Genomic DNA, 72,089 nt, shown 5'->3' on the forward strand with positions numbered 1-72,089 from the left:
AAAAAAAAAAGTCAGACGCTTTGACCACCGAACGCTGTAAATGTTGCTTTACAGACGCTTTCGCCTCCAAAAGGAAGGAATAAAAATCGCATCCTCAGAGTTTCGTTTCCCAGGAATCGGGCGGCCGCTCTCGTAGCGCTCCTAGAAGTGTTTTTCTCTTTAATCAGGGAGGATTGAAGAGAGCTGTCCTCGCGAAAGACTGCCACCGCGCAGGCGCAGCGTTGATTTTAAGAAGGGGGGCCGCCGGGTGGGGGTGTTGCACGGGGTCCTGTTCGTTGGCGTCGCCCGCCTCTTTCTCCAGCCTAAGCGCCCCGCCTCAGATGCCGTTGCCGCCCTTCCCCCTCCTCCTCTTCTTCTTCCAGGCGCGTGTCTGACGGGCCGTCGGAACCGGCTGCGAGGCAGGGCCGGATGGATGGATCCCCGGGTTGCCTGGATCCAGCCCGAGCAGAAAGGCCCCGCCAATGCGCTCTGGATGCAGATCTGGGAGACCTCGCAGGGCCGAACCGGCGGCGGCTCTTCGACGTCCTCGCCGTCTTCGCCTGCCTTCCCGCCGACGGCCGCCACCCGCTATTCCTTCTGTCGGTTTAGCCCGGCGGCGGCGGCGCCTCCACCGCCCCGCTCGGAGGCCTCCGTTGCTGCTGGCGGACCTCTGTCGTCTCCTCAGCTGATCTCCAAGCCGGCTTCCCTGCGCCTTCTCCCTGCCCAGAGCGCGGAAAGACGAGCGCCGCGCCTGCTGCTCCTCCAGAAGGCCCCGTCGGCGTCCCTCTCCTCCTCCTGCTCTTCCTCCGAGTCTGGCGCTGACAGCCCCGGCGGTGGTTCTTCCTTGTCGCCGTCCTGCGTCCGGCCCGGACTTGGGGGGCCGCCTGCGGCCTCTGGCAAAATCTTGGCAGGCGCCGCTGAAGCGAATTCAGTGAAGCAAGAAGAGCTGGAGGAGGGAGGAGGGCAGGCCCCGCGGGCCTCCGGCGTGGCCGTTACCGCCCCCTCCTCTCCCCATCCCCATTACTACCATCATCACCACCACCACCTCCACCACCACCAGTACCACCCGGGCCGCAGGAAACGAGAGAACAAGGCCAGCACGTATGGGATGAACTATCTGCTCTCGGGCGGCTGTGTCGGCACCGTCCGCAGAGGGACCGGCCCAGCTGGCGAAAGTGGCCCCTGCTCTCCAGCCCAAGCCGGTTGCGCCCTCGCTCTAGGCACGCCTTGGAAAAGTAGGCAATACAGCTCAGGTATACAAGGGTGAGTATCGGGTTTTTCCAACCCGCGCACAGTTAGTGTACGTTGTCGTTTTGCCATTTCACTTTCCCTATAGAGCTACCCTGATTTTCCGAATTGAGGCAACAGAGTCGGATATAGTCAAGGAAATAGGGGAATGGACTTTCTTCAGCGAAATCCTAGTTAAGAAGGCTCAGTTTGCATTGGAATAATGGGGTTGTGATGGAGAGAAAGCTAGTTTGTCTCTCTGGGTTGTTCTATAGATAGTATTTAAATGTTGCTGTTTGTCCTGTGGGGAAATGTTAGTTCTAGAAAGATTGGGGAAATACTTTTGGAGCCATAATTTGAGTAGTCGATGAAGCCTGGAAGTGATTGGCTCCATCCACTATACTTCTCAATACAAGATTCTGTTCAGAATGCATATGAAATTTTTATAAGCATACAAGGTAAGGTAGTCTTTGACTTACAACTGTAATGGAGTCTGCCCGTCGCTGTCATAACTTAACATAATTTAAGGTATCTCGTGACTGACATTTTTTTGTAGCAGTTGTTAAGGGAACCCATTTTTTTCTACCTTACATTTTGGCCAAAAATTGGATGTGAACTTTGATTTTTGGCAAATATGTGAATTGTAATTGTGTGACACTAAGACGCTGAAAATGCAAACTGGTTGATGAACTGTGGCCATGTGACTATGGGAAAGGGAGTGGTCATTAAAACTTGGAAATTGGGAGAGTTCATCACAACTTTGATCCAAAGCTAAGAACCCCCTGTACTTAAAATGATGTCTAAAATAGTTGTTGCTTTTTAAGTAAAAAATAAATGAGGTGTTAATACCTTGCTTCTTCTGAAACATAGTCAGGAATAATGTTTTACATGTAGTTTTAAATGTAATTAAAAGTGTAAGTGTATTTTAAGTGTAATTCCTGAGATACTTTTTGAATACCTAACTAGCCATAGGGGTTTTGAAAATTCTAATTTGTATTAGAAAGTTCAGTATGGGTAAAAAGTAAAATATACAATGCCTTCACAGGAGTGTGATCCAAAGCAAACTTCTACTATACTTTGGGTGACATAAAAGTTTAAGTTATTATGATTGGTCATACTGTCAACCAGATAGTTAGACTAGATTTGATATTTGAGTCCTTACCAAGAGCCTGGGATGTGCAGATGTTATTGTTTGATGGTGTAAAAAGTATTATCCAGGATGTAAGCTATTCCAGATAAAGCTGCCTTTGCAATTTGACTGATGGTGTTTTTGTCAATGCCGATCATGTTCAAGTGGTGCTCCAGTTGATTTCTGATTGCATCCAAGGGCCTCTATTACTATTGCTATTATTAATAACAAAATATAAATAGCATGCTAGGTCTGTAAGTGTAACCACAAAAAAACCATATTTATTGGTTATTTAACAAATTCATATGATAGCACAGCTTAGATTCTGTGTGACATCAATTTAAAATCTTTTAATTCAGGAAAGAAAGAAAAAATTGAGGCCCAATTAAAATTCCAGTTGTAAGTGGGATCTTCTATTACCCTGTCCCCAATATGCAAGGAAAGCAAGTTTTTAATCTTTCCCAAAGCCAACAAGATTAGGACTAAATATATGCTGGAGGAAGGAGGAGGATAGATGCTGTACTGGAAAAGGCATACCTCTTACGTGCTATCAGGTGTCATTGTTTCAGTGAAGGAACCTGAAGTGAGCCCTTCCTGTGAGAGAACATGTGGGACAATAGAAGACAATCCAAGAAAGGTGGTCCTGCAATAACCGAATTCCCCTGTTACATAGGGCATTATGTGTGATTATCGGTAACTTTCACTGGACTCAGAAGTCTAGTGGCAGCTAGAGCAGTTCATGAAGTAGTTAAGTGGATGTACTGAGGTGTGGCCACAAGTACCTGTGCTGCTTTATTGTGGAATAATTGTAGCTTCTGGATATTTACAAGGGTAGCTCCATGTTCAGTGAATTGCACTAATTTGGCAGCAATAAAGCATGACTGATCATAAACAGAACTTGCCAAATCAGGAATGTACAATTGGTACACAAAAAATAAATGTATGAAAGCTCTCTGGGCCACAGCTGTCATCTGCTCAAGCAAGAACTACGGGTATGAATTCAGAAGAGTCCCCAAATCACATGCAGTTTTAAGTGGGGAGGTATAAATCCCCACTTATGATTCCCCCAATAGGGAAATATCTCCATTAGAATTAGGGGCTCCAACCACTTGGTCTTTTACTAGGGTTGAGCTGAAGCCTGTTCTCCATTCAGTTGTCTATAACATCCAGGCATTGGGCCAAAACCTTGACAAACACTTGGTCAGCTAAGAGCAGAGTTACACAATTGAGTATCAATATAATGATGAGATTACACTCCCATGCTAATGGATTGCTTCCACCATAGGTTTGTGTAAAAATGGGAGAAAATGGAGCCACGAGGTTCCATAAACAGGAGACTTGCTTTATGTCTAGACCAGTGATGGCTAACCCTTTTGCCATCGCGTGCCAAAAGCGGAGGGAGCGCAGTAGGGTCACACGCATGCGTGCCCACATCCATAATTCTATGTGCCCCAATCCCCCGTGCTTCCCCCGTTTTTGGCATGCGATGGCCCGGTGGGCCCGTTTTTCGCTCTCCTCAGGCTCCAGAGCCTTTCTAGGAGCCTGGGGAGGGCAAAAACGGCCTTCCCCACCCCCCCAGAGGCCCTCCGGAGGCCGGAAACGGTGTGTTTCCTGACTTCTAGTGGGCCCAGAAAGCCCGTAAATCAGCTGGCCAACGCACGCATGCATACCGGAGCTGAGCTCGCGTGCCCACCGATACGGCTCCACATGCCACCTGTGGCACCCGTGCCATAGGTTCGCCATCACGGGTCTAGATTGTTTTACTCCAACCTGCTGATGTTTCATAGGCTTTTGACAAGGATGACTGGATTCCCCTTGGACTACGTTGATTTGATTCTTTTTCATTCTGTATGTTTTTTAATCCTCCTTGCCATCTTTTGTTTCTTGCTGTATTTTTTTCTTGTTTTTGATACTTTTTCTTATGAGCTGTCCAGAGTTGTTGGGAGTTGGCAGGCATGCACATTTAATAAATAGTTTAGATCAATCCTAGAAGGAAGAGTACAGGTAGTCCTTGGTTAACAATGGAAATTGGAAACAGGAATTCCGTTGCTAAACAATTTGGCTGTAAAGTGCAACATCATATGACTTTTCCACTTTTGTTATGCACATTCTGCATTATTATTAAGTGTGATTTTACAAATCCATTTGTAATCTCCTAATGGCTTCCCCATTGATATTGCTTGTCAGAAGCTGGCAGTGAAAGTCATAGATGGCAATCATGTGACTTTGGGACATTGCGACTGGCTCACACAATTGTGAGCCAGTTGCCAAGCAACCAAATTGTGGTCATGTGACTCTGGGGAAGCTGCACTAGTCACAACTTCAAGGAACAGATATAAGTCTCCTCATTCAGTGCCATCATAACTTTGAATAATTAATTGTTAATGAACAACTACATATAATATAACATTTGATAAGGATACTGCATTCAATGATGCTTTGAACAAATTCATAATAAATTACTTTCTTATACTTCTTAATTTCAGTGCAACAGCATGTTTCTCTCTTGAATTAATTTTAATATGTTTAAAACATATTTGCCATGATTTCCAGTCATCCATTTTAACAGAATTTATTCTTATTCTAAAGTAATAAGAATACTACCAGTTCTACTGTCATTATCTGTAAAGTAACTTATATTATTTAATTCTGTTTCAAGTATAACATCCATTCTTTCCCCCCAGAAAAAGTTTTGTCACAATCTGTACAGACTGAGAGTGCTTGTGACTTTTCTACAACAAACAACTTTGAAATATAAAATAAGAATGGTGATGTTTTCATAATGCTTATCTCTTCCCCTTTTTGTTTCAGTTGAACTGAATGCTCTTTATTTTACTAGAATCTACTGTTGTTAGATCTTCAGTGTCTCTTCTACCATATGCAAGGAAAAATATGCTTTTGTAGAAAATTTTGTGGGCTTCTTATATTTAATAGTATTAAATATTTTAATTTTTAAAAGAATAATATGTTGTAATATAGCAATAAAATAAACATGCAATAATATTGGAAAAGTGTCTTGAAAAAACAAATAAGTCAGATAACAGACAACAAATAAAATAGTAGAAGAACATCTGAGAAAATACTAACCTTAAATTGCTCATTTAACTTTCTGGAATTATTAACTTTCTGTACATTACTTTTAATATATAGTTTCAGGACTGTTTCTTTTTGTTATCAAGTATTTCTTGACTCTTATGGCATTGTTAGCATAATTGTGCTTGCAATGTTTATAAATAAATCTTTCCTTCTTGGCTTCACTGTAATGATGGGTCATTAATTAATTTTTAATGGTTAGGTATTATTTGGCACTTTCAAAGTTATTTATTTCAAATGAAGGCAAATATACGTATCCTAGGATAATGTTGCAGGATCCAGTCTGGGTTGGTCATCAGGACCAGAGGTTTAGTCTTCTGAGCTTTATTGGACTCATGCTGAACAGAATGTGTGCTTTGGGCTATTCTATGTGTGGTATTTATATGGTGCCTGGTTGTGTGTGGCCTTTTAGTTGTTGATGGTTTTTTAAAAACATCACAGCCTGTATATTCAGTTTAAATACTCTACTATGAAATTATTTATTATATATGTGTAAAAAAAAAACTAATTAAAATAAAGGAAAGATTACTATTACAGTAAGACAGAATCAACACCCTATACAATATGAAAATGTTAAAACTAAACAATGTTTCAAAAAGTTACAATTCTAAACAGGACCATAATAGCAATCAAAGTCTATTAAAAGAGACAGTGTCTTTAAGTACAGCCACAAGCATTGGTAATTAAATCTTTAGTTAAGTCATTATCTAATATAACTAGGATAGGAAAGGAATTCCATAATCGGAGCACCTGTATCAAGAACATCTCTCAAGCTTAAGTCAAATTTATATAATTCTCTCTCCTGAAACAGCCAAGAGAACGGTACATTAACAATACACAGTAAACAGTGTTTCTTAAAAACAATTGAAGGCTCCTTGATGTTCTCTGAGCTTTGCTTGTTTTCTAGCAGATGTTTCATTACACCCAAACTAAGTAACATCATCAGTGCTAGTAAGGAATGGGGTTTGCTGTCAGTTTATATTCTAGTGTCTTGCTCTGTCAGTGTTAAAAACAATTTAATATAAACTAGAAGCAATAAAATACTCTAATATTACACAACACTGTAAACTTTTGAGAGTTCAACAGCTACCTATCAGGCCAGTTAAAACTAATTAAGGCTGTAATTAGTTTTGAACCTAGACAATACTTTCCTAAGAATGTTCTGAATATGCACAGCCATTATCCCCTAAAACATCATCCTAAGAAGATGATAAATCAGTTGCTATGGTAAACAAATGTGATGAGTTTAAGTAATTAAGTTTAAATTAAATATTCACAGAATAGGAGTGTCATAACATTTTTGCAAGTATATATATATATATATATATATATCACTGCATTCATAACTCTGGTAAATAAATATGTTGGTAGCACCAATCATATTCCTCATGCTTGTGCAAATTGATGCATTTGAAAGTAAATGCACAAAGCAAATTACAACATTCTGTGAATCCTCTTTGGACATATAATCCAAATCTAAATGTGATATCCCCAGTTTATATTTAATTTCCTGAAATAGCTGTCTCATCTTTTATCCAAGGCCTAGATTCTTATTGATTTCCAATGCAAATCACTGTTGAGTATTAACAGTCCAATTTACAAGTAAAATATATTGCTAAACAAAATGCTACCTTTCCAAACTATATTCTTGGTGTATCATACTGAGATATTTAGTTGAAGAAAGGTCAGTAGTGTTTGTAAGATTGTGATAAGATGGGCAGTCAATAAATTTTACAAATAATAAATAAAACTTAATGCCAACTTCTATCTAATATTTGTTTATCATAATTTAGCAGTGTGTTTATATTCTATTCAGTTTGTATGTTTTACTATCTACATTTTGGCCTTTTAAAAAGTTTTTATATAAAAGGTATAACCATCACACTTTTTTCATAAATGCTTTACTTGATAGATATTACATTTTATATTCTGGCTTTTTGATATGCTTAAAAACTGGCTATGAGGAATAGGACAGTACTCTGGAAGAAGTTGATTAGAACACTGAGTGAGAATTTTTTTTTGATCTTTTTACTTTTTTAAATAATATACATCCATATTGTATGTGGACAGTGTTGATTCTTGGCATCATTCATATTAATCCAAATTACAATAACAATATTAGTAATCTTTATCACATTTATCAAACTTAGGTGATCCTCATAATATTATTTAAACAGCAGAAAAGAAAATGCCTAACGTCTATAAACCTGTAATCTCTCTATTGTTTTTGTTTATTCTATTAAAATATATGTTCTAATATTTCCCCTAATTTTATTTCTGCCTCTATCAGCTTACAACAAGCTCCCTTAATGTTTAAAAGGCAATTCTTTCTATCCATCATCTCTTCTCCTCTTTAGTGTTTCAATTTTTATCCATTTTTTTTACTCGCTTCCCACACTCCTCATCTTTATCTTTATCTCTGTTTCTTGTTCAGTCTTAAGTATTTCTCTCAGTACAAACTTATGCTGGCAATTCTTCCAAATGCCTGCCCATGTCTCAGTATCCTTATCGAAGATGTCTTCCTGTATATCCAATTGTTGATTTATCTGTTGATTCTATCTTCCTTTATCGGCTGGTTTGTCAAACCTATTTTTTGCTCTAGTCCTTGATATATTTGTTGGTACTGCCATCATCTGTTCTTTCTGCTCCTTTTGCTTGCCATTTGTCTGGTCTTCCTCATCATCGAGCTTTTGCTTCATTTGCTGGTTTTTCTGATCCATGTTTTTTCCCTGTTTGTAGTCAATTTGCTGGTTTAAGTAGTCCATTTCATCCAATCTTACTATTGTTTCCACCAATTCCTGAGCAGTTTGGGCTTTATTTGTAGTTCTTTGCAGAATATTTTCCATTTTCTCGTCTATACCATCCTTTGATATTTTTATGCTTTGGAACAACAAAGTCATCTCATTAAAAAGTCCTCTCATTTCCACAGCTGTTCCTTCAACTCCAGTCATGATAGCAATATAAGTACATTAAACAGTAAAAGTCTCAATCTATTTCAAGAAAAGTTCAAAATTATAAGTTTCCAATCATTTGTAAATGGCACATTCCTCTCAGATTTCCATGGTGCCTTTTTTCCAGCAGATGTTAATTTCAGTCAAAAGCCATTTATTTCCAAGCAAAATCATTTATTTAGATGGGCCAATTCCAACATTTACTCCATATTCTAATAATCCAAATTTCCAAATTCTTTGAATCTTCTCTATGATTTTGGTCTTTTATTCCAGTTTCCCAGTTTTTTTTAAATAAAGTGTCTCTTGTTTCCATCTCTGGTAAATGTAAGACAATAAACAGATAAAGGACACAGTTTTCCAATGGATGTATGATATTCCTTTCCTCCTCTGTAAATTTCCAGGAATCTAGGAGTCACTTTTCCTTTCATCAGTAGATGGCACTCTCAACTAACTTTTCATCATAGATCTCAGAATTGCTTATTTTCGCAGCTTAAACAATTATCCTTTTGGACTCTCTTATTACAGATTTTTTATTTTCCTTGGGGTCAATTTTTAAGTAGAAGAAGAATCATCTCACCCAGAAACAATCATTGTTCATTCTGTTTGCTCCTGCACTTTCTTAGGTGCTTCAGCTGTCCCCAACTTCATGGCAGCCATGTTGACTACCACTGCTCCTCATCTTCGGATGCGGGGAATTTTCCAAGTCGGGGAGGAGAGATGCGGCTCTCCTCAACCTGCAAGGTGCCCCCCTTTACTTCACCACCCCTCCAAGGTGGCTATGGCTCTTTTTGGAGCCCTCCGATTGGGAGAACTCGGAGCGGGGCTGCAGAGCTCATGGTCCTCATCTCTGACACCACCAGAAGCACAGCCAGAAGTCCTGAGTGAGAATTTTCTTGCTTGCCGAAGATGGACTTCTCAGAATCATTAACCTCCACCTAGCTAGAAAAGCAAGGCTAATATCTTCCTATTTCATGGTGGAAGCCCCCTGCTTGATGTAGAGATATATAAATGGGTAAACAGATCTAAGAGAAGCTTAATGATGCCAGTACAAGTAGTCCTCAACTTACAACAGTTCATTTAGTGACTATTGGAAGTTACAATGGCACTGAAAAAAGTGACTTATGACAGTTTTTCATAAAACTGTTGCAATATCCCTATGGTCATGTGGTCAATATTCAGATATTTGGTAGTTGTCTCATATTTATTATGATTGCAGTGTCCCGCAGTCATGTGATCACCTTTTGAAACCTTCTGACAGGTAAAATCAGTAGAGAAGCCAGATTTACTTAACAACTGGCATTACTTATTTATTTATTTTATCATATTTGTATACCGCCCTACTCCCGAAGGACTCAGGGCGGTGAACAGCCAAAATAAAATACATTACTAACTTAACAACTGCAATGATTCACTTAACAACTGGCAAGAAAGGTTGTAAAATGGAGCAAAATTCATTTAACAACTGTCTCTCTTAGCAGCACAAATTTTGGACTCAATTTTGGTCCTAAGTCAAGATCTACCTGTATGGACTTTGGAATTTATTGGGAATAAGCTTCATTTGGGCCCTAGCTACTGTGCACCGCTTAAGAGACAAGGGAAAGCCCAAATTAGTTTTTGTATTTAGCATAAATGCTTAGGCACTAGAAAGTAGGGATATTTTGGTTAGGCACCAGCTACTTGCGCAAGCTTAAGGTCTATTACTCTTTTCCAAGAAGAGAATTTGAAGTTGCTCTAAACCAGGGGTGTCAAACTCAATTTCATTGAGGGCCGCATTGGGATTGTGTTTGACCTTGGAGGGCCAGGGGTGGGGAGTGGCCGGGGGGTGGCCATGGTGGGCATTTGACACAGGCTCAAGATGCATTTTTCCCCTTCTCTTCTTTCTTTCCACAGTTCTTTACTATAACCATTTTCTTATCTCTTCTACCAGATATTACTGGCAAACATTTATTACTTATTCTTCATATGCCACTAAACTTTTTATTTCTAAATTTACACTCTATTGTTTAATAGTAAATTGCTTTTCCAGGCAGAAAAATATTTATACTATTATATTTTTATTATTCAACTAATAATAAAAATACAATAGCATAAATAACATGATAATACAAGATCTAACAGCAGAGGTAAATTTCCAGGATAGTAAATAGAAATGACTGTCAATTATAGATTGTTGATTGTAGCTTAAATGGACCTACAATATGTAAAATCTGGCATTAAACTGTAGTATTAATGTAGCATGTTGTTTGTTTTCTATCCAGATCAGGCACTTACTTGAGGCCACATAATTGTAATCCTATCCAGTCCAGTCCTCCTGCAGCACACTGCTAGCCAAAAAATGGGCTGTGCGAGGCCCTGTTTGGCCCATTTTTGAGCAGCAAAGTGCTGCTGGAGGCCAGGGAGGCCAAAAATGGACCGTGTGGGATCCTTGCGGGGCCTGTTTTCAGCCAGCAGAGTGCTGCAGGAGGCCGAAAATGGGCCATGTGGGGGGGCTGCATGTACACACCCCATGGCCCGTTTTGGCTGGCAGAAGCACCGTGGGCTGGTACTTTGATATTTCCAGGCCGGCCCTGCAGGCCAGGTTTAAGCACCCCACAGGCCAGATCTAGCCTGTGGGCCTTGAGTTTGACACCCTTGCTCTAAGCAATGATGGAAAACCTCTTAGTTTTGTTCATAAAGAGCCATCTATTTCCATTTCCAGAAGCTTAATAAGTCCCATTCATCCTCATCACCTTATTCATGGGAAGACAGGTAAGTAGAAGAAGAAGATTACAATTTCATGTTCAAATTGCAGCCTCAGAAGCCTGAGCAGTATAGAAGATCACTTATTCCTGAGACCCATTCCTAGGTTCAGGATACTGTTCTTCCTGCATTCTACATTTCCACATTAGAAACTGTTTTGACATTAATTTTTTTTTTGTCCAATGATGCTTAATAAATTAGGTACTTAGCTTCAAGGAAGGTTAAAATAATAGCTTGTGTCTCGGGAGGTTCCTAAAGGGCAACAGAGAGTAACCAAGGGGGAATAGGTAGAATCAGTTAAGATAAAAGCTTCATTAATAGCAAAAACTTCAGATGACTATAGAATGGTCATCTGAAGTTTTAGCATCAAAATCCTGAAGGCAGTACTGATTTTGAAAAGTGCTTATAGTCCCCAGTGAGTAGAAATTCCACTAGGAATCCTCTTGGAAAATAAGTGTAGCAATTTCAATTATCATCTGAATCTCAGCCTATGTTTATGTGTTCTCCCAGAAGACCTGGTAGAAAGGACACCAGTAAATGAACAAGGAAAGCAAGGGAAGAGAACATAGGTAGCCCAGGGTTGAACAGGGGAGTCATTGATGCTTTGAACTTGGTTTGCTTGTATATAAATAGTAGTCATCATCATCAATGCAAATGACTGTGGGTTTTGTCCACACTCACACAGACAATATTATTTACTTGTCTAGCTGGGTAATGAAATATTTGCAAGCATATAGCTCAGAGAGCATCAAAGATTCCACAGCAAAATTCAGAACAGATCTCTTTTTGGATGGCCTACCATTGGCATTAGAAGTGTTCGCACAGTAAACTTATGGCTTAGAAATTGCTTGGTAGATAACCAATTGAAAGCTAACATAGGAAGAAGCTACTCAAAGAGGCAGTCACATAGGAAGAATTCTTACGTATAGCTCTAAGGAGGAAAGCAATTAGAAGTCCATCATGTTTTCAAATTATAAAGATCAAAGTTTCTACCTTCTTTTGGATAGGAAGCCAACAAGGAAATACATACTTTAGCTTCCAGACTCAACAAAGCACTATTTGCTAAAAATGGCAAAGACCAAGGAAAATACTCTTCAGGATGATATTATTACTCCTAAGGGATCACTCAACTGCAGAAATTCTGGCCTATTGTCAGACCAGATGAGTGCTGATACCCAGGCAGAATATGCAGTAGAGTTCATACAAATGAATATCACACATACCAGAGCCAAAGGCAAGGGATCTGAGAAAGATGGGCAGTTAAGTGTGAAAAATAAAATAAAATAAAAGTCTCCAAGAACATCTCATGACAAATTACATATCTCAGATGTCTTCATCATGTTTTTTTCCCACACTGCTAAAAACAATTGATACTGGAAAGCTTATCCTAAACTTTGGGTCTTAGAATAATCTTATTAGGCACTGAAACTTTAGGATGATGAAGATACTGATATGAAAAGTAGAAGCCTAGATTTGTAGATTTGTTAGAGGCTTATATAAAGGTCCCAATCAGAATCTCCCACTAGTGGTTTCATAGGTTTTATACAAGAGCGTTTTGTTTCAGTTCAGAATACAGACAGTTCTCAATTTATGACCCCAATTGAGATCTGAATTTCCATTGCTAAGCAAAGAAGTTAAGTGAGTCATTCCTAATTTTACAGCCTTTTTTGCCATGGTTATTAAACAAATTTATGCAGTTGTTGAGTGAACCATGCAGTCATTAAGCAAATCTGGCTTCTACCATTGACTTTTGCTTGTCAGACTTTCCACATCTGGGAAGGTCTAAAATGACAATCATATCACTCTGATGCTGCAGCTATCATAAATATATGCTGGTTGTAAGTTGAAGATTACCTGTGCTCATTTTCAAGCTGGCACGATCCCCCCAATATATTCATCAAAGCAATGGCAGTTCTTACGCAGCATTTAAGAACACAGAGGTCCATCTTTATATCTTTATCTTTATATGTTGAATGCATTTTGAAGCCAGGAAAGAAAGACTAGTATGCAGAATGTTAGCACATCTGAAGCTGGCAAGGTTACAGAGCAAGATCACTGTAGTGATTCCCTCTCTCATTTCAGAATCAGATTACCAGATGAACCCAGTTGCATATAACATTGCCAAGCAAGGTAATCCGATCCCTGCATTAGTAGGCTAGAGTAGTCCCAGGAAATTTGGCAGTGGGAATGCCACTCCAAACTGATCAGGAACCAGATGACCAAATATGCCAATCTTAGGTGATGGGGAGGCGGGCAAACTTCCAAGGTAGGCCAAGACTCATAGTGGATAATGATCCCATTATGAGTCAACAATGATTGTCAACAAACTAGAGCGGAGGAAAATGTGTCTGACATCTGCAGAATTTTTCAAGAATATGGAGATATATTGACTTGTTCATGACAGTAGACAATAGGCATGTGAACTGCTTCTTTCCTCAATTTCAATACAACAGAACTGAGGGAATCAATGCCCTAATGGTACCATGGTTGACAGGACAACTCATACTTTATACAGCACTTCCCAAAGCACCAATTGAAATTAAGCTGTTTGGGGACTAGGAAATTCTAGTTAAATCATTCTAGACCAGGAGGCCATGTTTTTTTTTTCTTTTAAAGGAGACCAGACAGGAAACTGTAGTAATTCCTGAAATGTTTAGACATCCTATCTCAACTTCTGATGTTACAGTGAGACTCAAAGTAACAACAGTTATGCTAAAAATTAATAAAGCAAGCCCGAAACCTTCAAGTTCAACAATGGAGACCAACGAAGGGCCATATTCTTTTAGATGGTTTGGTATATGTTTGAATTATGAGACAAAAGTTAGAAATCTTTGGTACTGATAAAAGAGATCCCTGAATTATTGCACTTTCTAGAGAGAGAACTGAAGAAAGGGCTAGCAACAATCAGGCTGCAGATGCAGGCAGTTGCTTTAGATCTAGTTGTCTGGTACCAACAAACAGCACCTTCCTCAGACAACCTTCATGTGAATTGCTTAGGCATGAATGTGTCTCATACTCAGTCATCTTCAATGATCTACCATTTACTATACTGGACTCATTATTAGTACAGTACTCAAATCTTAATTTTCCCTTCAAACCCATTAGACAAAATTCCACTAACTTTCTTAAGTCTGTTCTTTAGTATGCGTAATCTCACCTTGGAGAGGTAAGAGATGGAATGCTTTCAGCTGGTGGGAGGTTCCATGAGGACAAGTCTTCCGGTCTTTATCCCTGCTTAATACCTCAAATGAAATTCCTAATTTCATTAAACACAAGAGATTATGTTTTCCAGCTTCTTGATTCAAGGGAGATGAGTTTAGGCTCTGAGGATCTAACAAACAATGTACTGTGGGGACATGAAAGACTGAAAATGTCTCTATTGCAAAAAAGATATCAGTAGTGGTTAAAGTTTCCTCTCCACAATTAACAGAGTGGGTGAGAAAATGTCCTGTCCTGGTGTTTACAGCTAATAAGATATTGCTTCTTCCTGTGGCACAGCTTCCCAAAGAGCAATTATGTTAAGAGACTTAATGCAAATTAAGAACAAGAACAATTAATAGAAATTAGGTTGTCATCTATTTTATGTCAGCAATTTTAAAATAGATGATTCATTTCAGATCCCGATTTTAAGTGCATTGATCACAAAGAATGAACTGTTCCACCTTGGAAATACTGTTGTATATCCCTTTTTCTATTTGTTCAATTTTTGATGAACAAGGACAATAGTTAAACTTACTGTGAAGTATCTTACTGTTCACCGAAAGATGCAGATATTTAGGAGGTGAAGTAGATTAAGAGATTGTCCCAGCAGCAATATATGCATTAATTTACTATGCTCATTGTTTTATGTTGTTCCCATGTATTTTATCATTTACAAGTAGAATACGTAGAACATAGAAATACAGAGTTGGAACGGTTCTTGGAGGTCTTCTAGTCCATCCTCCTGCTCAAGCAGGAGACCCTATATCATTTCAGACAAGTGGCTGTCAAGTCTCTTCTTAAAAGCCTTCAGTGATGGGGCACCACCAACTTCTGAAGGCAAGGCATTCCACTGGTTAATTGTTCTTGCCATTAGGAAATTTCTCCTTAGTTCTAGGTTGCTTCTCTCTATCCATTGTTTCTTGTCTTGCATTCTAGTGCTTTGTGGTAGCCCCTCAGATATTGGAATACTGCTATCATGTCTCCTGTAGTCCTTTTCACCAGACTAGACATACTGAATTCCTGCAAGTGTTCTTCATAAGTTTTAGCCTCCACCCCCTAATCATCCTTGTTGCTTTTCGTGATAAAGGAAGAATTAAACCTACTCATTTGAAATCAGTACATTTAACTGAAGGATGGGATTTCCTCCATGGAACAGGAAGAAAACTTAAGCCCCATCTCCTAGTTGTATGAGTTGTATGGGTATGTTGGATCCATTTTCTTGTGATCAGAAATGTACTTCCTAATAAGTCTAACTACTCTTGCACACTTTTAACATTTTACAGGTCCCATGCATAAATTTACTTTTTATATAGCTTAATTTATATGTGTGTTTATCAAGAAATATAAGGAAAATGAAAGTATTCTCTATACTATATAACATTAGGTAGACACAGATACTATTCTGTGCTTGACTATAGGAGCTTACTGGGTGACTTTTTACCAGTCATTCTCTTTCAGCCCAACCTATCTCACATATGGTTATTGTAATGAAAACAATGGAAGGAAAGACCAGTATATTCACTGCATTATGCTCCTGAAGAAAAAGATGGGATATAAATCTAAATAATTATTTAGTAATAGTAATAATGACTATGATGATAAAGATTGATGGATGATTAACATGGACAGATAATTTTCTGTTTTATCTGCATACATATGTGAAGTGATCTCAAATATGCTAGAGATGATGGCTTGTGTGAGGCAAAGTATGGAAATTTTAGGCTTGATTTTGATTTAATATGTCTACTATAAAAACAGGTTTGATTCTTATTCTTTATAAACCTTTTATTGTTTAACTTCTACAAAATGTTTGGAGATGGAATCCTAGAATATTTATGCAACTGAAATTGAAATATTCTACTTGCAAATCCAAATTTGCATCCATAGTCACCAATAGATTAGTTCATGTTCATTTGGTTCTCTTTCTGTTGCTATTGATATTTTTTATTCTTCCCATAGGCTCCATGAAGAAATAATTGACTTTTATGACTTTATGTCCCCATGTCCTGAAGAAGCGGTTATGAGACGAGAAGTTGTGAAAAGAATAGAAACTGTCATCAAAGATCTTTGGCCTACAGCTGATGTAAGTTTACCTCAAGTTGATGCTCTGTAGACAATTTTAACTTTGACCACACACATATTTTAATTTTAGAAATTTTTAGCAATTAAATTCAGTATTGATGTTTTTCTTTTCCAGGTTCAGATATTTGGAAGTTTTAGTACAGGACTTTATCTGCCAACAAGGTGAGTCCGGAAATGTTTCACTTGTATTGTTGGCTCTAATGTTATGTAATAGTAACAAAAAAGTTACATGGCACCATAATGTATATTACCACTCCAGCAGTGGTGAAATGTAAATTTTGTTACTACAGGTTCTGTGGGCGTGGCTTGGTGGTGGTGGTGGGTAATATGACTGAGTGGGCGTGGCCAACTTTTTTAAAAAAAACTTTTAAAACCATTTTTCTAAAATCTCTTCGGCTGCTTTTAAAGCCTCTGACGATCCCAGCTGACTTGCCTGATTGGCAGAGGCTTTTTCTTTTTTTTTTTTTTTTAATTTGATTTATATGCCGCCCTTCTCCGGAGACTCAGGGCGGCTTACAATGCGTTAAGCAATAGCCTTCATTCTTTTGTATATTTTATACAAAGTCAGCTTATTGCCCCCACAAACTGGGTCCTCATTTCACCTACCTTAGAAAGGATGGAAGGCTGAGTCAACCTTGAGCCTTGGATAGATTCGAACCAGCAGAAATTGCAGGCAGCTGTGTTAATAACAGGGTGCACTAAACCCCTGTACTATCAAGGCTCTTTTTTTAAGTCTCTGACAATCCTAGCTGACTTGCCTGATCGGCAGAGGTTTTGTTTTTACTTTTAAAAGCATTTTTTCTACAACCTCTTCGGCCGAAGAGGTTGTAGAAAAAATGCTTTTAAAAATAAAAAAAAAGCCTCTGATGATTGTGCGGCTCAGCTGGGCAATGGGGGGGGCAGGGATTTTTGCTATCGGTTCTCTGAACCACCCACCTCCATCGCTACTGGATCAGGCAATCCGGTCCAAACCAGGAGCATTTCACCCCTGCACTCCAGCCTCACTGGAGTGGTAATATACATTACCACTTATCAAGAAGTCAATACAGGAAAAAGAGGGATATTGAGCACAGTTAAAAAAAAAATCAGAGATAGAAGGAATAACACAATGCTTGCATTTTCATTAACTTAGATTTCTGTGCAGTAAGGTACATAAATTGTATTTTAGTATCTCTTTAAAATTGACACAATTGAAAAGACATCTGTTTTAATTTTAACTATGTATTGATTCTTCAGGTTTAGCTACAAACCTGAAAAATTGTTATATCAACAACATTAGAATACTGTATCTCTAGGGATGCTAGCATTTCTAATTTATCATCTTTTGTACAATAGTGTGAACATATAAAACATTAATATTCTCCCTTCTACAACTTTCAGGTACAAAAAAACTATGAATAATCAACTCGGATATGAAAGAACTTCTAAACCAAGTTTTAAAAACCCAGAAATATCAGTATTAGCGGTCATGGAAGTTTTTTTAGGCTGAGGCTCTGTGGCATTTAAACTTCTTTATTATCCTTCCCCAACTTTGTGCCTTCCAAATGTATTGGAGTAGGATTTCTGACAACCCAATTAACTGGGAAATGATGAAATTGTAGTCCAATATAACTTGGGACTAGAGAAAGGCTGCTGTATATTACACTATTAAAATTTTGATTTGGAATGAATAACATATTATCATTAAATTAAATAATATTAAATTGACAAGGTAGTGTAAATGGACTGTACAAACAAGTAGAGGTACTTTTCAACATGCATGAGAGTGAACAAAGATCTGTCTTCCAATTATTAAAGCATTTGAATTATTGATCAGCCTGCAGATACAGTTAAAACAGTTTTGAAGCCGCTTGGAAGCTTTACAAAAGATATGGATGTTTTGACAATTCAGCGATATATTTATTTTGTGTGTATGTTTCAAACTCTCTTTCAAATTGTGTTATTTGCCTATTCTTCAAATTAGTGTTATAGAATACCTAAGTTTCTAATAAACTTCAGCTATGTTTTTATATCTACAGTGATATTGATTTAGTGGTTTTTGGAAAATGGGACAGCCCACCTCTCCAGCAGCTAGAACAAGCCCTAAGGAAACACAATGTGGCCGAGCCGCATTCGATTAAAGTACTTGACAAAGCTACAGTAAGTAATTTAAAACAAGTTACCCTGAACATTTCCTTATTGAGGGAAAGTTACATTGTCAGATGTGTTTATATTTTATAGATAGCTCTCAATTTATGACCATTCAGTGCTGTAGTATGGGATTGTGCCAGGAGTCCCAAGGCTGCCCCATCTCCTGAGGCATCCCAGGTTCTGCTTAATAACCTGCATGTTTGATCAACAACTGAAACAGGGAGAATAGGAATTGTAGCCATTAAGTCAGACAATCATGAGTGCGCCTTGCTTAATAACTGCCACGACTTATGATAGTAATAGGCAAGCAAGCTCCATTATGATTGTATGTCGAGAACTACCTGTACTTTGGGTTCATTGTTTGCTTATTTATATTATGTTTTTGTGAGTTTCCCCAACTGCAAGTTAGTAACAGGTATATTGTTTGTGAAAATGTTCTTCCCAATTCCTGTCAGTTTTCCTGCCTTCCTCATTTGTTGGCATTAGCTCTAAACTAACTCATATTGTTTGTTTTCAAACCATTTCAACATCTTGCATGACAAAGAATGACTAGAAAGTTCTATTTTTGTTAATATATTGATTACTTAAATCAGTCTAATAATTTTATTTAAATCAATAAACCTTGCATTATGAGATTCTTAATACTTACTGAACAATCATGTATGTGTTGTGATAAATTTTCAGTTTGAAATACATTTCACATACTATTGTTCTTAGGTTTTTGTCCTTTTAAACCTGAATTAAAGTCACTGACAGATGATGTGACCAGCCTTGCTGGTGCTGACATTTGAAAATTTCTCTTGGCATGTTAAACTAAGCTGTCTTTAGCTTGTGAGTCATAACTTGTTTTGCATAGGTAGAAACTTTATTAAAATATCTAGTTTGTGTCACCTTCTCTTTTAAAATATTTATATGGCTTCAATTCTTCCTTTATTGCTATGTCATTTTCTTCCCAAGTAAACTGACATTTCCCTTTTGCTTTAAATTTCCAATATTATCAGTAATGTTCAGAGCCTCAGTATGCAATCTGAATTCTAAGTAAACAGATACACATGCTGTTTTTAGACTAGCACATTGCTGTAAATGAGATAGAGTTTAACAACCTAAACTTAAATGCACTTGGAAATGTTTGCCATTGATGTGAATAGATCCTTGAACATTCCATGCCTAAGATACCAAATCTCTGGTTTTATTTTAAGAAACCTTTTTAGATCTGCTGTTGTAAGCAGGTAGTTCTCTATTCCTGTTAGTACACTGGAGACTAAGACCAATAAGATATTAAAGAAAAATGGGAATTTCAGTATGGGAATGTGATAAATCCTCAGTGTATTTGTCTCCTCTTTCTGTCCCAGTATTAGAATCAAAATACATTTTGCAACTCACCCAACTATATCCCAACTTTCTAATTCAGAACATAGTATTCAAGATGAGTTGGTAATCAATTTAGCAGAGAGTTAACAATCTAACATTAATCTTTTAAAGTGCCAATGGCTCTTCCACATTGAAGAAATGGCAAGAAGGGTTAAATGAATAGTTGCCATTGGCAGTAACAGATCTTGTAATATGTATAGAATGTTGTTAAGTAATGGAGGTTGTACAGTTTAATGGGACCTGCCATATTAGTATCACAATAGACATTTAAGTGGCAAGAAGATCTCTTGGCATCTACAACACTAATATGAGAGAATGAAGGAATACTAACACATTGAGTATTTATCGAATTTGTATACCATCAACATCTTTCAGACTCATGGTAGCTCAAACACAAGATTCAAAATAACAATACATTCATGGTACAAAATTTATAATACATAACCTTAATAATAAAAAGCAACAATAATAAATGAAATTTTATAAAAAAGAGTTTTATAGCATTTATTATAAAACATAAAAATAACAATTGTTCCCTAAATGCCCATCTTATACTTAAGTAGTGACTTAAAAGGTTGAAATAGATGTATGTTTATATTAGCTGTGTGCTAACAAATATTAAATGTGCTGTCTAGATGAACTGGATATTTTAAATGATTTGAAATATTGATTACTCTCTGCAAATGTCATATGAATGGTTGATTTGACAACTTTTGCAGGTACCAATAATTAAACTTACAGACCAGGCTACAGAGGTGAAAGTTGATATTAGTTTTAATGTAGAAACTGGTGTGAAGGCAGCTCGACTTATCAAAGACTACATGAAGGTAAAGTAAGCAGAACAAAAAAACAAATATATCTTTATATATCTACTGCTTTTAGAACTGAAATTTGAAAAAAGCAAAGTGGATTGTGGGCTTATGTTAAATGCCGTCTGGAATATCAAACAGCAGATATTGATAGATTATATACTTCATGATCCTCTTAGAAAATATATTCAAAAACTCTGAAATACTTCCTCACATCGGCTCATAATCTTTCAAGAATTTTTAGCTATATATTTAAAAGAAAAATGTTTAGATCAGATACGAAATGTACTAATAAATATTGTGTAGGTTTTGTAGATTCCTTTGCTTTCTGTCAGGCCTATTGCATCATATTCCAGGCTGCCAAAATAATACACATGATCAGTCCTCTAAAAAGTAGATTTTTTCCAAGGTCTATACATCTTTGGTAAGGTATAAACATAATGACAAAAATAACAAAATTTATGGTAAAGTTCTCTTTGGATTGTTTGTATGAAATCTCTGAAATTGTGTCTACAAGAGCTTGTGCTTCTTGTTGATCTTTTGGATGATCATGCTCTGAAACAAACCAGATTGGAAAGCAAAGCAAATTCATATATTTTCTAGGACTGCAAATTGTGCAAAAACTGAGCTTCATACAAAAGTGTTTCTACTTATTTATAATCTTCTAGAATCCAGATAAATTCTTGTGACTTTGCTCAGACTTGGTCTCTTAGTGAGCAAGCCTAGTGATAGATTAGAGACTAGTGATATAAATGGAAGGATGTGTTTTACACTTAACAGGATATTTTGCTGTAACATTAAATCTAGGTCTACATGCAAGATCCTGTGTTGTCAATATATTTATTAGATGTTGTAACTCTTTTTGCTCCTGCCATTTGAAACTAATACAAATAATCCTTACCTAGTGATCATAACTGGAACTGGCAACTCTGTTGCTAAGCTGTAGAGTGGCTAAGCGGAAAATCATGTGACTGAAAGATTTACAGATTTACTTCCCCTTCAGTCATTAAATAAAGCACCATAGTTGTTAAGCAAGTTCTGCCTTCTTTATTGCTTCTGCTTGTCGCAAACCAGTTGTGAAGCAGGTGAATGGTGATCCTGTGACTCTGGGATATCGCAATGCTTGTAAATGTGAATCTGTTGCAAAGCACACAAATGGCAACTACGTGACTGTGGGATACTGCGACAGTTGTAAATGCAAGGATTGGTTTCAGAGGTTTTTTTTTTATTGCTGTCATAACTTTGAACAGTCTCTAAACGAAGCAGTTGGTAAACTGCTACCTGTAAACCTAAGAACTCTGTATGCAAAGAAATTGAATTATTATTATATATTTGTGTATTAATGAACAATAAATTATTTGCTTAGTTCTTACAAAAATAGTTATTTGGTCATAAATTACTTTGCAAGTCACACCTATTTAACTGTAGTTTGTGTTAGATTTTTTTTTTCTGCTTGGGTTTTAAGAAGTGATCTTAGTTCATACGTTTGAAAGCAAGCTCCTCATGATAGAATAAACAATTACATTTTCTGTGTCTACACAGATTGTACATGCATGAGTGTTTGTTTACCATTAGGTAATTAGTATTTAGTAATCTAGTAAGATTAAGAACATGCCCATACATTATATTCACAAGGTTCCCTTGATTTTTATCTTGTGCTTATTCATTTTTTAATGTACCATATAAGCTATGTGTCACGTTCGAAGCAATTGCATTGTTGTTTTCCTATTTATTAAATTTTAATGAGTGAAACTGTTGCCTATTTTTATAAGGAATAAACATGTAGATAATAAACATTTGCTATTTCATTTTCCTACCTGTTATTGTTGTATATGGGATATTTTGTTGTGAGAGGCTTTGTATTCATTCATAAGCAAAAATATTTCTTTTTAGAACTGACTGTTTTTTTCATTTGCAGAAATACTCATTGCTGCCTTACTTGATTTTAGTATTAAAGCAATTCCTTCTTCAGAGAGATTTGAATGAGGTTTTTACTGGTGGAATTAGCTCCTACAGCTTAATTTTAATGGCAATTAGCTTCTTACAGGTATGTCCTTTTTCATAAGTGTCATAAATTGCCTAAATTTTCACTTAAATGTTTTTTATATTATTGTTATATAAATTATATATTTTATACAGGTAAATGAACCTAAGTCATTAAATTGGGCTAGCTATAATTATTTGATGTTGGATCAAATAATTATAGATAGTATGTTCTTTAGGGAATCCACTGTATTTTAAGAAGTTTGGAAATAATTCTGCCTTTCATTTGTAGCACAAATAGACAAAGTTTAGGGCCCCAAAACTATATTTGGTTTGACTGAGAGTTTTAGATTTATTTATTACATTTTTATGCTGCCCATCTCCCATACAAGATGACTCTGGTTGGCTTAAAAATTGCTGTCATAAACACTTAGCAGCTGTGTCATGGTGAGGTAGTTTAATGAAAGCACATAAAATATTACATATATGAAAACCCATCAAAATATACAAAATAAATATATTTTATGTAACGGTTCTTAATGGATGGAATAAAATTCTTTTAAGTGGGCATCAGGGTTGAGCCCTATTGGTCTAGAATTTATTGGTGAGAGTACTACCTCTGGAGCCATTTGTATTTCATACTAATTCTTTTTCAGTTGTATTTTCTGTTATCATGAATATAAGACAGGGGTTATAGCCATAATTTTTAGATAATTATTTTCTTGTTGGGTAAATACTGTACATATTTTGATGTTATAATGGTAATACTCATTTTGGTTTTTATCAATTCTAGTATTTATATAAATTGTGAGAAATCTGTAATGGACTAGAGGTTTCAGATCTTTGAGAATACCAGACATAGCATGCTATCTATCCCATCTTCATCCAGGTTTAGAAGATCCTTATCCTTTAAAATGTGGGAATAAGATGTGACAGAATCATATTTATGCAGTGAAACATAAATTTTGTAAGAAAGTCATATAAAGACAATTTGTACTTTCTGAACACTGGCAAATACTATCATTTTGCAATGTAAAAACAAAAAATATATTTTTAAAAAAGGAAGAATTACTTTAGCTGATAATATATAAATACCAATCGCTGTGAAAGAAAATAAAATCCTGTGATTTTTATTTTTAATAGTTGCATCCAAGAATTGATGCTAGAAGATTTGATGAAAATCTAGGAATGCTTCTAATAGAATTTTTTGAACTCTATGGAAGGAATTTTAATTACTTAAAAACTGGTATTAGAATAAAAAATGGAGGTGCCTATATTGCCAAAGAAGAAATCATGAAAACCATGACTAATGGATATCGACCATCCATGTTATGCATTGAAGATCCTCTACTGCCTGGTAAGATGATATACGTCACTCTCAATTTTAACCCAGAAACTTTGAGAGAAATGTTTAAAAGAATACTCTTAGAACTTGGTATGCAATATTTGTTTATTACATATATAGCATAGTTTTTGTGGGGAAAGAGAGGCTGAAGATATTATCATTCACAAGAACAAAGCTGTGGAATATTTACTGGTCTCAGTTTTTCCAGTGTGCATATACAACTAAATATTGTACGTCTGATAACAAGGCAAATTAGAGTGAGAGTAATGCTGGCATAGCTATAGGATAAACCTTTTATCTGAATGATATTGCAGCAGCCAGTGATCTTCACAGGAACTTTTAGTCATGTAATCACTTAGCAGCCATTTAGTTTAACAACTTGGTCATTGGAACCGAACTTCATAGTTAAATAGCAGTGGTGTATTTGCATGTTTTGTGTTGTACTAGTCAATATCCATAATACCAAAACATGACAAACACTTTTCTGGGATTATAAATCTCATGTTTTCCATATATTTAGTCTGGAGTGGGAAACAGTATGTTGAAGATAATAATTGTATTTCCTTTTGGTTTGTCAACCAGTGGTATAAAGGTAGTCCTCAACTTACCACCAGTTGCTTAGCAACCGTTGAAAGTTACAACTGACCAGCAAATGGTACTTGCGGCCTGGTTCCACAGTTTTGATGACTGGCCTCTCCCCCCTACAGTCACACATCTCAAGCTCTCGGCAGCTGACTTGCATTTACAGCTATTTGCAACATCCCATGTTCACATGATTGCCATTTATGACATTTTTGCCAAAAACCAGTGTTTACTTCTAGTTTGGGGCAAAAAAGTCCCATAATGAACAATGGGCTTATTTAACGACTGCCACATCCAAAAAAGATCATAAAATGAGATTGGCCACATAATTATCTACTTTACAATTTATGACCATAATGGGCAGGCTCATTGGGCAATCAATGGGCAGTCAAAGACTTCCTATATTCAACCCACTGTATTGGATGTCCCAAATGCTGAAAGCTAGAAAACATATCTCAAGAATAAGGGGGTTAATGTAAGAATGGAGTTAAGATTTGGTATTTCTACTCTGAGCTAAATTATTCACTCCAATAAGAAAAAGAGCATAATATGCAACCTTGTAGCTCACATTACATTGATACGAAGGAGTATTGAAATATTTCTTTAGAATTGTACACAGAAAACAAAAACATTAATCCTGTTAAAGTTTGAATAGATCTATGTAGAACAATAGTTTTAGATTTGCCTAGGATAATTACATAATTTTAGAAAATTTTTATAATTATTATGTTTAGGGCTCAGGGTGGATTCTCAATACTGAGGTGAATTAGGAATACTAATTTAGTTAACAAGGTTATGCAACCTGTTTTTTTCCCCTCCACATATTTTAGACAACTTGTACCACCCAATTAGTCTTGCTATAACAGAGTATTGTGGAAGTTGAAAACAGTAAGACTTGGAGATACCAGATTATCTAATCCTAAACTGCCCTCTGAGAGCCATCTGTTTTTTAATCTCTCTCTCTCTCTTTCTTTCTATCTATCTATCTATCTATCTATCTATCTATCTATCTATCTTTATCTCTCTCTCTCTCTCTCTCTCTCTCTCTCTCTCTCTCTCTCTCTCTCTATCTATCTATCTATCTATCTATCTATCTATCTACCTATCTATCCGAAAACCACTCAGGCATTAATCACAAAATCTCCAGAACCGTAAAGCCTATAAACTTGAAATTTTTCAAAATGACCATTAGAACATTAGTATTTCCTATATTATTATTAACATGCTCTGAGGCTAAGGAGTTGTACTATCCCTCCCTACCTGAAAAGAAATCTGTTCCAAATGCAAAACACAAGCAGAGGAGAAGAGTTTCACTTTCAGTTTTACTTTCATAGCAGCAAATAGCTTTACTACAAAACAGTTGAGCTTAAGCCACACCCAGCCTCCTTCCTGTCTCCTCCTTGCTCATACAGCAAATACTGTTTGAGTTTCCAAACACCCCTCAACTCTCTCACACACTGACAGGATGCTAGCCAGATGAATATCGCTGTAGGCTGAGACATTCTACTTCCCCTCCCCCTCTGTTCCAACTGCCAGTTGCATTATATTAACACACTCTGATGCTACGGAGTTACACATTCTACATTGTTTCAGGCTGCAAGTGTCAATTTATCAAGCCTGAGCACATAGTTTCGTAGTGAAGCATGGGGGTCCAGCAAGTGTATCAAATAAGGCAGGCTAGTAGAACTTGAACATGCCTGCTATTTTCTGCCTGAGTGATGTTGTTTAAGTAGTTTAGGTTTGGATTGTTTATTGTGTAATTCACAAATTTACCAGATAAGCTATACAATCACATTTTTGTTATTATAGCAACTACTTTTCTACCCATGGCCCAAAGAATGAGTAAAATATAAATAATCTAATAACAAAGAAATAGCTGTTGTTATAATAGGAGACTGTGGGTTAAAGTCTTGAAGGTAGCTTTCTTGGTATGGGAACACTTTCTAGTTGGTAAACACTGAATAAGTAGCCAGATTTATATCTGCATGACATTAATACATATCAATAAAAACAGATGGTACCCTATAAATATACTTCTTTCCAAATCCAGTGCAGAATAAAAGTTATATGGTTAGAGTTCATTAAATTTTAAGAATGGTAGATAGAAAACTAGGATGCAGCATACTGTTATTTTAAAGAAGTATCAGTTCTGTTTGTCAAACCAGGTTAACTGGGAAGATCGGGCACAAATTTGTACATATGCAAGTCTATAGAGTACACATCTCTCCTTGAGATATCTTGCCTATTCCAAAAGCATTGTAAGCATTACAAGGTGAAAGTAACTTGGAGTCAACTGGATAATGAGTGTGATTTTAAAAAATTTGACTATTACAGGCAATGATGTTGGAAGAAGTTGTTATGGTGCCATGCAAGTAAAGCAAGTTTTTGACTATGCCTACATTGTTCTAAGCCATGCAGTATCACCACTTGCAAAATCATATCCTAATAGAGATTCAGAAAGGTAACTATTTGAGAATGTGTTCATTGTATAGGTTAAGGTAATTAGCCTTCTAAAAGCCAGGGCTGCATGTGGGCTTTGAGAAGCATGCCAGGTGCTGCAGTTTAAAAAGTGGGCAGGCCAGCAGAAGTCCAGAGGTTTTTGAGGAATATACTTCAAAATATAAAATTAAACTGGAAATGCATGGGAACTTAAACTTTACATTCCGCTTCCAGAATTTGTAAGTATGGTCAGAGGAGGAACTTTGAATGTTGCAAAGGAGAATATATTCATTTTTTCAAATAATTAAGAATTATGTGTGTAAAGAATAAAAGTTAATACAAATGGCAAAAAAATTTAAAATAAATAAAGGGAGAGGTTTGTAAAAGAAAAAAGCAAAAGAGAGAGAAAAAAGAAGTAACTTCCTCCTTCAGTTTAGGAAGTAAAACAATTTTAATAGCTGTCACTGTCTGTAAATAAAACATAACTGTAAATAAAACATAATCTCTCTTGTCCCCATAATTCATCTCTTATGTAAAGAAAACAAAATAATAATGCTATATTAATAAATCAATCAGCAAAATTCCAATAAGAGCGAACAGATATTAACTATTTTCTTCTTTTAAACCTGGTCAAACAAGCCAATCTTATAAATCTTCACTTATTTAAAAAAATATTCTTTCATCCCCTTAAAAAAAAAAAAAATTGTAGAGGTGGTTTGCTGCTCATTTGTGTTTCAAAGCAAAAATCCTTTAGAGCTTGAACAAAATTTCTCTTGTATCCATAAATAAAATTAATCCTTTTGCTTGTCACTTCTAAAAAAGTCCTTGCAAGTCATACTTGAGCTCTTCTGTATATGCAGAGAGAAAAAATTATCCAAATCAATTTCCTGATTTAATATCTATTCCTCTCCTGTAGGCATCCATCAGATCCCATTTGAATTTACATTTGTCCCCCTTCAAATTAGTTTCATAAACATCTACTGCTTTTGTTCTTTTACAAATTCACTGTATCAGTTTTATCAAGCTTCTGATCCATTCTGTCCCAAATTTTAGCTAAATTGCACTAAGGATTTTCTGCTCCATTTTCTTTATCCCCTGGCTAAAAAACCCCGCTCCAAAACAATCTCCATTTTTCCATGAGCAATTATCTTCTAAACAGTTCAAAACTATATTTCCAAATCCATCTGGCCCATTAATAATTACTAACTTCACAAAATCCATTCACTAAGCACCCTTTTGCTTGCATAGTTAGTACAACAAATCTTATATTTTTGGACCTTGGAAATCAAATGTACACCTTTTATGGAAAGGGGAACTAACCTAGTACCTTGGCAATCCAAGAGGTTTACCTCCAATATGCAAATAATAAAATAATCCCAAAATTACATGTGATTAAGATATAAGGCTCAGCCAAAAAATGTGTCCATAAAGGCTGTTTTGCAAGTTTGAATTTGATGTAAATCCCAACTCACAGCCATTCTGCTCATAAACCAACTATAAAAATGATGGTCTCCATGGTCTGCTTGTGAGAAGCTGCTGTGTGGAGTCATGTGGATAATGGCATTGATCACTCCTTTGTTCTGAAAAGGTTACCTGACTGGAATCCAGCATTAAGTACCAATTCCTCTTGCAAAGCTGTCTTGCTAGCTAACAAAAGTCAGCAAGGAATTCACTCATCAGCACATACAGGATATGTATGTGAGCCTGGATAGCTCAACAGACTAAAAGCCTGTTACTAACATTCAGCTGTCTGCAATTATTGCATGTTCGAATCTCCCCAGGCTCAAAGTTGACTCAGCCTTCCATCCTAGGTAGGTAAATTGAGGACCCAGTTTGTGGGGGCAATAAGCTGACTTTGTATAAAATATACAAAAATATGAAGGCTATTGCTTAACGCATTGTAAGCCGCCCTGAGTCTCCGGAGAAGGGCGGCATATAAATCTAATTAAAAAATAATAAAAAAAATAATAATAAAAAAATGTATTCAATTCTGGCTGAGGCTGCATAATACTTATCATCTTGTAATACAGCACCCTGGAAAGAAGAGCTAATATCAGTTGAAAAAACTGAAATTGACATTGAATGTGTGCAAATCTCTTTAAAAAGTTTTTTGTTCTTATGGTATCTATAGTTATCTATAGTGAAGTTCAGATTTTTTTTTAAAAAAATGTTTCACTGTTGTGTCTTGATTTCTTATCCTGATCAACATCTCTTCTAGTACTTTAGGTAGAATTATTAAAGTGACAGAAGAAGTGATTGACTACAGAGCATGGATTAAGAAAAAATGGGGAAACAAAGCTAACTTTTCATCTGATCTTGGTAAGTAAAACAGAGTTTATTTTTATCGTACTTTTCCAATTTTTATTTTATTATCCCATATTTCAGTGCTATCTCAGCCTACCTCAACATTTCCCCCAGTGCTTTGTTATGATTTGTTGATATAAACATGTGAATCCATGCCTGGCAGGGTATTTGATTCCTGATTTTAATTTGTTGAAATTAATAAAATGCACACTGTAGTTCATTTGCATGTTAGGCTTAAACATCTTTGATATAATATCTGACTTAATCAGTAATGTTTTGTTCAGTAAAACTAACAATACTCAAAACACAGCTATACTTGTTTTAAGTGAAAAGGAAATGTATTGACATATAAACATATATGTGCCACCAGATGTTCAGCTGAAAGAGAAAGAATCAATATCTTCAGAGTGTGCAACCCAGAATAGAGAGGCCGAATTGCTTTACAACCAACCTTTGACTTTGTCATTTACTGATATGCAACAATTATCATCAGGTTCATCTGCCTCTTCAGTGTCATCTCTTTCTGGAAGTGATGTCGTAAGTTTTATCTTTTTCCTATTTAAGCCGCTGTCTACATACATGTGAAAGTTAATATCTGAATAAGATTACAAGCTATTTTATAAGATCACAAATACAATTATTACAAAGCGCACTTTAATATTTGTATTATTGAAATGTGTGTGTGTGTGTGTGTATGTGTGTGTATGTATGTATGTGTGTATGTATGTATGTATGTATGTATGTATATAAGTTTGAAGACACTGTTCCTGCCAAGCTTCCTCTAAATTTGTGTTAAGTAATATATAATCTATCTAGAAATATAGTCAATGCATTACCATAAGCAAATCATCAGAAAATTGATTTGAAACCATTGTCTTATTTAATGTAAAATTTTTGAAGAATTTCTCAAAATGAAAGTATAGTATAATGTTAATTTAAAAATTTTTTTTTCATTATTTCTATTTTAGTCTGCTGCTTATGATTTTAAGCTCATGTTTACAATTTTACTCTAAAATATTTTTTAGTTTTTAAAAACATTTACATGTGTGGAAACAATTACATAGTGGATCCTTAAAGGCAAATACCACAGAAAACAAAGAAGCCTAGATAAATTGTGGCTTCTCCACAAATGATATCATGACTGCTGACTGAAGTGTAGCAAGTAGCACACACTATATAAATTGTCTTGTTAGCTCAGTCTTAGTGTGAAAGTTTATATTATGCAGTTTTGCCTAATCAGGAGAACAGCAACTGGCTAGTGTTAGGAACTGCACCTATTTAACTTAGTTTTCCAGTCTAATAATGGAAGGTCAGAAACAGTTATTTTTCCTAAATACGTTTTCACTGATCCTCCTTTAGAGAGATTATTTTTGTAGTTCAGTGCAAAATCATCCTGCTTTAAATGTGTCATCACAGGTTCTTTATATATAAAATAAAACAAAATCCCATATTTTCTCCTTTTATGTAACATTAAGGATTCTGATACTCCACCTTGCACAACTCCTAATATATACCACTTCAGCCTGCAAGCACCAAATCCACTTACGGCTGGAATACATCCGGCATTAACTATGCCAAGTGGTAAAAATCAGTCTGTGCCTGCAAGAGCATTGATTATGGCCACGAATAATCAGGTATGTGAAACATTCTCTGTTTACTTTGCTCATGCAAGCATTTTGAAAATAATAAACCTAAACATTACTGAAGAGAAAAAAACCTACTGAATTAGATAAAAAGATAGCAATTTGTAGAATGATTGAAATAGATGGAAATGAGCAATTCCAAGAAAAATAATTTTAAATCAGTATAGAAAACCTCAAAGATCTTATTAGCTAGGGTAATTAACAAGCATTTTAGATAGTTACCACTTTACTGAAAATTTCAAGATTCCTAGCTGATTTTATTTTTTTATTCTATTTTATTTTATTCAAAAGAAACTTAAAATACAAAACTCACAAAAAATTTTAAAAAGACAAAAAATAAAAGAAAAACAAAATAACCAAGACACTAAAGAAGTATATCAAAAAGAAAAAAAATCAACACATTATCCCCCTAATTGAATACCGATATACATTACTACAATATTGGTTCCCAAACCCTGTGAAATGGCCCCTCTCCTAATTTTTAAGCTAATAAATCTATTCTCAAATTATTGACCTGTCCTATATACTATATATTAATGACAAAATAGTTAACAAAAAGCAATAACAATAATAATAATAAAGACAAGATTAATGTTTCAAAGATCTCTCTAAACAGACTGTTATTGTAATCCACTGTTTGCCGCAGCATCCTATCTATCCCAAATCGTCCCAAAAGTTAAAACTAATTCATCCTGGATCATGTTTGTTACTTAATGCCATCTTGATACTTGTTACTCTCTATAACTTGATCAGGGAACAAAAAACACTGAAGCAGAAGGAAACAAGAATTAATATCATCTGAATATTTCAATCCAAGGTTAAAAGAAAAATTCAAAAGAGATAAACTCCAAATACTTTGTAAATTTAAAAAGTACCAAAACCTTGTGGTGAAAATCCAGTATTAATGTAAATCAAATGAAAGGGCTTCACCCTACAAAAATATGCTATGCTTCCTTACAGAGAGAACAAAGGTTACAAATGAAGGCAAATATGCAAAGAACAAAAAGTGTATTCAGAGCAACATAAATTAAAGAGAAAGGAAAAGAAAAAAACAGTACAGAAAGGGGTTGAAATAAATCGGCATCTATTGGTCCACTTGGCAATTTTTAAGAGAAAAAAACAAAGTAAAACAATAAATTGAAAAAGTGAATGTTAAAAACCCAGGAAATGAAACTGCTGACAGAAAGATGGATTCCCCCAGTGTCTTCTGATTGCTTCCAGAGGGAACTGGAATCTTCAAGACTCCCCAAATAGGTCTCTGACCACCCAGAACTCATGGGTCATTGAATGCTTCCATTCAAATCCAGGAAGCAGCACTGCCAGAGAACCAGCTTTGGCAACAAAAACAGGAGATTGTCGGTAATAGAGAAAAAACCTCTTATTGTTTAACAGCCATCTTGGGAGGAATCACCAGGATTCCTAGCTGATTTTAGATCAAGTGAAAATTTCTCCAAAAGTGTTAGATTTGCCAAGCCATGGTTCTAAGATATCCAGAAAAATACAATTAAGCTAAGAAAACTCAAAATGGTTGAAAAATGAAACATTTTGTAAATTAGTCTCATCTATTTCCTCTCCTAAAAATCTCTTTTGTAATGTAGTAGATGAGAAATGATCCTTCAAAATTCAGAAAGAGCAGACTTAATATCTTCTTTGATTGGCTCTTCTCATGGAATTCTTCAAAGTAATTTAATTTGCTATTTTAATTTTTCTAAATGCAATTTTCCTTAAATTTTGATTGTAGATGTCTGAATGCTGTATTGCTTTTTCATAAGTATAAATTCATTATTTAAGGACTGCATTAAAGTCCTTAATGCAGCAGAGACAACATTAATGAAACATTGACAATAATATTAAATAGTTGGTAGTAATATTAAATATTTCCTTTGTTTTCAGCAGCACAATGGAGTGAAGTTTACTGTGAAAGGAGCTCATAATCAAGGCAGTGGATACAATTCTGCCAGTAATGGAGCTGTAAGGCAGCCAGTTAGCAACAGAGGTCATCACCAACACAACCGTAATATTTGGAGGAGAAAGAAGTACAGGGACAGTTTGCCTATTAGCCTTAGCAGATAATGGCCAACTTCAGAGTCCTCTTTAGACTAATGCAGTGTGTGTGATACTGCTCTGGGAGGATTTGAGACCAGCACTGAGTACATCTGTCTGTGGATGTTGCCAAATATCTGCATCCAATGTTTGCATGTTTCGTGTGTGGTGGTGGAGTCCATCTTAAAAGAAATAATTGTGCTTATCGTGAAGCCTTATTAACTGTGGAAGTTTGTCTTCTGCCTATCCATGATTATTACAGTGTTGAAACAGCTCTGGTAAGATTATTGGGAGGACCATAAATGCTGTGGCTCTTTGCTGTAGCTGCATTTGTTCATAATTGGTTATTTTGTTTTCTTGGAAGGATAATGGGTTGCTTGAATGTTACTTTCCATTACAAAACTTTATTTGTGGCATTGTTTACCACCTTCCCATTCCTTCTAAAACTGGTTTTGTTGCCTTACTCACATCAAACATAACGTGCAATAACTTGGAATGTTTTAATCATGAAAATATTTATGAAACTGAGGGTGTGCACATATGCACACATATCTGTTTATGTCTACTTGTGTGTGTGTGAGAGAGAAAAATTTTCTTTCTGTTTTTTACAGATCCTTTCCCAAGTTGCATTTTCTAAGTTGGGTTCATGCTTCTGGTGGATTAGCTAAGCAATCAATTTTAACACATCAAGCTAATAATATTGGAAGCTTCCTGATTTGTAGAAGAACTGTTGATCTGGCTTAAGTATTTATAATAATGATTGAGTTAAAAGGCATTTTGACTAGTTACCTTACTAGTCTGGCATGTAATGCTAAATTCAATTTTATGAGATAAAATGCCATCTAATGCTCTTACAGATCTCATGTTTATTTTAGTGGGGATCATGTACAAAAATTTGAATCTTTAACGTATTTTCTACAGCTGGACAAAAATTACTATTACAAATCAAGATATATATATAATTTCAGTAAAGAGTCAGGGATATATGTGTGTGGGTATGTAATGTGTGTGCGTGTGGTGTGTGTGTGTATATATCTCCCTGACCCTTAACTGCAAATTACAGATACCAGTTCATCAATTTTATTTACCTTCTGATTGCTTGGGCCATTGTTAAATAAAGCATCCAACTTGAAGAATGTGGAGAAAGGAATGTGTAGTGATTCCATTCAGGAATCTGATTAGCAGCCTGCATTAGTTCTGTTGAGAGCAACTACCTAAAATGTATCTTCTGGCTTCTCTATGCATTCTGAAGTGTTAGTCTGTTGTTTTGTAAGAACACAGCCCACCCAGTGGTATTGAAATAATCTGTATGGCAAGCAACTGATTTAAAGATACATACAGATATACTATGCAAGTGTATATCATCATGGCAACATATTTGCTTTATTTTAAAGCCCCAAATTGTGTATACAGCCTACCCTGCATTTAAAAAGTACCATGTTTCTTACTATCACTTACTCCATTTTTTTATGCTTCCCTCCCCCCCCCTTTGTTGAGATACAAATTGTTAAAATTTGGAAAGCACTGTGTTTAGTAATTCTGCTTGAAGAAATTCTGTCTTGACATCTTAAATTGTACATGGAAATGAATTTTCTTAAGCAGCGAATATTTGGCACAGAATGGTCAGAAGCTGATGTAGCACATGCTAGAGAATTTTTTTCAAAACAAATGCAAGGCCTTTGAATATCATGAGAGAAAAGATTGCAACATTCCAAACCAGAGTAGCACATATTTTGACTACAATTCATCTTGATCTAGCGTTATCTTTTAAATTGATTGTAAGATAATCAGAAAGACAGGCATAAAATACAAGGTTTATTATACTAGCCAGCATCTGTATGGAAAGATATATAAAGTTTGCAAATTTAAGGGAAATTTGAACGTGAAAGTTACTGAAAATGTACACTATGGTTGTTTATCTCTACCTGCAAATTGCCCTTATCACAGATTATATATTATTTCCTCTGGAAATAACTCTTGAACCTTAAAACTATGTTCTAGATATACACGGGTTTTTATGTCCCCAACCCCATACAGAAACCCCTTAAGTATGCTACCCACCTTTTTAAAAAAAGCCTCTCCCCAAAATTCCTTCCTTTCTCCAAAGCAACGTTTGATAATATTATCAACCTCTGGTTGTTAATACTTCAGATGAACAGTAATTGGACAACAAATGAAGAATAAACAGATTGTGAATTGCCAAAACTTCAGCTCTGCTTGATATTGGAATCAGTATTTTTGTTTTGATTATTTTTCAAACCTTATAAAAGGCTGGTAGTAGAATTTGGTATAGGAAGGGATCTAAACTTGAATAAACCATTCAAGGGCTGATTATAAACCTATAATCATTCTACATGCTAGCAATATTGATTATGAATCTACATTATTGAGTATTGATGTTCTAAATAGTTCCATTTAAAAGCAGGATAGACTTAAGCAGATACCATGTCCCATTCAGTCATGATTAACCATAAATTGCACTGGCTATCACACTGGTTACGTTCTATGCCTCTGTGGATGACTGCTAAAATATCATGTTCATTTTTGTGTGTAATAACAATGTGGGAAGCTAAAAATACATATTTTTATGTGAAATTTTGTATTCTTTGATTTTTAATAAATTTTCAAGGCAGGTATGTCCATGGTGTAATGTAGCATTCTTCATCTGTCATTGTGATCTTTTTATTTTCATTCTGTTATCACAATTCTGTTTTATAATCAAAGTAAAATTCCATTTGATCCAGTATTTCATGTATTAGAGTGTCTAACCAAATCATACTAAGACATTTATAAAAAGATCATGAGAGATAGCTAGCCCTTTTAGTGGTCCGAGAGAGATTGTCTTTGAATCTGGATTGAGGTGGGCCAATCCTGATGTTACTTCAGGACAATTTCCTTGAGAGTAAACCTCCACAAGGTTTTCTTTAAGATTTTGGTAGCAATTTTTATACAGTGTAACTTTGGGGCTACAACTATCACATCGAAAATTAATGAACTATATCAACAGTGTATTGAAATTATTTTGGAAATATTAAAGCAAAATTGCAAAATATCTGTTGCAAAACGTGTATGCGTGAGTGAATAAATCTTTCAGTTTTTAGTTAATCAAATACTCCTCTAGAGTTGGCTAGATTTTCAAGGGACATGAACTACATTTTTCTCAGGCTTCATTATTGATGTATAATTTGTTAAAGTATGCTAGAGTAATCTTAATACTATTTTAACTGCTCTTAGAAATGCTTCATTTTCATGCTGGTTGTATTTAAACAATAGTCATATGTACATGACTAGCTGCATGCTTTTTGTGGGAAAATCATATTTTTTTATTTTCTGATATTAAAATAATCAGGTAGTTCTCACTTACTGATCACTCAGTCAATAACTGTTCAAAGTTATTTCATGACACATGATGAAAAAAGACACCACTTGTCCATGAAATTGTGGCTATTGTAGGATGCCAACAGTCACGTGAACACAATTTGGACACTTGACAACCAGCATGCATTTACAATGGTTGCAGCATCCTGAAGTTAGGTGATCACCATGTGTGACCTTCGCAGCCACTTTTCAACAAGAAAATCAATGGGGAGGAGGGGGGACAGAAAGTTACAAGTCATAGTCATGTGATGATCTGGTGAATAATCACATTTTTTGCAATGAAGTTGTTAGGGTTTTTTTTTTTTCAGTCAGTAATTGAGAACTACGTATGTGGCCAATTGTCCCAATAAAGTTTATTCTTATTAAAAAACAAAATACTTGCCTAAAGAAATGTACAATTACCAACCTTTAGCATATATTATTATATTTTAAAGAAAATTTTAAATTGCCTTATTTCTGATAAATACATTTAAATACAAACATAACATATTAATGTTAATGCATAAGGAAAAAAATTAAATTCCATAGCTCATTTTTTTTTAAGAACAAAGAAAATAATAGGTGAGACTTTGATGGTCCAGAACTCTTCAGCACATACAATATAACAAAAAAAGAGTGTAGGAAAGAAAGAAGAAAGTCCAAAAGTATTCCAGAGCTAGGCATAAGATTAAGAGTAAGGATAACCTGTGCCAACTTTCACTTAGTATAGCAACCATATTCTTTATCCTTCATGCTTTCTGAGCATCACCATTGTATAAAAAGTACTTTCAGAATTTAAGTACAGGTATACTCAACTTGCAATCATTGGTTTAGTGACTTCAAAGTTACAAAGCCACTGAAAAAAGTGACAACCGTTTCTCACACATATACTGTAACTATCACAGCATCCCCATGGTCAGGTAATCAAAATTCAGGTGGTTGGCAACCAGCATGTACTGCAGGGTTCCTAGGTCATGTAATAACCATTTTGTGATCTTCCCAGACAGTTTCTGACAAAGTCAATGGGGAAAGCCAGATTTGCTTAATGACCGATTCATTTAACTGTAATAATTTATGTAACTGTAGTGAAAGGGTTATAAAATTGGATATGACTCACTTAACTGCCTTGCCTAGCATCAGAAATTCTGGTCCCAACAACCAGTTAGGTCAAGGACTACCTCTATATGATATTAATTTTGTGTGAGCAATTAAAACTAAGAAATTATGGAAACAAAGGGGAATGGGTATTAACTCTTAATCACTATGGTTGCTGGGATAATTCCCCAAATTTTTACCTTTGATGCTAACAGATTGGTTCATTTTCATATAAGTTAATATATCACACAGAATACAATATATTTGTAGCTGTCCCTTCACTAAATTACACTGAAACTACAAATATTACGGGAATATCCTTTTTATGGGACCTGGAATATATGGACATTATAGTTTAGAAAATTACACATTAAAAAGAGGGCAAATGTTTACTAAATAAATAGCTGCTACAAAAAAAGCATCAAAACTACAAGCTACATCTTTCTCAGGTAAGTATCAGTTTGTAAAAATTGAGGCCTGTTTCATGAGGTTGGTGTCGTGTCTGCATGATCTTAAAATGCTCTGCTGCTTTCAGAGATTTTGTACACTGAACCAAAGAACTTTCAGTTCAGCTATCCCTCCAGAGGAGATGTGAGAAGAATTCTGCTCCAGAGCTGTGGGTGACTGGAATCTCATGGCTAGGAACTTCTGCCATCTCCAAGTTCCTTGGTGGTGGTTTCCTCAATGTTGCTTTGGCAAGCCCCCTATTCTTTCAGAGCAAAGGTAAACTTGCACAGAGATATTCAATGTTTTGCTCAATGTGAGGAAAGAAGAGAGTTGAGGGACTCCATTTGCCATCTGGAAAGATATATTTTAGCAATCCACACTGGACTTTCCTGTTCCTGTTCCTTATCATCTCCTGCTTAGCCAGCCATGAGTGCATTCCTTAAGGTTTGTTTAGCAAACAAACAAACCAAAAACCTTGTGGGAATACACTCAGCCTAATAATGTTGCACTTACTTTAAACTTAGACTCTGCAGTCAGCCAATGTTCCTGAATTCTTTCTATACCAACCCCTTACAATGAAAAGGGCACCAGGTTGATGTAGTGGTTAGGGCACCAACCTAGAAACCAGACCATGAGTTCTAGTTCTGCTTTAGCCACCAAGCCAGCTGAATGATTTTGGGTCAGTTGGTCTCAGCCTTATGGAGCAGGCAAGTGTAAAATACTTCTGAAAATATTGCTAACTGCAAGGAATTGTCCATGTAGTTGCCAAGATTCAAGGCTGACGTGAAAGCAGAAGCGCGCATGCACACGCGCACACACACACACAGCAGAGACGAGACAGGGACAGACTTATTATGTAACATTTCAGCCCATACCAGGTTTACAGATTGCTGTGGCAAGAGAATTATACTACTATTGTTTTACTTAAGATTCCAACCTCTTGTTATCATAGCACTATCACTGTTCTATTATGGATTGCTGCTTAGGCAAATATGCAAGCTTCTGGATTTTTAAGGGTTTTTTTTGGGGGGGAGGGGAGAAGGCAGTCTTAGGAATGGATTTCATATAATTATATAGTACATGAGAATTACAATTGGCTTAAATTGGTCTTGTGTATATTCACTAACTAATGAGAAGTAAGGAAATTATAGAACATGGCATTTAACAAAAAATGGTCAAATGCAAATTGTTTACAAGGATTTTAAAGATATTTATCTTTCTTGCTCTTTTTGGACTTGCTACAGAAAGAGGGCACTCTTGCATTAGCTTTCCTTTCTTACTAAAATATAAAATGCACTGCTCTCCCAATCTGTTCATTTTTGCATCTTTGTTCTTTGTGTTGCTTTTTTTTAAGTTTCTCTGACTCTGAATCCAATTCAAATAACCTGTAAAATGCTTTTGTTTTCATAATAAATTTCAAGAAATAAAAATGCTGAATACAGACAGCATACAAATAAGATGCAGACATGCTGAGAAACGATCTTGTTATTTATTAGATAATTATTCCTCCTTTATTGCTTTATAAGTAACTCGTGATGAACACACCTAATACTCCCTTCTCTTATTTTCCCCATAGAAATTGAAAAGAATCAAGCTTTTCCCCCAAACCCTCCCCAGCCTGGGGCAATAAACCAAGGCTGAGGGCAGTCGTATGAATGGAGGAAAGGGGGTCAAAAAGTCAAGACGGCATCCATCAATCAAAATCAATGGTCTTACCATCTTGACTTTATGAATGCTTCCTGAGGGACCCTTTGACTTTTTTTTTTTTTTAAATGACAACTCCCCGCCCTGCCCCCCAGCAGAATAGATAGGAATGATCAAATGATAGTACTTGGGTCCATGGTGATTTGGTTCATTCATTCCAAAGTAAAGGAGAAAGCCTTATAGGGCAAAATGAAGGAAATGTGCTATGTCTTCATTACCATGTAACCAGGGAATGAAAGAAAGCTAAAGCTCATTTTCTCTTTCCCTGCAAAGCAACTATTAAGGTAGTTCTTTATTCTTGGTTACTCTCTTTCTGTCGATACTTCTCAGCGGCTCTTCACCATTTGATTTGCTTGGAGCTACCACATTCCCAGTTATGGTTCAAATGAATGCCATTGCAAGTTGCACGTGATGCTTGTTTGAAAAGGCCTTAAAACAATAATACTTGTTCAAACAGGAAACATTGGTTTGTCCTTGCAGGCTCTAAGTCTCTTAAGTGTAGAAACCAGTTGAGAAACTTTTAGAATCCTAAATATGTCAGCAGGGCAGAATTCTTTTTTTTTTTCTAAAAGTACCCTTGTGAATAACAATGACTGTGCTGACAGAGAGCTTCTATATTCAGAATGGATCTCCTTTTCAGAGAATGGTGAGTATGTTTGTTGTTCTTATGACCCTAATATAATCCCCATGCTCTTAGTCATGTTTGGTAGATTCATGATTCAAGATTCTCCAATGGATTCTCTAAGCATCTCTTCTGGAATTTAAATTTCAGAAAAGCAAGGAACACCCCTGGATTGAGTGAGAAGCACATAGGCTCAATCTGATCCATGGCTCTTGTCATATGCCCATTATGATCAGTCACTCTGTCCACTATTGGATCCTCAGGGAAAATCCCAAGCTCCCTCTGGACCCCATCAGAATCCATTAATCACTTGGGTTAAACTAATCTGTAGATCTAATAGGTCTATGTCCTTCCATGAACCCTTGATGAGCCGTTCTTCCCCCCAGCGTCCCTCCTGTTAGCAGAATGAATTCAAAAGTAATCAATACATTAAATTTAAGAAATGGTGATCTTGTCCAGTATTTTGTTTCCAACAGACATGAGATTAGCCAGCTGCAGGTGCTCAACAGCTGACATTGAGAAGTATTCTGCCTCTGAATTGGGAGGTTGTATATAATTGATAATAGCCATTCAGTAGTATGGAACAACTACTTGTTACCCAGACTCACACTCAGCCTTGATTTCCTGTGACCTTAGATAACGTAAGTGATGTGGAATCAACTCTTCTGTTCAGTACAAGAATCCAAAGCACAACAGACAGATGTGGTAAACATATTTAGTGAAAAAAACCCTGGTTAATTGGTTCCATAGTTGAACTGCTCTTAGAGTTTGGATTTTTGTCCTCAACATTCAATCATAGAACATAGAATCAAAGGGCTGGAACGTCTCAGAGGTCTCCTAATCTAATCCCCTGCTCAAAGCAGGAGCCTTGCACCATTCCAGTCAAATTGTTGTCCAATCTATTTTTGAACAGCTCCAGTGATGGAGCACCCATAACTCTGGGAGACAAGTTATTCCACTGATTATTTGTCCTCACTGTCAGAAAATTTATCCTCAATTCTAGGTTGGATCTCTCTTTAAGAAGCCTGCATCCATGACTTCCTTTCCTGCCCTCTGATGCTTTGGAGAATAAGCAAATCCACTCTTTGTTGTGACAGCCCCTCAAATGTTGGAAGACTGCTATCATGTCCCCCTTAATCCTTTTCTCATAGATTAGACATACTCAGCTCCCACAACTGTTCATAATGCAATCTAGCCTCCAGATACTTTATCACCTTTGCAGCTCTTCTCTGCATACTTCCCAGAGTCTCAACCTCTTTTTCATATCATAGTGATCAAAACTGGATGCTGTATTCCAAGTGTGGTCTCACTAATGGAGTAGAAAGTGGTGTTATCACTTCTTGTAATCTTGATGCTATCCTTCTGCTGATGCAGCCCAGGAATGTATTAGCTTTTTTGGCAGTTGCAGCAAATTGCTGGCTCATACTTAAGTGGTGGTCCACTAGGACTACTAGATCTCTCTCAAAGTTACTACCGTTGAGCCAGGTACCATCAATTCTGTACCAATGCATTTGGTTTTTCCTCTCTAATTGCAGGTCCTTAACGTTTCTCGCTATTGAATCTGCTTTCCTATAACATTATTCTATATCCTGTATTCCAGAATGAGAAATAAGGGAACCAAGTGTAGATTTCTTAATTTCTTCTGTATGGCATCTTTTCATATTTTCTCCTCAGACATTTTCTTAAGATTAAACATACTTTCTTCTCTTCATAAGAGTTTCTAAACCCTTATCATTCTTGTTACCTCTTTTGAACCATTTCAGATATCTCTGATTTCTTGTATCCATAAGGTTGGATTTGACTAAAGTGGAATAAAGTAAAATTATTCCTTCCCATAGTTTACAGCCTAAAGCTCTATTTGTCAAACTTGGCTAATATTCAGCTTGTAATCAGCAACCTGCTTTTTACAAGTATCATTACAAAGGCCAGGATACCCATTTCCACATATGCATTTGTTTTCTAAATAGATAAAATGAAATTATACTCTTCCCCCCAATTTTATCTTCCCCTAATTCATTTAATATGTTAAAATTGATCTGAAATTTATTTCTGTGTTCTATGGTACTAGCTGTCCAACCCAATCTTGCATCCTTTGCAGTTTTATTCCCTTCTTCCTCTAAACAATTACTGAAAAACCTGAAGAGTAGAAGACCCAGAACTGATCCTTTTGGCACCCCATAGCTCTCCAATTCGATTTGGGACATAGATGGTCATTCTAGTATGATTTGCAAGAAAGCTATGTATCCATTTAATTGCCATGCCATCTAAGAGGCATGAGACTACAAGAATGAGAGGCTTTAATTGCCATGTTAAATAATGGGCTGCAAAATTAGAAGTCAAAATGGATTTGTCATCTATTTTTCTGAAATCAAGATACATTATTCTCACTACTGTTATTGAAGTTATTAGATATGTTCAGTCTGGCAAGATCTGTTTTTGACAAATCTAGTAATTATCACATTGTTTTCAAGACACTTATAAATCAATGTTTTTATGATCTATACAGAATTTTCCAAGATATCAGACTGACTGATTTTTAGTTTGCCAGAGTTCCTTTCCTCCCTTTTCAACAATATTTTCTTTTTCCCAGTATTCGGGCACTTCATCAGTTCTTCTGTGTTTCTCAGAGATAACATATTAAGGTTTGTGCTAGAATCGTTCAATAGCTTAAAGTGGTCCTGGAGATTTCAAATCATTCAAAGCATAAAGGTATTTGCTGATAATATTTCAGTCAATTTCAAGCTTCATTCCTGCTTTTCACATTTCCTGATGGAATACATACTTTTTTGTTGATGAAAAATGAACCAAAAGAGTAGCCACAGATTTCTGCCTTTTCTTGGTTACCTACTATTTTGTCAACTTCATGGAACATTTGGTATATTGATTCTTTTCTTTTGAACACATCTAAACAAATACACATTTTACTATTCTTATCAACTTTTGCTAACTTCTGTGCTTTCTGATAAGCATAGCACTTCAATTCTAAGATGCAAAAATCTAAACAATCACAAGATAGGAGTGAAGGACTGAAGGAGGGAAGGAGAGAGGGAGGGAGGGAGGGAGGGAGGGAGAGAGAGAGAGAGAAAGAAAGAAAGAAAGAAAGAAAGAAAGAAAGAAAGAGAAAGAGAGACTTTGTTGCTACCTAGTTGTAGTCCAATTTTACACAATTTAAATTTGAAAGCCCTAATTTCCACTTCCTCAGTTAAAGTTCTTTTCTACTTTCTCTGTTCTCTAAAGGAGAAAGTTGTCCAAAAGAGGCAATTCTTGCCACAATATACTCTGGGTATATCAGACTCAGATTGGCAGATCAGGTAGTTGATAAGAAATTAAGAATATGCAAAAATTCTGTCTGAAGTTGATTCCACAGTGTATCCAGGAATTTTGGGACAGATTTCTAGCTCGGCCCTTTCAGAATCAAATTCTTTTACAAAGGACCAATGTTCACTTATTTTTCTAGAATTCTGGCATATCACCAAAGACTGTGGCAGTTGTGACAAAAAAGGGAAAAAGAAAGCTTTCATTATTTATGTAAAGCCTCATCCTGGACTGACAGTTAAATCCAATGAATAATAGTGGAACTCTTGTTATTGTTCTACTATTGGTCAGTATCTTTGAGAGTTGGAAGACATCTTGGGAGATGAATGATTAGTTTCCCTTTTTACTGCATTTATAATTGTATTGCATAAATTATGAGTTCTATAAATAAACCTAATCTATGTCTGCCCTGATTGTTTATCATAAGGCATGTTGTGAAATATGTAAGCCGATGGCTTGGGAGCTGAAACATCTGTTAGTTCCAGATACAGCCTGACAAGAAAAATCAGTGTAAAAAGAAGGTTCTCAAAGTCTGTTCTACCCCTGGCCAGTCCAAAAGGATTTATGGTCAATAATGTTCAAAACAATCAAAGGAGCTTCATTCCCCAATTTGGTTAGGTCATCCATCACAATACCCAGCACCATCCAGTCTTTTATCCCATTTGAAAGCTTAATTAAAATAGATTCGAATAATCTGTATTCTTCAACTATGTCTGGAGTTGTGAAATAGTTGCTGTACTGATCATCTCTGTCAAAAATGGGACATTTGAGAAGGGACATGAGGCAACATTCACCCTATTTGATAAAAGAAAGAATTAATACACTTGTGTTTTTCCTTTTTTATAGGAGGAAAGATTGAATTCTGTATCTCACTCCTGCTCTGAGGGATCAAGTCAAATTGGATTACGTTGCTGTGATGTCTGCAGGGAGGTGTAAAAAAAAAAAAATCAAAATGGCAGCAAAATGGTAGAAGCTCTGCCCTTTCTTAAATAATAACCCTTACCATCAATAGGAGAAAATAGTGAAAACTTAACGAATAAAGAGGCCTATGAAAATAAAATCAAGATCCCTGGTAAAGGTGATCAATACAAATAACCATTCATGAGTTACTACTCAAGCTTGATTTAGACTTCTGCATCACTGCACATCAGGGAATGTATGTGTCTAGTGTTTAGAGATGGTTGCAAAGCTGTTGCATTTATACTTCTGCAAATGTTAATGTTCTGGCTAGGAGGTGCTCAAACAACAATGTGCCTTGCCTTCCACCCGGCTCCCAACAGGAAGTCAGATCAACCAATTAGCATGCAGGATACGCATCTCCACACAACGCATGGTTGAGATTTGGCAAGTGTATGCATCAGCCCCTATGCAACAATACTTATCTATACTTACCTATCAACCCCTTCACAGCATAGGTATACATAGACACCTACACGTAGTTGTGGGCAAGTCTAAATCAAGCTTCAGGCTATAATCCTATAGACCAGTGATAGTGAACCTTTTCGGCACTGAATGCCCAAACCAGAACACATGTGTATGTGCATGCATGTGGGTGTGCCAGAGTGCCGGAGCACCGGAAACCCAAAGACCAAGTGGCTGGCACACACATGCCTGTTTTTTGGCTGTTTTTGGCCATTTTGGGGGGCATTTTCAGGCCATTTTCTGGCACTCCAGTGCTTGAGAAGACCAACTGGCTGGTGCACACTGGAAACCAGAAGAGCAGCCGGCAACGGCGCATGTGCCCACAGAGAGGGCTCTGCATGCCACCTCTGGCACGTGTGCCATAGGTTCACCATCATGGCTGTAGACACTTGACTTAAGCCTCACTGAAAAAAAATTCTTACTTTTGTGTATAGGTTGTTTATCATAGATTTAAGAAGTCCCATCCTAAACTTTGTAAATCGGGTGAGTATATGTTATAAATTAGATGCAGATGCATGCCTGTAAGCAATTTTAATCAACATTTTAATGAAACACAAATTGCTGAGGGAAGCATCATGGAGAGACTTCAAGTAACTTGCCAGAGATGCAAGAATCATGATGCTAGTTTACAGTTCAATAAACAGAGAGCAATTTTACCTCTTTAAAGTACATTAGGGGAGCAGGAGGGGACAGAGGTGGAATAATGATTTTCAAATTTGGTACTGTTGTCAGCATTTTAGAATAATATTTCTTACGCTAACGGTTTTCCCTCAGGAGGCCCTTGATGCTGACACACTGGAAGCTGAGATGCTATTTTTTCCCCTCCATCTGGAATGAGATGCTATTTTTGAGATACAATGAAGTAGCAAATAGTTGGGCAATCCAGCTGAATCCCCACAGTTTGATTCCAAAATTTTAAATGTAGCCTTTTCTAACAATTTATCTGGTGGGACAGGAATGGGGAGAAAGAGGAAATAACTTCAAGGGTCAGGTGGAAACCATCCAAAACATCTCCCACTTTCAGAAATAGCTTGGTGGTTTGTCTTGCCAGATCCTTGCTTCCCTATATTTGTTTTTTCCCTGTTGCTCAAGGATTTTTCTACTGGGAAATAAGCATGATATAGAACAGGAATGTCAAAGTCCCGGCACACAGGCCAGATATGTCATGTGCTGACCACGCCCATGCCTGCTTTAGTGAAGGGGAAAAGAGTCCCGATACATCATATGATGCTGCCATGACGATGTGAGTTTGTCACCCCTGACGTAGAAGGTCAAAGAGACCATTGTGATGAGCAGCTCATTAGTCTTGAATCCTGCATCAGTAATAAAAGTCTATACCATTTATCTCTGAACAATTCCAAGGTAATTTCAACACAAAAGCAATAATAACTTTTCAAACAGGCCAAGATATCCGAAAAGGAGACTTAAACTGTCAAGATAGAAGCATGTGATGCACATAAGAAGAGGATGGGACACTGATTGCATGAATATGCCTGCAATTTTAACTCTTTTTTTTACTCCTCTGTAGATTTTCCTGTGTCCGTTTCAAAATCAAAATTGAACAAATCAAACAAAGATAGTGCTAGAATTCAGTGGACATTTTAAAAAGAAAATGTTTAAAAGATTACAAACTTGCACAGTTATGACATCAGTAGAAGCTGTAACTTCCCTAAGGAAGTTAGGAATGTACATCTGATGGGACCATGAAAAGGGATCTTCTTGGTGGTGGCCTCTTCTCTATGAAACATCATTCCCATGAGGTATGGTCCCCTCCCCTGCTTTTCCAAAAGGCTGTGAAAACGTGGTTTTGCCAGTGGGCCTGGAGATGGAGCCAATCAAATGATCGATTTGATTGCATTGCTTCTGCCATGGGGCTGGGGAGTGGGGTTCTATGGGATTTTATGTTGTGGGTTTTTAATGTTGTAAACTGCCCAGAGTCACATGTGTGTGAGTTGGGCAGCCATATACATTTGTTTAATAGATGAGAATTTCAGTCTTAAACTAAGAGTCAAATGGAAGTGTTCCTTATATCCTTGGAAGAAGAAGTCGGGAGTCATTTCTTGTATATAATTTTCCTTTCTTTTTTTTTATTTCTTTCTGCTCTTCTATTCCTATTCTCTCTTTAGTCTTTACCTTTGTTATTATTAGTTTATATTGTTTATTGGTTCATGTTGCTATGTATACATTTTGTAAAATTTAATAAAATTACTGAAACCAAAAAAGATGAGAGTTCCCTATTGGTAGTCACATAGCAGTATTTTAGACTTCTCCATTTCCTGTATTTGATCGGCAGTGTAGGAAGGGAAAGCCTACTCACCATCACTCGGAAGGACTTCAGCTGTGTTTTGTGAGAATGATAGTTGCTGAGTCCAGGAGAAAAAAGTAGATTTAAGCTCCTATCTTCCTCTAGCCCCGTGTTTCTCAACCTCAACAAATTTAGATTGTGGGGATTTCAACTGCTAGAATTCCCCAAACAGTCATCTCCAATACTGGGAGTTGAAGTCCATGCATCTTAAAGTTGCTGAGATTGAGAAACACTGTTCTAGCCTGTAACATCCATACCAATCAAGACAACTTCTGCATAATTACCCAGTTTTCTTTCTTTTTTCTTTCTCAGTTTGAAACAGAGAATGAAATAGGCTTTAGAAACAGTGCCTATTTCATGGGTTGCAGCAGCTCTAGGCCAAAAAAATAATAAAACAGACATCAAGTTCGCATCTATGTTTCATTTGCAGTGTTGAGAGTGGCAGAAGTGGAAAAGCGTTCCATGCTTTGCTCCCAAGTATTGTCATAATGTAAAATAGACATCTGCAACCAAACTTCTCTTCAGTTTATGTATGATTGGTATGAATAACCATGAATAAACAGCCTCCAGATTGGTCCTCAGTTATTAAACTGATTATTAGGAAAAGGAGTTTATTGTGTTCTGCAAGTATTATGTAATTTGCTCTGTTGCCTTCTATTGGATAACAACTAGGCCTTGTTCTCTCATTCTTTTGATGCTTCCTTGCAGCACTGAGTTCAGCTGTTAATAGTATTATACTCAGTTGGATCTAAAATGAAACCTTATTTAAAAAAAACTAAATTGTCCTTTTCAGCAGTCTTAGACTGAAATATCTGATGCAGGAAACTTTGTGTCTCAAATGGGACTGATCTTCTGAATTTGTACAGATAAATTAATTTGGCTGTGTGTCCATTTTTGAACTTTCTGCCTTGCAAATAACAATAGGACATATAGTCTCTGGAATAGCAGCCTGGATTGCATATGATAGGCAGGATTTGGCATTTTTTATTACAAAAAGGACTAATGTTTTAACAATGATCAGTTCTCTTACTTCCACATTTACAACCTATTGTTTCCTGTTACCTTGGGGCCATGACTATCATTATTTTTTTTAAAAAAGTTATTTTAAAATCAAGGGCACCATTTTAAAGATAACCTGAAAAAGAAATAGCAATATGCCAAGAGAAGACATACATTTGCTGAAATTTATGGTACTCTGAGGAAATAGATTGAATTGCTGGATGATAGTCTTCAGGTCCAACTAGAGAATCTGGCTGAGGGGGGCCAAGATTTCAGGGAAGGTAAAAAGTGACAGTTTAAGCTCAGAGAACTGAATGGGAAATTCTTACAGGTTGCACCCCATTTGCTGGTCAGAAGATACTCACGCTGGGTTCCAGGTATTCAGATTTCTTGGATGTATTTTATATGTTGATTCAAAAGTTTACATTTGAGGCAAGCTAAGTTGCTGTTTCCATCATCATCTGATATAATTGGCTATAGTAGGAAGTTAACCTAATAATTGCTAGGGGTAGGGAGCCTTAGAGATCAGTGGAAGACTAGCAGGCTTATTTTGTTCTGTCTGTCGAGTGGTGTCATTGCCAGCTATTGGGGACTGAGCACAGAATCCTTTGGAGGCAGCAGAAACTGGAAGAACATTCTTTTATCTGCTACTGTTTTGCAAATCAAAGAATGCACATGATGTGATGCATTAAGGCATCATCAGGAGCCTGAACTAAAACCTTGTAATGATTCTTTGGTCAATAAGAAGCCATTTCGCTCTTCGGTGGAAGTCTCTTAACTGGGGCCAGCATTTCTACAGGCATTTCTACAGGCATTCCTACACAGGCTCTTTGCATTGCTCACAAATCAGCTCTGCATCTCTGTTTCCTCGCAGCAGCATCTATTTTCAGCAGTTGAGCTGATTCCTAGCTCAGCCGATTTATTTCTGGTGTATCTGAAATCACTTTAAGAAATGACATTTCTGTTTGCAGTAGTGATATTAAGCAGAGGTTTTGGGCAATCTGTTTTCCCATTGAAGGATTTCTGACTTAACCCAACAACTGGAATGATAAACGGGGTGGTTGGGTCCTTTATCAGCTGGGGTGATAAAGGACAAGAGTTCTGCTTGCTAAAAAACCATATATTAAATGTGCAAGTGTGTGTTTCTTTGTGTATTTTTCTTTTGTTTGCTTTGCTAATATAACTTGATTAATTATATTATTAGATGCAGCCATTTGAGCACCTATGTTCAATAGAGCAATAAAACTATGGCTTTGGGGGAAAGTATCTGACTGCAAATTGCCAGAATGTCTTTCTAACACCACTGCAAATAGCAATGACCTTTTAAATGAAACAAAGAAATGGTGGCATTGCTGCTTCAGAGTTACGGTTTTACAGTATAACTAGACCTGGGAGGGTTCTTTTTCAGAAGTGTGCAACAAAAGAAGGAAATAACATTTTTTATGTTTCCATTTTTTTTTAACCTAGTGAAAAGCAGAGGATTTTTGTTGATGCAGGAATTGCAATAGTCTGCAACCAGACAGTAATTGAATGGTATTTTTTGCCTTCTCTTAGTCATAGTTAGGGGGGAAAGTGGTGGGTTTGTGGTATTTTTTTTTCCTGATCTCTGTATTTTGAAGTCTTCAGGGGTGAACATAATTGCACAGTCAGATTCAAGGTGCTTTGAAGGTTCTAGGGAATAGAAGTAGAGCCATGCATGTGAATGTCTAGTGATTAGGAGCTGAACGTGTGGCATTGTGCCCCATAATTGCATTTCATGCTTCCATAGGACTCACAGGATCTGGAGAGTGCTTGCATCACAGCTGGATAACTCTCATTTGAAAAGCTCCTGCAGATACTCATTTCAACTCCAGATTTAAAATAATAATTTCATGGCCTAAGATTCATATTTAGGCCAAGGGACTGTGTGTACTCAAGCCTTTGAACAAAATGGGCAACACTTTTTTTTCCAGGAAAGGGTAGTATTTTGCTTTTAATGGCATCCTTAGGGCCACATTAAAAAGTGGGGTTAAGAAAAAAAACTTGGCCATCTCCTTTCCTTTTCCGTTAATTAAAATAAGGAAAAATTAGAAACCTTGCAATGGTGATATATACAGAGATTCACCTTGAGATTTAATTGCTACTGTATATTGGTTTTTTAAATTGGGTACTACTGTGAGCTTTCAACTTCCAAATTACATTTCAAATGGGAAGGTCCTGGAAGTTAGCCATTGAGAGCAGAATCCTTATTTAGCAAAAACAACAAATTTCTTTTAAAGATGCCATTCCTTATCCCCATTCCCTGCCTTTCTTGTCTGTGCAGACTGTGAATCTTCCCATCATTTCAAGTCTAACCACTATTAAATTATGTTGTGAAAGGATCACTGACAACACACTGGTCTGATTGGGGTTATACTACATGAAAACACACAGATGTATACACACATTAAAAAGGTCTTTGCATTTTGCTTATGAGTCACAGCTTGGCTAATCAGATGAGGAATCCAGTTAACTCTTCCCATTTCTTGCCAAAACAGAAACATGTTCCCAAATGAACCCTATGATGAACTACAGCTTGTATGCCAAATGGGCAGACTTGCTTCTCTCCATCTGATTCATGGGCTCCGTAAATTGCTGAGGTGTGTGTTTTTTTTTTTTAATGGTGAGTGCACTTTAAGTAGGATTCAAATGTGTTAAAGAAATATTCTAATAATAATGTCTTACACCTTGCAACCTTTATTAAAGGCAGCTTTTTAAAATTTTGCCTGTGTAATCACTGTACATGAGGCTTGAATTTGGAAAGGAATGTCAAGGTATATCTTGAAAAAAAAGTCTTTTCCCAACCTTTTCTGCCTTAGGGTGCCAGAAGGTTTTGCAAAATGCAGGTGTCTTTCAGTAGGACTTATTCTCTATCTTTTGAATGTATAGACCAGACAAAGGTTATTTTACAACTCCAAAAATCAATTTCACATTTTCTTCTTCACTGCTGTTAAATCCTCTGCTTGATTTCCCTGTTTAGATAAAAAGCAGAGCTGTAGAAGTACTACTTGATCTATTTAATTATTAGAGCCTCAGCTTCAAAGGTCAATAAAACCATCCTGTAGTGTTTTCAGGGTAATCATTTTACAGGCGTAGATTGCAAGTAATCCATTCAAGGAGGCACTTCACCCTATGAAGGCATGTCACTCTGCCTTGCTATAATAAAGCATCTCTCAAAGGAATATTGCTCTGCCTTAAATGTTTGGGAGCCAGGACACTCTGTCTCAGTCAGCCAAGTCATGAAGGGGTTACAAATAAAGCGGCATGGCCACTCTATTCTTCTAGTTAGAAGTGGGGCTCATTTAGCTTTGCAACATTGCTTTCATGAGAACTTTGCTTCCCAGGTTAGCACAATTTTAATTCTGCAGCATACATATTTAATGATCCCACCTCCTGTTTTCCTCCACAACAGCCCTGTGAGGTAGATTGAGCTATGAGAATGTGACTGGCCCAAAGCCAGTTGGGTGATAATAGGGATTGTTGTGGGGAAAATAGGAGGTGGGAGCATTGGGTGTGTATGCTGCCTTGAGCTGACAAAAATAAAGGCAGAATAAATAAAACAGACTGCCCTCACATTTTCTAGCATGGGGAAAGCATAAATATCTAATGCAGCAGACATATAATAACTTTTATCAGCACTGATTTGTAGGAAAATTATATTGTGATGAGGGAGGAAATGTGCTCAATTTCATAGGTGTTATGTTCCTCTGATTTGATTTATGAAAGTCTTTTGGTTTTTCATCAGGATGGTATGGAAGTTTAATCATTATTAGGAGATGAAATCTGTCATAGTAGAGTTCTAATGAGCAAAAATGACCAGTCCTAAAAAAAATCAATGGATGAGAAATATGAATTTTTGAAGGAAGGATGGACTTCTGTGAGTCAGACAGTTATCATAGGGACAGGAAGTATCACTGACTTAATTCTGCCTCAGTTATCATCCAGGCTTGTTCACCACAACTTCTAGACAGCATGGCGAATAACAATATTTTCATGGAAATATATGAATTGCTTACCATAATTTTAGTTGTTCAGATGGTTTATTTGTGTATCAGAGATATGGATAGCGTGCCGGTGGAGAATCTATTAAGATCTGCAAAGGAATAAAGAGGAAGCTGTGCAAATAATCACTTTGAAAATAATATCCCAAAAGTACTTTTCTCAAGAGGCAACTGGACTTTCTTGTTTTTCTTTGAAGGTATTTTGCTTCTCATCCAAGAAGCTTCTTCAGCTCTGACTGGATGGTGGGGAATGGAAGGATTTATATTCCTTGCAGATAACTGGTCATTTGCATTCTTTTAGAGAGTCATTGAGGCCACTTGGTGGTTTGTCTCCATAGGCATTCTAAAACAATAGTTAGGTAAATAAGTTATTATATTTCCTTTTCAGTGCATCATATATACAGTATTTGTGATTAGTCAGCAGGGTGGGCTAGAGAGTGAGCAGCCAAAATGACTGATAAATATTAATAAGGCAAGCCTTTAAGAATTAAGAGTAGAAATCTATTTGTAAAGGAGAAGAGGGTAGATCAAATGTTTATAAAATGGGGAAAGAAGATTAACTTCTAAGCATACAAACACATTGTAGATTATTTGTACATGACTATCAATATATCTGAGTCTGGATACATCTAAGAGAAACTAGGCAATACAACGGTAATGAGTTTAAGGAGTAGTTGCACAGGATTCTGACGTACCATAAACTCTGTACTACCTTAATAATCATTGGGATGGGAAGAAAATCATTGATTTCCATTCTCAGGTGTAAAGGAGGATCACTTCTGACTTCAGATCGTATTTCCACTTCTGTATTGGGAACAATACTGTACTTTTATCTAAGAAGTACACAATTTTTTCATTGCCATTCCATATAATCTGAAAAGTTGTTCAGTCATTGTGGAATTATATACCCACTCATATGATAAGATTTGCAATAAACATCTACCTCTTAGGATCACAGTGGAAACTGTAAGTTGTATGTATCTTATGGAAATGTTGGGCTTAATCATCAACTCCAAATTAGCAGAAGCAAGTAGAGAAGCAAAGGAATACATCCTTATCTTGCTTTTTGAGATAATAGTTCACTAAGTGTTAGTTTTGATTTGAACAATATGGGTACGAGAACAGGAGGAGCTTCCAGACTGGAGGTTGCTTTGATGGTAATTAATTGATACAATTGCACTCAACAATGAACTAAAGGGCCACCATCAGTGAGCTGTTGGACAGCATTACTTGGTCTGTTGTGTGGATCGGGGTGGGTTCTACTTACCTTTACTACCGGTTCATAACGGGATCACACGCATGCGCTCGCTTAATTCACTTCATTTCTGCGTATCCGCAGATCGCTTCTGATGACGTCAGGGTCAGTGGGCGGAGCCTCCCGCCAGTTTTACTACCGGTTCTATAGAACCTGTCTGAACCGGGGGGCAACCCACCACTGGTGTGGATGTTTGGGTGGTTTAGGGGTAGGGAATTTGGTGGGGGGGTGTTTGGGGATTGTTATGTGTGTTGGACCTGGTCTTTGGGTGTTAAGTGAATTTCGTTGTATGTGTATACTGTGTATACATGTACAATGACAATAAAGTTGTTATTATTATTATTATTATTATTATTGTTGTTGTTGTTGTTGTTGTTGTTGTTGTTGTTGATAAACTCCCAGAAATTAGTTCAACTAGAACTCTATTTGCAGGGCCGAGCTGAGGACTTTGTGCAGTATCTGTATGACAAAATCGCTCAGATTCGGGAAGGGCTGGCCTCTGACTGGGTATGTCCGGACGGGATGACTGAGGCAGGTCTTGAGAGTGTTATCTGGGGGGAGTTCGATCCTGTGGCTCCCGAGGACATGGACAGGGTCCTGGGACGGCTGAACGCGACCACATGTTTATTGGACCCGTGTCCCTCCTGGTTGGTACTGGCTTCCCGGGGGGTGACACGAGGCTGGCTCCAGAAGATTGTTAACGCTTCTTTGAGTGAGGGGGTCCTGCCGGCCGCTTTGAAAGAAGCGGTTGTGAGGCCCCTCCTCAAGAAGCCCTCTCTGGATCCGGCTGTTTTGGCTAACTATCGTCCAGTCTCCAACCTTCGCTTTGTTGCGAAGGTTGTTGAGAGTGTGGTAGCACAACAGCTTCCCCGGTACCTGGATGAAACTGTCTATCTAGACCCGCTCCAGTCCGGCTTCCGACCTGGGCACAGCACGGAAACGGCATTGGTCGCGTTGGTGGATGATCTCTGGAGGGCTCGGGATAGGGGTTGCTCCTCTATCCTGGTCCTGTTAGACCTCTCAGCGGCTTTTGATACCATCGACCATGGTATCATGTTGCACCGGTTGGCGGGGTTGGGGGTGGGGGGCACCGTTCTGCGGTGGTTCTCCTCCTACCTCTCTGACCGGTCGCAATCTGTGTTGACGGGGGGGGCAGCGGTCGACCCCGAGGCACCTTGCTTGTGGGGTGCCACAAGGGTCGGTCCTCTCGCCCCTTCTGTTCAACATTTATGTAAAGCCGCTGGGTGAGATCATCCGTGGCTTCGGGGTGGAGTTCCATCAGTACGCTGATGACACCCAGCTGTACATCTCCACCCCAGGCCACCCCAACGATGCCCTTGAAGTGATGTCCCAGTGCCTGGAGGCCGTGCGGGCCTGGATGGGGAGAAACAGGCTCCGACTCAACCCCTCCAAGACCGAGTGGCTGTGGCTTCCAGCATCCCGATATAGCCAGCTGACGCCATCGCTGGCTATTGGGGGCGAATCACTCGCCCCCACGGAGAGGGCTCGCAACTTGGGCGTCCTCCTGGACGCACGGCTGTCTTTAGAAGACCATTTGACGGCCGTGGCCAGGGGGGTTTTTATCAGGTTCGCCTGATACGCCAGTTGCGCCCCTTTCTAGATCGGGACTCTCTACGCACAGTCACTCAGGCACTAGTCACTTCCCGCCTGGACTACTGCAACGCTCTCTACATGGGGCTCCCCCTGGGGTGCACCCGGAGGCTCCAGCTGGTCCAGAATGCGGCCGCGCGGGGGATTATGGGGGCGACGAGGCGCTCCCATGTGACACCTCTCCTGCGCGAGCTGCACTGGCTCCCGGTGGTCTTCCGGGTGCGCTTCAAGGTGTTGGTGACCACCTTTAAAGCGCTCCATGGCTTAGGGCCGGGGTACTTACGAGACCGCCTACTGCCACCAATAGCCTCCCACCGGCCAGTACGCTCGCACAGAGTGGGCCTCCTCAGGGTGCCGTCCGCCAGACAATGTCGGCTGGCGACCCCCAGGGGGAGAGCCTTCTCTGTGACGGCGCCCACCCTCTGGAATAACCTTCCCCCGGAGTTACGTATAATAACAGACCTCCGGATTTTTCGTCGGGCCCTGAAAACTTATTTATTTCAACTAGCTGGGCTGGCTTGAGCTAAATTTTAAATTGGTTTTAAATTGGGTTGTTTTAATTTACGGCCAGAATATCTAATTATTTTAATACTGTTTTTTAAATTTTGTATGCTTTGTTTTTACTTAGGCTGTGCACCGCCCTGAGTCCTATTTGGAGAAGGGCGGTATAGAAATTTAAACAAATAAATAAATAAATAAATAAATATTTCATATCCAACTTGCATAATTAAAAGCATTCAGCTGTCTGTGGTAATAGCTGACACAATGAATGGAATGGCACTCCAGCCACCCACTCTTGAACTTGTGATACACCAGTATCAAGGTGCCCCATGGAGGAATTTAAAATCCATTTAGTAGGTTATCCAATCAATTGTTTGCCAAAGCAAGCGTGTGCATGGGAGGGAGAGGGTAACTCTTTGATAGACATGTGAAGCTTTCCTCCCTCCCTCCCTCCCCCTCTCTTTCTTCCTCAGTGTCTTGACAGTACTGTTTATGAAAGTGAATTTGTATAAAAATAGGAAGGATTTCTTGAAGGGTGAGAGAACTGTTACTTCCCCCCCCCGTGTTTATGTATACAGACACAGATACACACCCACACATACCTTGTCTTAATTCAAAGAGAGATTTTGAGAAGAGATTGAAAATATAGGGAGAAACCAGTTAGTTACAGTTTTGCTTCTTATATTACAAAACAAAGAGCAGTCTCCCCTCAGAGAAGAAATAATCTTAGTTGAAAGGCACCCAGGGTCATTGATTGAAATGGACAGCTATAGAAAATAAATGAATGAATGAATGAATGAATGAATGAATGAATGAATGAATGAATAAATAAATAAAATCAGTATAAAGAGGAGACTCAGTGAAATCTATGGCTCTATTCTGTGATTACACTTCTGCATACAGCCTGCCTAACTCTGGGCAAGAGTCAGACTCAGATCATAAATGCCCAGGACAATTTTCAGCAGAAAAAAATTAAATTTGTGTAGCTGCTTAATAGCAACTTTTATTTACTTTTATTTCCTAGGAAAGATGAATTTATATTTTTAATCTGACTGCATTTAAAAGGCTTTGGCAGTTAACTTCATTTTAACTCTTCAAAGCTCCATCAAGTTACCTTCCGGGTAAGAAATTCATAAAGAATCAAACGGTTTCATTTGTAAAACAATTAGTACTTTACTATGTTTCTGTTCTGGATTTCTGCTTCTTGTATCATCTTTTATTAGCCTAATAGGAATGGTTTGTTTGCTGGCTCCCCTCTGGCTCCCCAGGGAAGAGTGAAGTGTCTGTAGCAATTTCTCAGACTGTGGGCAACTTTAAGATGTGTAGACTTCAATTCCCAGCATGCTTCAATTTCCGAGCATATTGGCTGAGGAATTCTGGGAGGTGAAGTTCACACCTCTTCAAGTTACCGGGGTGAGAAATATTGGTTTAGATTAGAAGGTGGTTTGGATGGGGAATGTCAAGTGAATGGGGAGTAAAGCTTGCATTGGATTGATGATCTTTGGCCAGATGGTAGAAAGAAATATCTTGGCTGTCTAGACTTGCCAATTAATTATGGCGTTTGGTCAGTGGTGAAATCTAAAATTTGTTACTATCGGTTCTGTGGGCATGGCTTGGTGGTAGTGGGTAATGTGACTGGGTGGGCATGGCCAATTTTTTTTTAACTTTTAAAACCATTTTTTCTACAACCTCTTCGGCGAAGAGGTTGTAAAAAAATGCTTTCAAAAGGCTCTGATGATCCCAGCTGAGTTGCCTGATTGGCAGAGACTTTTTTCTTTTAAATGCCTCTGACAATCAGGCAACTCACCTTGGATCGTCAGAGGCATTTAAAAGAAAAAAACCCTTTTTTTCTTTTAAATGCCTCTGACGATCCAAGCTGAGTTGCCTGATCGTTAGAGGCATTTAAAAAAAAAAAAAAGTCTCTGCCAATCAGGCAACTCAGCTTGGATCATCAGAGGCATTTAAAAGAAAAAAAAAAGGGTTTTTTCTCCGAGGTGAAGAAACGCCAGTCAGGCTGGGTAATCGGCTCCTTTATCCAGCGATGACCGGGTCTGCACTAATTTGAATAGCTCCGCCCTCTTCCCCAGTGTTTCGACTCGGTCCTTGACTGGATAGTCGTGTCTTCAGCTCTCGCTTGCTATTTCTACTAAATTACAACTAAATTTCAGCTAAACTCTTCTAATTGGTATCTGGCTTTAATTATTCAACTGCTTCCTGGTTGGAGGCTTCCTGGATTGCCGCTAGCCGGGGCTCCGGCTTGGAATCTGTCGGCTGACAGATTCCCTCATTTGCGGCAAATTCCTGCCTCCTTTACTCGGCGCTGCATTTCAAAGGCAATTAGCCCAGCAGCCTCCCTTTGTTTACGATCGGCAAGCTCCCTGGAAAACATCGCAGTAATAGCCTCGAGCTAGCGATCCTGCTTAATTGCTTGCCTGAACGCTGCAGAGGTTAGCTACGGAACAGAGCCTTCGGCTGTAAGTTTTTTGGGCGGTTTATTTTTGGCGCGCTTGGGACGGCGGCCATTTTAAAGGGGCATAACTCAATTTGGGCTATGGCTGATAAACAAAGAGGCCGCAATCGCTCTCGCAAGCCCTCTTCCGATCCTCTAGAAGGGCCTTCAAGCCTGGCCATGCCATCAAGGGCTCATAAGGCCAGTAAGACCTCCTCATCCCAGGCCACGCCAGCGTCTTCTAGAGAGGAGCAGCGGCGCCACAAGGCCATGGAGAAGGCCTTTAACAGGGCTTCCTCCAGAGCAAGGCCTACTTCACCTGATCGCCTCCCTCCACAGGCCTCATCTTCAGGGCTGGCAGTCCAAGACGAAGCCCGTAGTGTCAGAAGCCTTTCTCCTGATCGCCCAGCCCCCTTGGAACCTGCCCTTCCCCCGGGCAAGGAGCCTCTTTTCCAGACTGAGGCTGGCTCTGTTCCTTCACCCACCCCTCTGCAATCCTCCCAATTGCCTGCTCCTGCAGCTCCTTCATTTCCTCAGGATCCGATCCCTCCTCTCCCAGAGGCGTTTGAAGCCCTCCTCATCAGGGCTATGCGCCAAGGCTTTACCCAATGCCTCCAACAGGCAGGCCTTCAGTCTCCTAACCCAGCTCCAGTCCTTCAATCCACAGGAGACCTTCGCCATCTTCCTGAGGCTGATCCTTCTTCGGACATGGATCAGGATGATTTAGAGCTGGCCGCGGAAGAAGCAGCTGTCTCCGAGCCCGAGGAGGCCCCCGACTCCGCTCTATCTGAGGATGAGGGTCTGAGCCCAGATAAGTCTCCCTTCATAGGCCTTTTCCGCCCTCAGATGTTCCGCTCTCTTCTATTTAAGGCCATTGCTACCACCCGACTTGGCGAGGTTCCCCTTCCAGAGTCCTCATCTTCCACTGCTGATCCTGCTTCGGCCTTGTTTGCTGAGCCGACTGTGGCCCCTGAAACCATTCCAGCTCCAAAGCTGTTTCTGGATGTTCTTCGTCGCCAATGGTCCTTGCCTGGGGCTGGTCCAAGCCCAAACAATCTAGACAAGCGCCTCTACAACGCGGCTCCTACAATGTCTGACCTCCTTCAGCCTCCCACTGTCGACGCTCCAATCGTGGCTTTGGCTAACCCATCACATCCTACAGGACCACCGGAAGATGTTCTCCGCCCTGAGGACAAGCGCGCAGAAAAGACGCTGATCAAGGGCCATCTCGCAGCTGCCTGGTCTATTAAATCATCCTCTGCGGCCTCATTCTTCAACAGGGCCGCACTCCTCTGGATCAAACAACTCCGAGACCACTTACCTCACACTGATTCCAGGGTTCAACAAGACATCAACAAAATTACAGCTGCCCTAGAATACTCGGCAGACGCAACCCTGAACGCTACCCGTTTTGCTGCAAAGGCTCTGAGTTCCTCTGTCACTTCACGCCGCCTCTTATGGCTTAGGAACTGGCAGGCGGACATGCGCTGCAAGTGGCAGTTAGCATCCTCCCCTTACTCACCCGGAAATCTCTTTGGACCGTCCTTGGAACCTCTCCTGGTCGAGACACGGGATCGACGCAAGATCCTCCCTTCCCAACATCGACGTTCCGACTCCCGCTACTCACCTTATCCTCGCCTCCAGTCCTTTCGGACATCTGATTCCTCCTTCCAGCCCCGCTTCCAGCGTCCGTTCCAGCCAAGATCATCCCAGCCCGACAATCAGGTCAGATCGGGGGGTCGGTTCCCACCTAGGCGCTCATATCGGGGGGGTCGGGGTCGTTTCTCCTGGAGAGGTAGATAGATTCAAGGGGGATCCTCCAATTGGGGGCCGCCTATCCCTTTTTTATGACCAATGGCGGTCTTCAATTTCTGACGCTTGGGTTTTGTCTTCTATAAACTCAGGCCTTCTGTTGGAATTTTCTTCTCCTCCCCCCTCCCTCTTTCTTTCCTGTCCTCTCTCTAAGGATCCAGTTAAACAAGCTCTGGTTTCCTCTGCTATAACCCATCTCTTATCTATCAGGGCAGTCCAACCCGTCCCCCCTGACCAGCGCGGACAGGGTTTTTACTCCCGCCTCTTCATTGTAAAGAAGGCATCGGGAGGCTGGCGAGCCATATTAGATCTCAAAGCCTTGAACCGGTACATAACTTACCACCGGTTCAAGATGCACACGTTGTTTTCTATTCTAGAATGCCTTAGACCTGGTGACTTTCTTTCCTCCATAGACCTCACAGAGGCCTACCTCCATATTCTTATTCACCCTTCGCACCGCCAGTTTCTCCGCTTCCACTACATGGGTTTCCATTACCAGTACCGGGCCCTACCCTTTGGTCTGTCTTCAGCCCCTAGGGTCTTTACTAAGATTATGGCCTCCCTAATTGGCCATATTCGTTCTCTCCCTATTCGCTTACAATTTTATTTGGATGACATTTTAGTTATGTCTTCCTCTCTCTCTTCTGCACACTCTGACCTTTCTACTGTCCTAAACCTCTTGCAAAGTCATGGGTTTTCTGTAAATTGGGCTAAGAGCCATCTCTCCCCATCTACTCGTATTGTCCATCTTGGGGCGTCTATTGATACCCTCTCCTCCCAGGTATTCCTTTCTCCCGACCGTCAGGCCAGTCTCAAAGCCTCGGCCGATCTATGCATTACACAGAAATCAGCGTCCCTCCTAAGGTTATCCGGCCTCCTTGGTAAGATGGTCTCCACCTTTGGGATTGTCCCATGGGCCCGGTTACACAGTAGGGAGCTCCAGTGGCTTCTCCTTCCCCATCAACGAGCGGGTCGAAGTTCCTCACGGTCCTGTATTCGCCTGCCTCGATTAGTCATCTCTTCCCTCAGATGGTGGACTTCGGACGCTATCTCCAAAGGCTCATTTTTCAGAGAACCTCCTCGCCTGGTTCTCACAACGGACGCCAGCTTGACAGGTTGGGGGGCCCATCTTCTTCATCACATGGCCCAGGGTCAGTGGTCCCGGCTAGAACGCCGCAACAACATCAATTACCTGGAACTGCGTGCGGTTCGACTAGCTCTCCTTCGGTTCCAACCTCTTGTAGAGGGCAAGGACGTCCTTGTTCTAACCGACAACATGGCCACGAAGGCTCATATAAACAAAATGGGGGGCACTCATTCCAGGGCCCTGTTAGCGGAAACGGTCCTCCTTGGTCGGTGGGCCGAGACGCATCTCTCCTCACTGAAGGCGGATCACATATCGGGGACAACCAACATCCAAGCGGATGCCCTCAGCCGCTCTCGATTGGATCACGGGGAGTGGAGCCTTCCTCTCCCTCTATTCCACGACATCACGAACCGCTTCGGCCTCCCAGTAGTAGACCTCTTTGCCTCGAGCCAGAACAACAGGCTCCCAAGGTTCTTCTCCCGCTTTCCGGATCCCCAGGCCGAGGCCACGGATGCTCTCCCCGTGGCCAACAGGACTCCTATATGCCTTCCCTCCTCTACCTCTCATTCCCCGGGTTCTCCGGAAAATGTTAGACGAAAGAGCGGAACTCATCCTCATTGCACCACACTGGCCCCGCAGACCTTGGTATGCGGATCTTCTGTCGCTGTCAATAGCACCTCACTGGTGCATTCCAGACTCCAGGATATTACTCACACAAGGGGCTCTACATCATCCAGATCCCGCTTGGCTCCATCTAACCGCCTGGAGGCTGAGCGGTTCCTCCTAAGGGAAGCCAGTATCCCTACCAGAGTAATTTCCACAATGCAGGCGGCTCGCCGACCGTCTACTTCACGTATTTATGAAGCTACGTGGCAATCATTCTCTAAGTGGTGCAGACGCTCCTCCATTGATCCACTGTCAGCTTCTGTTCTGCAAGTCTCTGCTTCCTTCAAGACGGGCTTGATTCCGGCTTGACTCCAAATACACTGCGACGACAAGTGGCAGCCATCGCTTCTATTCTATCCTGTAATTCTCCGGATTCCATCGCTCGTCACCCTCACATTCGCATCTTCCTTCGGGGGGCGGTCAACCTCCGTCCTCCCCCGATTCATCGCTACCCTACATGGAACCTCAACAAGGTTCTGAAGGCCTTAACTCTGTCTCCGTTCGAGCCCCTCCGTCAAGTGTCCCTCCGCTTTTTGTTGTTCAAGGTGGCCTTCCTCGTTGCCATCACCTCAGCACGTCGAATCTCCGAGCTGGCATCTCTATCAATCCGCAGCGACCTCTGCATTTTTCATACTGACAGGGTGGTCCTCCGCCTTGACCCGGCATTCCTACCCAAAATCAACTCTAGATTCCACCGAGCTCAAGAGCTTGTACTACCGGATTTTTGTCCGCGTCCGGGGCATCGATTGGAAAGATCTTGGCATCTCCTCGATGTTCGTAGGGCACTAAAGATTTACATCTCTCGGACAGCCCCTCTCCGTAGAACGGAGGCCCTCTTCGTATCTTTTCAACCTGCTTCCATCGGTGCCAGAGTCTCCAGTATCACCATAGGGCGTTGGATCAGGGCCACTATCGCCACAGCATATCAACAGCAACATCTCCCAGTTCCGCCTCGCATCACGGCCCACTCGACGAGGAGCGCCGCCACGTCGGCGGCTTGGGCTACCCAGGCTTCTCTGGAGGAGGTTTGCCGGGCGGCAACGTGGACGTCGATCTCTCCATTCATTCGCCATTACCGGGTGGACTCCTTCGCCTCCGCAGACGCAGCCTTTGGTCGCCGGGTCCTGCAGGAGGTGCTTCGTTCTTAGAAGCCGGCGGGCCTGACTTCCCTCCCTGGTGACACCTAGCTTTGGTATGTCCCCAGCCTGACTGGCGTTTCTTCACCTCGGAGAATGGACGTTGGTCTTACCTGATACGTCCGTTCTCGAGTAGTAAGAAACGCCAGTCAGCCCCGCCCCTGGTCCGGCCCTCCGGAATGGATGGGAGGGGGGTTTGGATATTAATTCTCTTTCATTTCAGGAAGACACGACGGTCTGCGCCATGGCCCTCGCCGAAACACTGGGGAAGAGGGTGGAGCTATTCAAATTAGTGCAGACCCGGTCATCGCTGGATAAAGGAGCCGATTACCCAGCCTGACTGGCGTTTCTTACTACTCGAGAACGGACGTATCAGGTAAGACTAACGTCCATTTTCTTTTAAAAGCCTTTGATGATCCCAGCTGAGCCGCGTGATCATCAGAGGCTTTTTTTTTACTTTTAAAAGCATTTTTTTGGCCGAAGAGGTTGTAGAAAAAATGCTTTTAAAAGTAAAAAAAAAGCTTCTGATGATTGTGTGGCTCAGCTGGACATGGGGGGGGGGCAGGGATTTTTGCTACCGGTTCTCCAAACCACCCGCCTCGATCGCTACCAGATCGGGTGATCTGGTCCGAACCAGGAGCATTTCACCCCTGCATTTGGTGGTATGGTGGAGTCTTTGACCAAGAGATGGGAGAGGATGATAATCAGGTAGGTTGTTGAGTTGGTGGTGATGGGCAAAAAAAGTGGTGAAGACAGGGGTTAGGGCATTGATAAGGAAGGAAATGTTGTTTAGTGTCAATTCTATGTTTTATTCCCTTCCACTCCATCTCAGTGCCCAGTCATCAAAGCTTCAGTGTCCCTTGTTTGCAGCTATTGCTACTGAATACACAGTTGGCCATAACAAAGCTACTCTCCATGATTCAGTTGTGAATAAGAAGGCTCACTTTGGGAGCCTTTGGGAGCCAAAATCTGGTTGGGCCTCAGTGGGTGGGAGGGGATTTCCACAAGGGCTTCATGTGTGGCATCAGCTGCAGTTCTAGAATTGGGGCAGTAGAGTGGCTGTTGTCATCTAAGGGATTCCATTGACTTCCATGGGCACAGATATGAGACTGTTTGTGAAGCTAGGCTGTGTTATGTATATAGTTTTGGCAGGAAGTTTAAATGTTAATTGGTCAATTGTGATTGGTCAGCTCCCTGGCCGGCAAGGTATATAAAGGGAGCTGTGTTACTGTAACCTTTGCTGAAGTCTCACTCTGAATTAAAGAGCTGTTGTTACTGAAGACCTTGCTTCTGCCTCTTCAATCGCCCAACCTATTAGGCTGTATGTTATGACCCAGGGCTGGCATGCAAACAACACATGCTAGGTGGAAGCTTCACAACCTTTATTCAACCACCATCCTCCACAATCCACACAATCCAGCGAGTCCTGGTCCGTTCTCCAAAGTCTCTGCCCACAGGTTACCCCTACAGTCCAAGAGCAAGGCTCAAACACACGCACCCGCACACACTTAGTACAACTTCCCGGCAGTGAAAGTCCACAGGAGCAGCATCGCTTCGGGGGCAAGATAGGACCTCAAACTTGGCAAAGTTCACAACAAATGTCAAGGCAAAGGATCAAGCCTCATTCCACATCAGCAAGGATTCTGGAGCAAAGTTCTTCTCGGAGTTGTGGAGCATGTTGCCGCGAAATACACCACTTGTTCCCAACAAAATGGCATCTCCTTAAATGCTACTCTCCAGGTGATTCTTGGGAGGAAGGGTGGGGCGCCCTCCTCCTGAGTAGTCCGGTTTCCCTGCGCTGACTCTGGCTCCTTTGTATTCTCCGCATTTGGGGATCGGGTGGGGGAAGCATTTGCTCATCTCTGGAGCTCTGCCCCTCCTCTGCTCCACTGCCTGCCCTTTCCATCTCCTCCCCTCTTCCTCGGTAAGCCTGCACCCTCTCTTCCTCCCTGCCTATTCTTCTGAAGCCCGAGGAGCTTGGGACTGCCTCATCCTCATCCCCAGGTCATTCCTCATGAACCATGGAGCCCCTATGGGACTGCGTCCTCCTCCTCTGTTGTCCCAGTTCCATCTTCTTCTCGGACCCGGACTCTGACAGGGCCATGACACTGTAGGAATCACTTGGGAGTACTGCTAATATACTAGCAGTATACAAAGGCCTCCTCTTATGAGCAACTCAATGCTGTGAGGGAGTTGGCAGGGGAGTTCCCTAAATATATGATATTGGGGAAAATTTAATCTGCCTTATCTATATATTGGCAGTTTATGGCCACGATGGCCCTGACCCAGATTACTAAGGGACTAATTCAGTGGGGATCACATGCTAGACTGCAGTGTTGTGTCAGGATGATAGTAATATGGTGTGAATTTGGGTGATGAGCCTTTTGTCATGATAGCTCAATCTTTTGGTGCTTTGGAGTTCTCCCCAATGACACTCTGCCCAGCAGGGAAGGCTCTATTAGATTGGTCCACCCCAGGCATCTAATCAGTGATGGAATGCTGCCGTTTTAACAACTGGTTCGGTGAGTGCACGTGCACCTAAGGCGCTTATGCGCAGAGCTGAAAATGGAGCATTTAGAAGCTCAGCTGCTTATCTTCCAAGTCAGCAACGGTAAGTAGAATAGAGGGGGGGGGATTAGCTGTGCTGCGAGATTGAGATGAGCTACAAAGCAGGAAATAAAAGACAGGATAGAGTGGGGGCGGGTGGGCAGGGCCAACTGGTCATTGGAGCTACCAGTTTGCCTGAACTGGTCTGATGCACAAATTGCACTCATGCAGGCTCTCTGTACACATGGATCCCAGAGCAACTCTTGGTTTTCAGAGGATCTCTGGGTGATAAAGTGGTATAAGAGATGCCTAGAGTGAGGTTCTTTAAATTGGGTTCTGAGTCCGATAAGGGATTAAGGTGGGGGTGGGGAATGTCTTTGAATACACTTCTCTTCCCCTCTTTGCAACTCAGCCATCTCATCTGCTTACTGCTTTCCATTTGCTGTGCATCACCGGCCCTTGTAATCAAAATTACAAGTGAAGGTGCCAAGCTGGTTTTCCCTCACCATCACCACCACTTGAGTTTTCCCCGTTCCCATAAGCAACCTTGTTTCTAAAGGGCAGCTGAGGAAATTAAAAGGCTGCCGGGTGGTTTTCTAAAGGTGCTGCTGAGAGACTTCACAAGCAGAGAGAGTTTTGAAATCCAGTAGGAGTTTCTAACTTACTTAGCAGCACAAGAGCAATTCTGCTGCGTTTCTCCCTCCCTGCCTCTTCACTGCTTAAGATGGTTTCTCTGGATTTCCACTTTGTCCTGTAGCAGAGAGAGTCAGGGTGCTTTTAAAAAGTCTGTTCAATCAACAAGGTGGCAATTTATGCACACTTACTTAAGCATAAATCCCACTGAGCTATGTGGGAATTACAGGTAGTCCTTGATTTATGACCACATTTGGGACAGGAATCCCTGTCATAAGTTAGGGCGGTTGTAAAGCAAATCACCACATGACTGAATCCAATTTTACGACCATTTTTATCAGGGTTGTTAAGCAAATCACGTGATCATTAGATGGATCCAGCTTCCACAATGGACTTTTTTTGTTGTAAATCACAATCATGTGACTGCAGGATGCTACAAATGGTCATAAATGTGAACCAGCTGCCAAGCACCTGAACTGCAATCATATGACTTGGGTGGTGCACCAATCATAAGTGTGAGTACAGGTCATTAAGAACTTCTTCAAAAGCTGTCACAAATACAAACCATCATTAAAATGAATGGCCATAAGCTAAGGACTACCCTGTAATAAATTTAATGCATATACATTGCAGTGCATGTGTGCCTCAAATTTCCTTAGAGCAGCACTTTCTCCAGAATGTGGAGAAAATTATGTTTGCAAATTTTCTACAGGAAAATTATGTTTGCAAAGGCAGGCAAGCAAAAGGAAGGCAGATACTTAAGTGGCTTAGGCCAGGCATTCACAGTGGGAAAAAAGAAATCCAGTTTAATTTCAGTATGTTAATCCATTACTTCTATGCATATTATTCTGCTGCATGTCATATTTATCTACAACAGGCCAACAGCTTTCCTAAATAACATCACATTGTGATTCTCCTGCATAACTTTTCAACTTCATAATATTAAACTATCATATCAATCCTAGATATACACCTCTCAGGATATGCATGTTATTTCCTAAAGATATCCATATTCGTTTTATTTTGTTGTTTTTTTTTAATTAGGCTTGATAAATATTTATGATGTGAATATTTTTCCAGATATGGATCATTTGCTAAGAACTGATACAATTGCAGATAGTACAGAAACAGGTTCAAACAAACAAACAAACAAACAAACAAAAAAGCTGAATTTTAGTACTCTAACTGGGGCATCCGTTTGTGTGAAATTCAAACATGTTTAATATATTAATTTGCATAAATGAATTATAATGGGCACAAGTTTCATTTTATTGCCAATTTTCTACCACAAATGCTCTGTCTCTTGATCAAGGGTTCTCGGAATTTCTTTTATTTCTTTTATTTATTTATTTATTTTATTAGATTTCTATACCGCCCTACTCCTGAAGGACTCAGGGCGGTGCACAGCCAAACAATAAAAACACATACATACAAAATTTAAAATAGAATAAAATCAAATTAGATAATTTTGGCCCCGACAAATTTAAAACCCTAAACTTTTAAAACCAATTTAAAATTGAATATATAAAATACTAAAAGATATTTAAAATTTTAAAAATCTTTTATAAAAGAGGGGGAAAATTAGGCCAGGCCGGCCTGGTGAAATAGTAAGATCTTTAAGGCGCAGCGGAAGGTGCGCAGATCCGGGATCCTCCGTATCTCTGGGGGGAGCTCGTTCCAGATAGTAGGTGCCCCCACAGAGAAGGCTCTCCCCCTGGGGGCCGCCAGTTGGCATTGTTTGGCTGACGGCACCCAGAGGAGCCCCTCTCTATGGGAGCGTACCGGCCGGTGGGAGGCTATTGGTGGTAGTAGGCGGTCCCGCAAGTACCCAGGTCCTAAGCCATGGAGTGCTTTAAAGGTGGTAACCAGAACCTTGAAGCACACCCGGAAGACCACCGGGAGCCAGTGCAGCTCGCGCAGGAGGGGTGTTACATGGGAACGCCATGTCGCTCCCATTACCACCCACGCGGCCGCACTCTGCGCCAGTTGGAGCCTCCAGGTGCTCCTCAAGGGGAGCCCCATGTAGAGAGCGTTGCAATAGTCCAGGCGGGGGGTGACAAGGGCATGAGTGACCGTGTGTAACAAGTCCCGATCCAGAAAGGGACGCAACTGGCGAATCAAGCGAACCTGATGAAAAATCCTCCCGGTCACGGCTGCCAAGTGCTCTTCTAAAGACAGCCGTGAATCCAGGAGGACGCCCAAGTTGCGAGCCCTCTCCGTGGGGGCCAATGATTCGCCCCCAATAGTCAGTGATGGCGTCAACTGACTATATCGGGACGTCGGAAACCACAGCCACTCGGTCTTGGATGGGTTGAGCCTGAGCCTGTTCCTCCCCATCCAGATCCGTATGGCCTCCAGGCACTGGGACATCACTTCAAGGGCATTTTAACATGCTTTTTTTTTTTTACTACCCTGTTTTCCCCAAAATAAGACATCCCCTGATAATAAGCCTAATCGGGCTTTTGAGCGCATGGCAATAAGCCCAAGTGCTTATTTCAGGGTTCAAAAAAATATAAGACAGGGTCTTATTTTTGTGGAAACACGGTAGCATCATTATTTTTTTAACCTTTGTATTCATGGTAAGAGAGAGAAACTTGGAGATGCCTTTAAGATTCATATCAGCCGTTTGAAGAAGGCTGGGTTGAGATACAGACACTGCAAAGATTTCAGGTACAGACTGACTATGATGGGGATTTCCATAATTCTGACTCCTGCTGGCAGCAAATTTTTATGTTCCAGATTATCTACACACTTCTGATGATGCTGGGAAACAAAATATCATCCCAGCATCAGAAAATGATTAGCCAAATATTAGGAAATTTTTTAAGGGAGTTATCCTTTTTGAGGAAAACTATTTAATCCTATCACCAACTAGTTTTGTTCTGAAGTAGAATAAGTAATAGAGAAGCAAGAAGCTAGCATAGGTTTACCAGATCTGGGGTGCAAAAATCATCATAAGTCCTTGATAGTGGCCAAAATTTACTGAAATTTCCAACTGTGTGGGAGGATACAATAGCCTCTTCCACATACCTGCAGGGACTCACAAGTGTCACGCAAAAAGCAGATTCTGGTTGATTGTTAGGTAAAACTTCTAGATGGATGGATGGATGGATGGAAGGAAGGAAGGAAGGAAAACTGGAATAGTTTATTGTTGTTTTTTTACCTCTTTAGGCAAGATATTGACAATGTGGTTGATGTATTCAGCCTCTATGTTTAATTCAGGTAGTTAGAAAAATTAAAAGATGCATTTTTCTCTTGGGGGGGGGGAGCGCGAGAGAGCGAGAGAGTGAGAGAGTGAGAGCGAGCATGGAGAGCACTTGCCTATAAAATCACCAAGCCAGACATGACTAAATGGTAAAAATAACAATAAATAAATGGTTGAGAGATAGATAGATAGATAGATAGATAGATAGATAGATAGATAGATAGATAGATAGATAGATAGACAGACAGACAGACAGACAGACGGATAGATGGATAGATGGATGGATGGACGGACAGACAGACGATATAGATAGAATGAACAGTCTGGTGGAACCAATTATGAGAGAAGTATTAAGTTCCTTTTACTACATGTGTGTAGCTATTTTTCAGGGATATTTTAATACGGATTCTTTCCTTAAGAGTTCATGCATGTCCTACTTGTCCCAGCATAAGAACAATTCACTAACTGCTTCTGGAAGATAGAAATAAACAAGGCTATGTTCAACCCCCTCCCAACCCACCATGAAGGCACCACCCCTCATCTTTCCTTGTTCCAAGGAAAAAGATGTGTTTCCCACCTGCTGTTGGTACAAACAGTGCTGTATAGTCCATCTGCTATGCTTAATTTAATTATAGGCAACGTTCCTACTCTAACTGGCCAGTATGTGTGACAGAGGCCAAGCCTTCCATACCTGTAGACCCTATGGGTCATTTCATCCTTGTTTTCTAGACTGGTGATTTTTTAAAAAAAAATACATTTCATTAATTTTTTATTGATTAGTCCTTGGGCCATATCAAAGTGCAGAGTTCTAGAAACAAATTGGATAAAAGCAATTTAAATTGGAATTGGATAAAATACGATTTAAAGTGAAATTGGAATAAAATACAATAATTTATGATTTAGATAAAATATAATAAAATTATATTTTGGTGTCACCCCTGCAATCTACCCCCATCAGTCCCACATATGCCAATATCAACCAAACCATTTTGCTTAAGTACTGTACTGTTTTAAATGTTATTTTCAGATTCTGGCCGTACATAAGGTAAGTTGTTTATATATGGGGATCCCAATGGGTCATTTGTTTGGTATATAGACCGAGGTACCTATTTCTCATCTTCTTATACAAGCAACAATTAAATAGGATGTGAGCCAGGTCTTCTACCTCTGCTGCTCCGCAAATGCAGATATGTCCATTGTAGGCAGAGGTGGGATTCTACTGGTTCACACTTATTCGCTACTACCAGTAGTTCATTTTGTAAGCAGTTCAGAGAACCAGTTGTTAGAAGAAATCTCCTTTTGGTTTTTTCCACTTTACAGGGTTAATCCTGTAAGGAATTACAACATTCTGGTGTTGTTTCTAGCTTAATCTTTATTGCCCTGCTTTCAGAAACTGCCTCTCTGTTAACCCTTATTACATTCTTGGCAGTACGCCTAGACTTACTGTCGCCTGACCTTCTCCGGAGTTTTTTTTTTTTTTTACTTTGCTGGTACTTTTTTTTTCTTTGCTTGCCTTTCTTAAAGGGGAAGGGTTGTTTTAAGCTTTTTACACTGCTGTGGGGAGGAAATACTCCCCTGTTGGAGTTCTTCCTGCCGGGATGTAATGATCAGCACTTAGAAGAAATAATTAAATAATGAAGCAGAGCTGCTGGAAAGAAGCTTTTAATGACAAGGAACCAAGATGAGTGACATACAGGAAGGCTTCTTGGCTAGCTAGAAAGATTAACATTCAAACGTGAGTTTACATACCCTTTCTGCTTTTTGGTGAAGTTTAATTCTGGGCTTGGTGATGTTTAATTCTGTGTTTATTGCTGGGATAATTTGTTTGGAAGGAAAAATGTTAATCTCTGTTCCTGAAAAGAAGCAGCTTCAGAAATCTGGCTAGCAACAGCTACTGTGTTTGCTCCTTTGCTTCATTCTAGTGTTAATTTCTTTCTTTGTAGTTAGGCTTACCTCAAGTGCTTTTTCTATCTGGGGAGGGGGGTCTTCCTTCACTGCTTTATTGGTTCTTGGTACTGTCCTTTTGGGGTGTACTTCCAAAAGGCAGGATGCAAGCTTGGCACTTATTTTTTTACTGCCTTTCTGGGTGGCATGTGATCTTTCCTTAAATCTGGATGATTTCCTTAGGATATCTTATGATTGAGGATATTCCTTAGGATATCTTATGATTTCCTTAGGATATCCTAAGGAAATCTGGATGATTTCCTTAGGATATCTTATGATTAGGTGATTGAGACCAGCTGCTATCTTTAAGTGGTGAAAACGAATCTAAGGATTGCTTCTTCTGGGTGTGCTCTTTCTGGAGAGCTTAAATGACCTCTCTGCTAAACTCTCTTGCTTTATGAGCAAGAGTTGGCTGTTGATAGTTCTCATTGCATTTTAACAAAATAGTTAAAATTCCTCGAAGTGCTCTGGCACCATGCCTGATTTGTAACTCTGTCTTGCAGGTATTTCTAATCTAATGATTGGTATTTAGGGCAGTGTTTTGCAAGCAAAGAAGTTTTTTGTATTTTTGTACAGGTAATCCTTGACTTACAACAGTTCATTTACTGACCATTCAAAGTTGGCACTGAAAAAAGTGACTTATGACTGTTTTTCACACTTATGACTGTTGGAGCATCCCCATGGTCATGAGAGGCCAGGTGAGGCGAAGCGCCCCTCAACATGAGAGACACTGAGTTGGCCACATCCACCCAGTCACATGACCACCATGCCACACCCACAGAACCGGTAGTAAAAAAATTTGAATCCCACCACTGATTGTAGGGTATAGAATGGAATCTCCCATATCTGACCATTGTGTCGAGCTGTTCGAATCTCCCTTGTGTAAATATCTCTCTAAGATGTTTTGG

General features: G+C 39.2%; 1 protein-coding gene across 2 annotated transcripts; it reads left to right on the forward strand.

Annotated features, from left to right (window-relative positions):
• Positions 1-337: 337 nt before the first annotated feature.
• TENT4A (terminal nucleotidyltransferase 4A) lies at positions 338-36,073 on the forward strand. 2 transcript variants are annotated; one of them, XM_070940790.1, is made up of 12 exons: positions 338-1,242; positions 16,279-16,402; positions 16,517-16,563; positions 18,420-18,540; positions 20,622-20,729; positions 22,630-22,758; positions 23,838-24,051; positions 26,956-27,082; positions 29,279-29,379; positions 29,735-29,901; positions 30,840-30,998; positions 32,901-36,073. In XM_070940790.1, the coding sequence occupies exons 1-12, from the start codon at positions 413-415 to the stop codon at positions 33,078-33,080; spliced, it is 2,307 nt and encodes a 768-aa protein (XP_070796891.1). In that variant the 5' UTR covers positions 338-412; the 3' UTR covers positions 33,081-36,073. The 2 variants fall into 2 exon arrangements, with proteins under 2 accessions (XP_070796891.1, XP_070796892.1); XM_070940791.1 differs by having other exon boundaries at positions 1,021-1,242; positions 32,904-36,073.
• The last annotated feature ends 36,016 nt before the right edge of the window (positions 36,074-72,089 follow it).

The sequence above is a fragment of the Pituophis catenifer genome, unplaced genomic scaffold, assembly GCF_029215685.1.
Source record: "Pituophis catenifer annectens isolate HBS135680 unplaced genomic scaffold, rPitCat1.0.hap2 SCAF_3, whole genome shotgun sequence".
NCBI lineage: Eukaryota > Metazoa > Chordata > Lepidosauria > Squamata > Colubridae > Pituophis > Pituophis catenifer.

What these genes read in the sequence shown, in the direction of transcription:
- TENT4A (XM_070940790.1), top strand. Translation starts at nt 413, where the DNA reads ATGGATCCCCGGGTTGCCTGGATCCAGCCCGAGCAGAAAGGCCCCGCC. An exon ending in TGAAGATCCTCTACTGCCTG is followed by an intron (nt 24,052 to 26,955) that starts GTAAGATGATAT and finishes TGACTATTACAG; the next exon opens with GCAATGATGTTGGAAGAAGT. An exon ending in CTCTTTCTGGAAGTGATGTC is followed by an intron (nt 29,902 to 30,839) that starts GTAAGTTTTATC and finishes TGTAACATTAAG; the next exon opens with GATTCTGATACTCCACCTTG.